Raw genomic sequence first — 72,089 nt, forward strand, 5'->3', positions numbered from 1 at the left:
CAGGACAATGTCCCATTTATTTTGTTCCTCTAGTTTTAAATCCTATATTAATGCTGTACTTGTTACTTAGCCAGCCAAATAAGACCGTTGACTATTATAAGTCAATGGCTCAGAAGCCTGGGGTTTAATACTTCATATAAATTCTGCCACCACTCAATTTTTCTCAACAACATGTTCTCAGAGTTAACTCAAATTCCAAGGGGGAAAAAAGAGTTCCCATACATTAATGGAATATGGAAAATGCTGTTTCTGCCTCTGACAAAGTTTTAACCATATGTATAATTCTTCTCATTATCAAACTGAAGAGGTATGCATTTTCTGTTACAGATGCAAATGTAACATTTGCATGGATCAGTAAATACTTTTCCACTGCAATGTAAATAGACTTGACAGTTTGAATCTGCCACAAATTTCAGGGATAATTATGCAAATGTCATACAGTACCAAAGGAAAACAGTTTCTTAAAATATTCATGTGGGAATATTTGTTATTATAGCAAGATACAAAATATTCAAAGTGTACTGACCAAAAAAATGTCTGTGACAGCTCTATTCTGCATAAACGCTAAGGAATGCTCAGTGCCATCCTTCATACTTGTGGTCACAGTAATTATTATAAATCATTCTTGTTAATCTGCCTCCAGGGGTATGGCTGTGTAGTCCACCCACAAGAGATCCAACAGCTGAGTATGCACTGCCACGTAGACTGCCAGAATATGCCACTGTGTCCGGACCACTGTATGCCAAAGAGGGCTGCTTTAGGACATGCTCGCTCTCGGCACCTGAAGGGAGAGGCATTCTCTGTGACAAAAGCATTTTTCTTTTACTGGGCCTTTCAGAGTTCTTGGGAAAATTCTCACCTCGTTTGTATGTCTGCAGATTAGCAGCAATTACCGTCTCCAAAGGAATTCCATATGTAAAGTTTCAGTATGGAGGGTGATGAAATCCACTCAGTCCAGTATTAGAATTGTAACATTTTTGGTATTGTAACAGTAAGCCTTTAGACTCACTCTTTTAGAAGCTCATACCTTACATGGCCACCTGGTCTAGACTGGCACTGGGCACAACATTATCCACTTCTGCCTCTGCACTGTTGGGAAACCCAGTGTCTTCAACTGGCAATATCTGGGGATACACAAGAAATCTGCTCAGTCCTTTGTGACAAGTGACCCACGGCAGAATGAAGGATTCCTGGCATTTTGACAATTTTAAAAAGTAGCTTCTTTACAATGCACCATCAGTTGTTGGCTCCTCTTCAGTGTTTAAAGGACCTGGGTCTTTCCTAACAAGGTTACAGTTCTGTCTGTTTCAGAGAGATCTCACACGGGTCCATCTGGAATACCTACTAAAGATATGGAAGCCTAGGAAGTGGTAATAACCCCTCTGAAGACAAGGAGAGTAATTTTCACTGAGGTCTGTGCAAACAAAATCAAAAATATACCTGTAATTCCTTTTCTGACCCTTGCCTACCACTGTGATCAGGATTCCAGGTTTTTACATTCACCTATGATTGATGATAAGAAGGCTGGCCTCTACACCAGGCTGTGACCACAAACAAGGTGGCTATAAAATGAGTGATGTGAATGAAACTTGTGCAAGCCCTTAGACTGCAAAATCGGAGAAGAAAGTGGATTGACAAAGAAATAGACCCTTGCCTCAGAAAGTTTCCTGCCATCCTGCTCTTTTATCTAAATTGGTCTTTACCAGGGGAACTTGGTCAAAGGTTGTAACACTAGGGGAAGAGCAATAGAATATCATATAAATCGTATAATCTTTACTGCATTCATCCTGTTAATGATTATCTCCCTGCCAGCTGATGTCAGCAGCAAATTACACTACAGATGAAATCTCTATTTTCTGATCTGATCTCATCATTCTCTCTTTATTTCATAATGTTACAATAGTACAGGCTATTCCTGAGATGAACTTCCTGCGCTTCTGCTAAGTTTTTATAACTGCATTTAAATTTTGTAAGACTAACCTGTATTACAAATAATAATGATCTTTAACAGAAGGTTATCTAAGAAACAGGACATCACTGCATCCTTTCAGCCTGGAATACATCTTGGTTTACACAGTACAGAAAAATTTACTCGATGCTATGAGTACATATCTTACCTCCTACCGTACAGAAAATATCCTTCTGCATCTCTATTTATTGTGCTGTGTCTAAAGAATTTTAGACATTTTTGTGTGTCTAAAGAATCTAACAATAAGCCTTATTATGGCCACAACTGTACAAATTCAAAGCTCTGCCTCCAGACGGTTTTCTTGCTACCCATTTGGATTCAGGGTTAGCATTTCCCTCGGTGTCTAGTGTAAGACAGAGGGTAGTGTTCAAGAGGAACACAACATACAGACAAGGGCAATGGGTTATTCCTTTTCTTCCCTCAGCTACTGCATTTGGGTGTCAGAATCACAGCCCCCAGAGAGCTCATTTGAAAGAAATGATCCATGTAGTCCTTTCTTCCTGCACAAACTAGGAGCTGAACAATTCCCTCTTCTCCGGGTTATGTTGCTAATACAGTGTGTACAGTATAGCTCCCCCAAAGATGTACCCCACACATAGAATTCCACAGATCCTACTGCACCTGTGCAGCTTTTCATCCCATGGCCCTGAGGTCTTGACATACCCTGGAGATTAAAAAGTGTTTTCCTCCCCAGAACAGATGTCTCTAGTTATCTGGTGTACTCACAGAAGCTCTGCAGTAGCTATGTCTTCCACATGCTTTTGACATCCCTGCAGCTTCCAAGGCTCCCTGATGAGCAGCTATTCCTGTGAGCCAATCCAGCCACTCCTGCAGCCCAACAGAAACTGCTCTGTGGATTCACACACTTTCAGCTTCACTGAAAGGAAAAGCAGAGTTGGGTACCAGGGCTGGGAAGTCAGTTTCTCAGCTGCTGTATCCAACTCTTTGTGCTTTCCTACAGAATCAAAGCCAAAACACACTTTATGGTGATTTCTAGATCTACAAAGATGACAAGGCTACAAAGAAGGAATCCTGCTCCTGCATTCTTATTCTCACCCTGACACATCTCTCCTGGCTGCATTGTTATGCCATAATCAAATAGCTAATTTGAAACATATTAATGTTTTATTGAATTCAGGGAAAAAAAAAAAAAAAAAAAAAAAAAAAAAAAAAAAAAAAAAAAAAGGCGCAATGGTTAACTAATACAGCATATTAGCTCATTGTCTCTGACCATCACATTATTCAGAACTGGCTTGAGTGTCCCTCTGCAGCTGTGTCCAACCCACCACAAATTATCACTAAAGTGGGAGTGCTGGTTCCCAAGTCATGGTATTGGTAAGGAGAATCCTTTTGCTATGCTGTTCCATATATGCAATAACCATGCTGTAACTACCATATATTTTTCAAACAGTTATCTAAGTAACTTGCATATCTTTTCTTTTACTATCCTCGCTTTTTCTTATCTTTGGTGCATGTCTCATCTGTAATTTAGATCTTGGCAGGTGCTGCCAGGCTAAAAGTACTTTGAGTTTCTTAAGGTAATCTCTTGCTAAGCACATTTCTATTTGCAACTCCATTTTTACCTTGCTTGTTTAGAAGGCATTGCTGCTGATCACAGCAATCAGTATTTTGGCAAAGCTCCTCTATTTACTGCTCCTCAAATGCAGTCCTTTTTCAAGACCTCTTAGCAATGTTAGAAATGTTGATTCTCACCTGCATTGCCATGCCATGCTATAACACACACTAGCGATTTCAACACTCTGCAAGAAACAAAAACCCTTTCTCACCTCTGTGTCAGGCTTTGAGTGTATTACCTGGCCTTTGAGGCTCTGACCAGCCTCATCTCAGATCCCAAACCACATGTTGGGGCCCTATTTAGGATCAAGTTGGGATTCTCCTTTACTCTCTTCTTCAAGCTCTGTCATAGCCTGTGCCTGGCCAAGGACTTTCAAACTCTAGACTGACTTCCCAGCTAGACCCTAGCCCTGCCTCACTGTTAGCACTCAGGCGGTATCCTGGTGCTCTCTCAGAAATCTCCCTTTTAAGTGTGGGGACTTTCCTCAAGGGATGATAAGTTTTTCGTCCTATAACCAGGAAGTCTATGACTTTCCCTTTGAGGAATGACATCTTCTTCTTTGACATCAAAACCAGCCTACTCTGAAGTCCAAAACTGCAGCAAATGAAATAATTAGGATTTGAGGAAAAACTGCTAGTCCTGAAGTGTGCTAAATATCTGTTCTGTGGCCATACAAAGTTTTGTAAACCTTCCATTAGGGATGTGCCAGGACTGAGATTTCAATCTTAAATCTAAGATGCTTCCAGGATGAAGAAATTTTCCAGAAATATTCAACATGTAGTCAAACTCCAAGGCTATGCTCTGTTTTATTGTACAATATAATTTCTTAATTATATTTCTTAAGAAGACTTAAGAAGACACTACTTAAGAATTCAGAGCTCTTATTGGCTTGCTTGTTTTTAAGTACCTTGCATAAAACTACCTAATCTCATCACAAGCTTTCATATTCTGAGCTGTAAAATGCTAGTAATGGTGTGATATCTCATGATGCTGACACATACATACTATGGAAAGACATAGCAATTTAAAAGTCACATCAATGCACCAATTTTACAAATGGCTCAAAGGATGTTGACTCCTCTGTTTATAATCTTAATGGCAGCTCTTATACCCTTCTTTGTGACAGAGAGTTATCTAGTGAAGAATATTAGAATGAGATTAAATATTAATCCAGTAACTTTCTGATCATGGAAACTGAAGCCTTGTAACATCTGTCTCGTATCCAGGCAAAGTAATAATATTGTAATGACAGGGAGCACTGGATTTAATTTTTGCTAAGAGGTTACAGTATTCAGGTCTCCTGAATGGTGAATGTTTTTCTAATAACTGTCAATAAACTTATGGCAAACTGATTCTTTTGCACTGAAACTTCAATATGAAAAATAAGCGCTGCTCTAACCACCATTAGCATGACTTTAAGAAAAAATGGCCTGTCAAGTAATTTCATTATTTCTTTAAAGCAGTACAAGACATGTCATTTCTACAAAATGCACATTGCTGTCATTCATGGCACTCTCCTTCTGCTCATTGCTCACGAATACAGTCTCATTCAGTATCCTATTAGTTTGGTCAGTTTGAACATAAGTCTTTCTTGATTTGACATACTTCTTTTCCCAGTAGAAAATTAATCTACTTACAATATTTCTGATTTGTTAACCCAGAGGAACAGCATGCTTTGCCAGCTTGGAACCCAGCATTTCACATCAGGGCAAGCTGTGCTACATGCTGTGTTGTCTGATAAAAAAAGCCTGCAGGTTTTCCTATTAACTACTCCCTAACAAATGAGAGTTTAATCATTGTAACAGCCCACCAGTCAGAAACTGCCACCAAAGACAATACTTTAGCCCTGCTCATGGACAAATGTTTCTAAGCATCTCCATTAAACAACTCACCTCTTCAAGTGCTCCCTCCTGAAAGCTCATGCAGGAAGCATTAACACTGCCCACTGGAAAACACACAAAAGAAGACAAAATTAAGACTTTGATAATAAGTACTGTACTGTTATATTGTTGACCAGGACTCAGAGATTGAACACGTGCAGTCATGGCATAATAGAATTGAGGAAAACAGTTTCAGATGACATAAGAAAACAACTGAGTTAAGTGTATGTCTCACTGCAGTGAGAACAGTCAGCAGAGTCAGCAAAGCGTAAGCAGGAACTTCCCAGTCCTGTGCTAGATAGTTCAGCACTTCTCTTAGACAGCACCAGAATAAGTACTGAGGCTCTGAACAGCTAAACTTTGTGTACCTATGTAGTCTTGTAAATGATCACTGTGTATACATCAAGTACACATATAATAGACTAGGGTCCTTTTTCATTACAGAGAAATAACTTAGGCAGAAATAATATCAGGCACAAGCAGTGGCACAGTTCAAGTTATGTAGTAATGAAATGTTGGAGTCTGGCTCTAAAAACAGCTAGGTAAAAATAAGTACCATGGATCAATTCATACAAAAGTACATTTGGGAGCCAGAATGACTGAGTCCACCTTAAGTATGAGCACCATTAAACACCTAAATTCAGAGTGGGATAGCAGGGAAATTTTATTATTCTGCTGTTCATATGAGAACACAAGTTACAGGAGAGGTCACATAGATGGATTAAAAGCCTGTCCTTTTAGCCTGTTGGGGTTTTTATTTAAGGGAAGGGAAAAAAAAAAAAAGAAAAAAGAAAAAAAAAAGAAAAAAAAACCCAAACAAACAAAAAACCCTCAACAACCACAAAAAAGACCCCACACTGAAGGATGTACCTAAAGCACAGAAGTTATCAGGCACATGCTGGGCAATCTCCCAAACAAAACAGCATTTGAAACTTGGGGGCCTCGTTCCTACAGCTTGAAGGTTATTTAGCTGAAGGTCACTTCTCAAAATCTTTCTGTGGTAATAAACATTGATATCAGTCTTTTTTTTATAAACTTTCCTTTTCCATATGTGAGAACACTAATGCTCTTTCTGTGCAATTTGACAACCATTAAAGCCACTCCTGATGAAAGAATAAAGTCCAAATCGATGTAATGTGATAGAACCATTTCTAGCATTTCACGTTTTGCTGAATCCTGAGTAAACTATTAACTGGAAGACTAATTGCAATAGTATAGTACAGAAATCCATCTGAAAATGGATGCACAGTTTCTGTTCAAGCAGTGTGCTGCACTTAGAACCAGCAGCTGTGACTACCTATACTCAAAATACTGCAAATCTATCCGCCCAAGTCTAAAACAGGACAGTACCTTGGCACTATTTGTGTGACCAAACACATTGATTAGGGTTCCCTCACTGCCACCTTCATACAGCTGCAAACTCATTCGTTCCATACTTCTGGGCAGGAGAAGAGAACAGGAGAGTTAAATCCAGTTGTTCTCAGGGCAGCATGGATGGGAGGGAGCACAGCCTGGTTTCCCACTCCAGTCTGAGTGGCTGGCCAACAGTGGGGTGGATTATCTTGACAGTGAAGCTAGTATGAAGAAGGAGAAATTATACTAAATCAGAAGGAAATAATTTTATTCTCCACACCTGTTCTTCATTGATATGAAAGTGAAACATCTGTTCCTATTTATAAACGAGCAATGAAGCTGCCACAGAGTAAGACAATGGACGCTTGTCCTCATGAGAATATTGAAAGTACCTCAATATGATAGGTAGCTCATGGAAGCAGTATGGGTTTCCACATTCTGGAACAGGAAGGTAAATCATAATCTGATATAAAAATCCCTCAGAGTCATATTTCCAACTCTGTTGGATTACTTAACTCGCAGCTTTTGGAATTTGATTATATAAGGTGTAGGAATAATCACACAGCTCTGGGCACAGGCATAAACACAGGTCTGGACTGATGGGAGATGGACACGAGAGTCTGCACGTGGAAGAGGAAATTGAATCAGAAGTGTTATACATCTGTCATTGAGTCATGCAGGTGCCAAAAATAAACTAACCAAAACCAACCAGATTTCTTTATTAACTGCCCAACCAGGGAAATATTTTTACGTATATCCATCCTCCACAGCCTATCTATAGATATCTTAGTGATCAGGCCTCACCTTAGAAAGAAAAGTCCTTTAGCCATCACCTCCTTTGGCCACTCTCTTCCCAGCGCTTTTATTCAGAGCAGTTGAGGCCATTTCCTCTGCTCTCTGGTCATTGCCTGGCTTCACCTCTTTCTTTCTGTAAATCCCAGCAGATCAAGGGATTTAGAACTGTATTTAAGAGACTAGTTCATGCTGTTCCCAGGCGGAAGGCAGCTTTAGTGATTTGCTGAATAAAAGCACTTTCTTTCCTCTGCTACAATGATTTCTGACACTAATAAAGCTGTGAACCTGTGCTGGAAAACACCTGAGAGGGTGAATTTTATAAATTTTCCCCTAATAAAAAGTACTGATGTGTGAGGGACTTTACTGACCACAAGAGAAGAATGCAAATGCTTTGAGAAGACATTATATTTAATGTTGCAGAAACAAATCAGAGACAGTAGAAACAATGGTCTGTCTGAATTGAGCTAGTTCCCAAGGACTTGATAAGCAAAGAGTATGACCAGATAGTATCCCTTACTGGGACAGACAGTACCTCATTTAGCTAATCAGAGGGCCTGGGGTATAGGGCTGAGTGTGGGATCAGCGCTGCTTGGAAGAGCTGCTTTAATCCCTGCTATGCTGGGTACTCTGCCCTGGGTGAGGCTGTGGGATTAGTGCTAAATTTTATCTTCTAGAGGAATGATGGAGTCCTGCATTTACAGTCATCAGATAAAGGGCACACAGCCATAGAGAGAATTTGCTTGGATGCCACTGCTGGTCATGTGCATGACCTGAAGCAACATAACAACTGCCCTTTTCTTCAGGACTTTTTCAGTATATCTCAGGATACAAAAGGTCCTGAGTCTTGCTGTACTGCAGGAAAGAGCTAGCACAAGGTGAATGCAGACACCTAGCTAAATGTGGCAATGGCAGGAATCCAAATGATCAGAGAAGCATAACCAGAATATTTCTGTTAAAATGAGGCTGCAAGCCTGCAAGCATAGATCTAGGGCACAACAAGGGCACAACACTGTGTTTTGTAGGATTCCCGGAGTGCGAAGCTGCAGTATGTAACACATACAAGCTTTCAGGATAACTCTGTACTGATTTTTCTTTCAACTACTTACATTTTCTTGTAAATTAAATTACAATTTTACTGTTTTGGTGGTTTGAGGTTTTGGTTTAGGTTGGTTGTTTTGGTTTGGTTTGGTTTGGTTTGGTTTGGTTTTTTTGGGTTTTTTGGGGTTTTTTTTGTTGTTGTTGTTGTTGTTGTGGTTTGGTTTGGTTTGGTTTTGGTTTTGGTTTTGGTTTTTTGGTTCTGTTTTTTATTTGTTGGAGGGGTTTTTTTTTCTTTTTTTTGTTTTTGTTTTTGTTTTTGTTTTGTTTTGGTTTTTTTTGTTTTTGTTTTGGTTTTGGTTTGGTTTTTTTTTTCCTGCAGATTCAGAGCTGAATTGGATGCTTGAGTTCACCAGGAAGCACTTGAAAAATAGGGCTGCTTGTTAAAATAGTTCATGTGAATCTGGGAGTCTCAGATGAGTGTGTGCCAAAATAGTGGCACAAGACAACAGGGAACAGCTTGTGCAGCATGTTAAACTCCAGTGAGTCTGCCTGAAGGCAAGGCTCTGAACTCTGCTTTCTCTAGAGTACTAAATGTGCAGCTGTCTCTTACAGGAAGATAAGAAAACCAAACTCCATCTTGGCAAAGCAGAAAAAGGCCTTTCTACTTCTCTCTCTAGAACATTGAGACGCTTTTACCTGGTATGGATGAAACAGCACTATTAAAATGTTCCACATAGTCAGAAGCATTCCTTTGCAATCTAGCTGAAATATCCCCAGAATATCAGCAATTCAGATATCTATCCTGCACTGGGACAATGGACAACTGGAAAATTAAGAAGGAAGGACTAGGGGATGGAAATAGACTTCAATGTTCTTTTCAATAACAACTTTATTATAAAGACAGTTTTGTTTTGAGCCACTCCATAAGTTGTAATTAGCTTTAGTTTCTTTTCCCATTTTTCTCTCCCATGGTCCATATGTGAAGATTTGAACATCTTTGTCAGTAACCAAGACATTACAGACCAAAATACATGAAAGAAAGAGGGTGGCGTAGCTTTATGAAGAAAGCAGCTGGCCCTCCAGCTGGAGTAGACAGACTCAGATCTTTTACAGAGATGCCTTTATAGTCAACTAAATATACAAATTTTTGTATAAAATTAAGAAAATTATTATAGTTTTGTCTCTGAGCTAGGTTTTTGTTGACATGTACCACTGTAGTAGTGTATCTTCCTCAAAAAACTTATTTCCATTCCAAAAGTCACGTTGAACTTAAAAGTGTGAGAAGGATTTCAATAGATCGCACTTTGCTTTATTGTTATCCTAAGTATATGCTTCAGAAACAACCTTCTAATCTTGGAAAAGTAAGATATGGTCATTGTAAAACTATGCTGAACAGTTTGTCCTTTGACTTTTTAATCTTTAAACTGATTCTTCAATATTGAAAAACATTGTTGACTGCAAAGATATGAGTTCTGATAATTTGGTTGGCCATTGCTTTGTCTGAGAGTCCAAGAAGTGCTCTTTTAATGGAATTATTTAATTTAAAAGAACTTCATTTGGAGTCATGTCATTATGAGGAGGAATCCAACAAAATGAGAGCCTGTCAAGTAATACGAATTATGTGTAATCCAAACGACATATGTTGGATTACAAATAATCATGATGAATTGCACATACCTACCTTCCCACATGGCAATGTTGATATAAGTGTCCTTACGCTTTGTTTCATACTCCCCCTTTCATTTTTTAGCACTCTACCTTTTTCTCTTGTATCTAAAAGCAGCAGATACAGCCTCTGGGAAAGGACCAAGCCTCTGCTCTGTCTAAAAACATTTAGCTGCTCTTGATGCCTGTTCATAATTAGGAAAATGTTCTGTGAGGAAGAAGCATCACACATTCAGTGTCTAAACGTTGCCCTTAGATTTAGTAATAAATGGAGGCCTGCAATTCTCTGCTCTACTTCTTGGTCTGTCTGCAGTGAGTAGAAATGGTATTATTGACTTAAGAAAGAACCAGAAACAGCCTAAAAACAGCATATGAAAACTGTGCTATGTGTTTGTAAAAGACGTTAGGACAGAGGTTGAAAAGTTGGCGTTTTTATTCACGTATATCATGGATAGAAATAATGGACATGTATCCGTAACTTCTATTATTTTGAGGTATCATTTCTGTTTCTTGGTATTTTTTTGTGGTTTGTATTGACAGATCTTGGAAGGAGGTCCTCTATGGTAAAGGTAGGTTCCTGCTAAAGTCTATCTTTGACATTTGAGGAAAAGGAAAATAAAAAAGTAAATAAAGTAAGAAAGGAAAAAGGCTCTGCAAGAAATACCTGACAGTACATCCTGTAGTTTATCCTGTAAAATACGCCAGTATTTAAACTTCTCCATGGACAGCAGAGGCAGCAATCCTACAAAATTAAAAGTGAATTGGTGCATATGATCCAATCTCATTTAGCATCTGATTATCAGTGGAGAAGGTCTGGGACAAAAGGCTAAAATCTCAAATAGAATCCAGATAGCCCAAGACACTAACTGGTTATTTCCCCAATGGTAAGCCTCCTTTTCTCATTCGGGTTTGGATATAAAGGATGCAAGTCCTTATTTGGTTTTAAAAAGAAGATGAAATACTCATCATATGTAAGATCTCAAATCCCTGTGTTTCTTCGATTTTGCTCGTGCCACTTTTTCTTCAGTGCAGTCTTTACCAAGTGCTAATTTTTGCTGGTCTGTTTATTTATATCCTTGGCAATCTTTTCTGCTGCACACAAGCTCAAAATAATCGTCATATACTGAAGAGTAAAGATGTCCTCATCTTTGTATGGGAACACCTATTATTTTGAATGCTGATGATCATAATAAAAATTAATGTAAATATGAGGACTTACTGTTGGCCAAAAAAAATGTACTCCCAGATCAGCTTGGGTTTGCTAAAACAGAAAATGATAATAATCTTTCTGTGTGAAAGCATTTGGCTGATTCTTGCTCTGAAGGACTGGTTTTTCCTTTAAAAGCAGGGGCAAGTTCAGAGACAAAAAAATGAAAACGGAGCATCAGTCAGTCCAGGTGTCCGCTCAGCCTGCAGTGAGGGACATGACTCCCAAATAACATCAAATAAATATTGTTCATTTCAGAGCTCTCCTCCTAATGTGACACCTCTCTCAGGCAAACGTGCTATCTGGTACTCCAGTGCATACACCTCAGCACCCCTCACATACAGCCCTGCTCGTGAAATTGTGTGTGAGGAGCAATTTAGGAACTTGCCTGGGAATCAGTCCACTGATCTCTATCTCCTGCTCTACCCAATCACAGCAGCACCTGCTGCTGGTGGGTGTGGGGAGGTAAGGACTGATGAAAACAGAGACAGTCCAAGAGAGCAGGACATATTGTATGCAGGGCAAAACAGATGAAGCAGATGTGGTGGAAGTCCCAAAGACATAGCTTGTTCTATCTCCATTTTGCATTAAAAGATTCAGCTGGGTGGGAGGAAGACAAGAGAGCCATATCTATAATTGCTGAATTTCTTTCATCCCCCAATCTCTTGATTCACTTTGAGATGCCTTAATACAACCACAATCCTGTTTGCAAAGGGAGGGGGAAAGGATTTTTTATATAATAGTAAATGAAACAGTTCATGCAACTGCTGTTATTTTCTTTTTCATCAGTTTCATCATCCTGGACAGGAAAATTAAACAGGTAACAGACTTGGAAGTAACCTAAATATATGTTGGCAGACAGTTGCCCTGAGATTACATCTCCAACCAAGCAAAAATGTTAAACTGTTGTATCCTCTTTCACCAACTTGATTTCATTTAGGAGACTTTCCTAGTGCTGGAAATCACACAAGCAACTATTTATCTGCAATTTGGAATAACTGCTGGTGCACTTTCAGCAGCAAAGGGTCACATGAATTTATAGAGCAGAAGAGATCAGAAATCTTCTCAGTCTGCTGTTCTGCTTCTCAGTAGCTGGCATAAGATGCTTCATAACAGCATCTATGGCCCTTCACTGTGAATGCTACCATGAATGAGACGTATGTGAAAATAACATGAAAGTTTCCCTTCTAATTTGTGCCAAATTTACTACATTTGGAAGTCCTATGAGTTTCCTTGTCATTATATGATGGCATAGTCAAGCTATCTTAACCTAAGCTACACATTATTTTTACACTGTTAAATATACTATTGCTCTTTTTCAGATTCTCAAACAGTTTGCTATTGACTGTTATGGAATTGCCCCCAGTGTGTGCAGTTGTGAGTGCAAGATTCAGTCTCTTAACGTTTTTTAGTGATTAAAAGGATATTGATTCTTCCACTCTGCCTTGCCAGTTAGTTTGAGGACTTCTTTTATTTCCACTTCATCTTTTCTAGTAAGATGAGAAACCCACAATTCACTTGAAAACATGCATTCAACTGAAAATACCGTTTTCCACAGTAATCTCCATTACCTGCTCAATGAAGCCAGTATCAAACTTGGATCTAGTACTGACTGTTCCATGCTGAGCAGACACTCCTATTGGGCTGGCTGATAATTCATTTCCACTCCTTTAGCCTCTGAACTTCCCCTGAGTTTCAAAGCAGAAAGTAAGTAAGTTTGCCCTGAAGTTTAGCAGTTTCAGGCTGGGGCCAGTCAAGGTAGGAAGGAAATTTTACACATCTTCTCCATCAAAATGCTTTCCCTGTTGTACTCTGCTTTCTAGACATAAGAAACTGATCAATACAAGTGCATATGAAGTGACACAGCCGTGCTTGAGGCCAGAGGTGGAACCTCAAGGCACTGCAGCTCATATCAGGTAGATTAAAAGTAGAGTTTTGAATTGCAAGTGGAAAGAGGAGGCCTTGTAAGACATCACTCTCACTCACAAAACAAACTGAAGAGAGTGGAAAGGAAGGTTTTCATTTGAGAGGATAAAATGCCTCCAAAAGTTCATCAAGGAATTTCACATGGAATTTTAAAAATGCAGTATTTTATTTTGCCAAGGATCTGTTGGTATTCCAATGTATTCTGGAAGTTACACTGTAATAGCTTGTTTCTTGCTTTCGTTTAGGAATTTGTTAAACAAGATACATGTTGAGTGATTTGGAAAATTGTCTGTATAAGTTAATTCATATTTTGTTGATGCAGTAGGATTCCCCTCAGTCATGTTTTTCAAGGCACTGGAAGGTAAAAAGTGCACCGTCATAAACTGTAACTATTTTAACAGCCAATATCAACAAGAAAAAGTGTACAAAAATGTAAAAATAATAAAACATGGTAAAATTGGAAATTTGGAACTTTATTCACTAGGATCCAGACTGTTCTGATTTTGTATTAAAGGCTAATGATTAGAATGGAAGAATACAAGTGTGATTGCAACACGCAAAGGAACCACATGGAGACAAGAGATTTGCAGGGCAGAGTTGCTTCTCAGAGAGAGCCCAAGGCCGAGCCAAGGCCGAGAGTCTCCCTGTCTGTTTATTTCTTACTTTTTATACATTTGTGGGTCTGGTTGTGGATTGGCTTCTGGAGTTATCACCTCCCAGCTGAATGGCCAGACCAGCTGTCAGTTACAATTGTTCTCAGGTTAGAAATATGCAAACAAAGGATGGGGGATGAAAAACAAAGGGTTTGTTTATGTTACATGTGTGTTAGAAAAGCAAAAACTGCTCCTAGTATTGTTCAGAAGCTAGAGACTGAGTCCATCTTATGAACAATGAGAAGGCTTTAAAAAACTCAGAAAAAACAGGGTGACACACAAGAAATCTCATCTTGGTAGCAATGTAGTGGAAGATGAAGTTATGTAATAGAATATGATAAGATATCACATCAAACCATATCATCATGATTTAATTGCAGAGGAATTTCTTACAAGGACATGTAGGGATGGGATAAGGGATAATGGCTTTAATCTAGTAGGGTGGGCTCAGTTTAGGTATTAGAAATTCTTCACTGTGAGATTGGTGAGACACGCCCCATTCCTGGAAGCGTTCAAGGCCAGGTTGGATGGGGCTTTGAGCAACCTGCTCTAGTGGAAAATGTCCCTGGTCATGGCAGGAGGATTGGGATTAATCCTTAAGGCCTCTTCTAACCCAAGCCATTCTATGATTTTATGTTGTGTTCATTTGATGAGATACTAGATATGATCTCATATCATGAACGTAATATGATAGAGCAAATCAAATGAATGCAGTTTGACTTGCTTTATTTAAATAAATAGTATAAGAGATGGCATTCACATTTTAAGGCACAGGATCTGCCTCCAGGTATTTGAAACATGAGAAAAAGAGAGGAAGGAAACAAAGCCTCTGCTAGTGGAAACTCACAGCACTTCACTGAGAACAGGCTTTGAGGTAACTTCCCTCAGCCTTGACCCTAGTGATAAACACATCTAGCACTGACCTGCTGGGAGAATACAGAAGAACCCAGAATAAGTTGTGGGGCTGCACTGCACCACAACTGGCGTGTTACAGACAGAACTTGTCAGTCTGCAGCAGGAAATAATGCAGTCCTCCCAAGGCACTGCATCCAACAGTATCCCACAAACTGAGTCCACATTTTAAAGATCTTGATGGGAAAAAATTATGGCTAAACAAACCTTGACTTTCTCAAGTCAATTCAAAACATTTTCCCTTCAAAACAACAGAAACCCAAAAGAACTTGTTTTGGAGTTAAAAACTGTCATAGAAAAGATTGTGAGTGGAACAAGTACCACTGCAAGCCAGTAATTACGAAGACTTGGGAACTCTAGGGGATTAATGATTACTAGAGGATTCAAAGCCAAAAGATAGACAAAATCAGTCATTGCAGACACAGGAAAAGACTGGACAAGGGAATAATTTCTGACAGTGTTTGTTTCTGACCTGGTAGAACAACACTTTAACCAGTTTCATATTTCTCAAATTAATGTTCTAAAAATCTTTTTGGTAGGGGGGCCACAGGGGAAAAATCTACAAGTGCAGCTGTGCCAGAAAGCAGTCATGACAGCAGATTGCTTCATGTCTTCTTATATTGCAATGAAAAATCGAAGGACTGTTATTTTAACATGGAGACAAATTCCTCCTGATGGAGGCAGAAAGGATCCATTTATTTTTCCAAAATCTTGCACTAAGGGCAGCTCAGAGAGCAGAAGGGAATCAGAGGTCCTTAGACTCTGCTGCCCTCATGTTGCCTTAAAGTCCCTGGACACAGGGAGACAAAGAGCTCCTTGGCATTGGCCCAATAAGCGTTTCATGTTATTCCAAGGATGACTTGGCTCAGACGAGTTTCATTTGTTGTGAGTTGCAATGGAGTTTCTTCCTTTTTTTAATTTTTTTTCCCTGTAATATGTTTCATTTATTTTCATGTCTTTGATGCTTTCCAGGGCAGCTCTTTTCTCATTGTCAGCTTCAATTAAGGATATCCTGGGAGTATCTGACATCTCCCTGCAGGCCTGGAGCAAGCCTTTCCTGGTGTTGATCCTGGCTGTCACTTGTGGAAATTTTATTCCACTTTCCATACTTGACATTGGAAATTGCATTGGAAATGAATGGCTGACAATTTGTGGATAAAAATTAGCATTCATTACATTCCTAGTAGTTATTTGAAAAGTTACCTGGGTATTGTTCCTACAAGCATCTACATGTTCACACCAGCAACGTCATAGCAGAGCTGGGTGATTCCACACCCCCTGCTTTTTAGGTATCCAAAGGACCAGGGTTAAGCCAGTTGTGGTGATTCTGATGCAAACTGGGAACTAAATCCTAGCTTGAATGAAATTCATTAAAAAATCAACACCAAACAAATGATAGCATTGCCCAGGTGACAGCAAAGACTGTTTAAATCTCATTTCTAGAACTTAAACTAAAGCAATCTAAGCAATCCAAGCTTGGCCGACGCTTGACTGCAGTGGTGCTTGTCGTTTGCGCAGGAGCGGCTTGGGGAGGGCTTGCTTTGACTTTCCTCCTGGGAAATCCCTCATCTTCTGGAGGTGGGGAGAGGGTAAACAAAGTATCTGTACCTTGTCCATGAAGGCCATGGTGTTCTCCTCTCTGGAGAGATAGATCCTGTTCCCTGCCCCTTTCTGCCTGGACACAGCCAAACGGGGAACACTAGCGCTGCTTTTGAGAGCTCTGCCCCCCTGCATTGCTCCTCTGTAGAGGAATTAACAATTTGGGGCCCTGTTTATCCTTGGACACGGTCACTGGCAGCAGGGAGGCTTGTTAGCACTGCTGGCTGACTGCAGGAGTGTCAAAGCATGTTTGGGATGTGGGAGGAGTAAGCCTGCCCATAGCGACCCATACCAGAAATATATCTAGTCTGTCTGCAACTAGGTTTGAATCTCAGTTATTACAATGAAAATATCAATGCTAGAACTTGTGTATAACTACACCACTGCTCTTGACTGACAGCTTGTAGTGGACGTTACTGCTAGTATTGTCTTCAAGGCTTAGGATAAGAAATACACAGATATTTGCTGTTTAGGACTAGCTCATCCACATTTGCTTTCTAGCTCTTCCTGAAAGAGGTAATTGTTACCAGTGAAGAAATCTTCAAGTTTCTTCAAAACTACAGTAAATAACTTGCTCTGCAGTCTGTAAAGTCAAGCAGCATTTTTCATCTTCAGGTTAAAAGTGTAACAGAAGAGCTCGTGGCTTAGGAAAATAAAAACAGGAGTGATGTAAAAGCCACGTCCATAATCAAGACTCATTTACTATCCCATCACTTATGGCCTGCTCTGGCTAAAGATGCCCTCTTTAAAACCTGTTGTAACTCTTTCTCCTTGTCCTGCCCAATCAGAACAAAAGAAAAGATGAAATGATTTTAAATGTTAAGACTATGATCTTCAGTGCTGGCCCTGCTGCTAGAAGTTCAATTCTTACTCAATCCATTAAAGGGCACTGGTTTCCCATGTCATATCTAGTTTTGATCACAGCAGAGAAATGGGAAACAATAAAAACAGGCATAATATGAAACAGATTTTTAGCTTTCTGCTCATTTTTTTTGCATCAGTCTCTCACTTTTGAAAATACGTGAGTTAATGCATTGATCTGAAAAAAAAAAAAAAAAAAAAAAAAAAAAAGCTGCTTTTTATTTCTCTGTTCCTGTAGGAAACCCTTGCCTTTAAAACAAGATGATATATAAATAGCAGTGTGCTGATGCAAACCGGGTGGCTAAAGCTCCCTGCAGTGACTGACAGTATTTAGAAGTGTGGATTATGAACAGATCCATTTCTAAACAGACTGGATGAAATTCCCCCGTTTAGTGCATCTCACTTTAAGCATGTGTTAACTGATTCTAAAACCTAAGTCAATCCATTCAGGTGAAACTTCATCCATCTGAAAAAATGGGAAGGGAAGGGAAGGGAAGGGAAGGGAAGGGAAGGGAAGGGAAGGGAAGGGAAGGGAAGGGAAGGGAAGGGAAGGGCAAGGCTAAGTAGTCTCAGTTGTAATTTATGTAAAAAGTTATAATAATCTGTCTCCTAATAAGCTAAATCATTAAGAATAAAGCCAAACTGATGTGCCTGATTAAAAAATCTACTCAAGTGGACTACATAAATGGAGAAATAGGGTTGAGAGATGCAGGGACTGAAATTTCTATTCTACATTATTTTCCTTTAGTCCAGTTTCAAACAAGGTCAAGACTACAACTGTGCTCAGTTTCGTACTGCATTAGCAACATCTTGCTTGCAGGCTTAGCAAGGCCTTACATACAATAAGTTCCCTCAAGCAGAATCAGGCTCGATTCAATTAATTTGCTTCAATGAAGTGCCACACTGTGATGACAAGCAATAAATGGTAAATTAGATCTTTAGTGCATAAATCATACTTAGAATTGTCCCTCACAGCAAGTTCACAGGCGGCACTGTAATTGTGCTGACCAGCAAAGCAAGGCTATCCCAGGCTACCAGCTTGGTTATGGTAAATCTCCTGGAAAACTGGCCCTGTGAGGGGGAGAGGAATTAGACAACTTTTAAACTTTGAAGCAGTGATCAAAATTTATTGTTCCACTGTGCATTCATCTGTCTGTGACTGCCTTGAGTTACTCGGCAAAGGTAAATGAGGCCAGAAAAGAGGGGAAACAGCTGAAAGATATATGTGATTTTTGCAAGTTTTGAAATGTCATTTCACAAACTATAGGGTGGAAATTCAAGGAAATCTTTGTTAGTAAGAGGAAGAAAAAAAACCCAACCCAAACCTCAAAAACCTAAACAAGACATAGCAGAGGAAAAAAAGGAAGAGGTAGTGGTGAAGGTTGAGGGTTTGGAGCAGTTACACCTCTATCTGCAAACTCCTTCTGAAAGCTGCTGACAGGGCTTTGGCATCTGATCATCTCCTGACTGCTGATTAACATAGCACTGTTTTATATTTAACTCAGGCCAGAACAGGAGGGGCTGGGGGGTGGGGTTGCACTGCTTATAAGGGGAGCACGGCAGAAACAATGTTCTTCTGTGTCAGTTCGCTCCGTCTCCCAGCCCAGCTGCGCTTCTTTTGATCATTCACGTTTCCTCCAAATGCATGTTGTCTTTAATTAATTGAGTGTCTCGTGGAAAGCGAGGTGCGGGAGACAGGCAGAGAACAGCTATAGCTACACAATTAAAATACGAACCAAGACTGCTGAGTTTACTGAATGCAAGTGCTGAAGTGACTAATAAGCTTTTTTGTGGTTAATGTTTTGCTCTGAGAGCAGAGCTAGGAGCAGAGATGGAGGGCATGGATTTTGAGGATGAGAAGTCCAAGAGGTACTGCATGAAGACAAAGCATGTGGCTATCATCTGTGGAGTCGTGGTTGTTGTAGGACTTGCTGTGGGGCTTGGTGTGGGGTTGAGCAGACCTAAACCTCCAAAGGCAACAGAACAACCAACAACAGATCAGACGACAACAACAGAACAGCCTCCTCCCCCAGTGGATTTGGGTCCCTGTCCTTCCAAGGATGATGAGAATGGAGACTGGAGAGATTTTAGGCTGCCCACTTATGTCAAGCCTGTCCACTATGATCTGGAAATCAAGCCTGAAATGGAGAAAGACACTTACAGTGGAACAGTCAATATATTTATTGCTTTGGAAAAACCAACCAACGCCCTGTGGCTTCACCTGCGAGAAACCAAGGTTACAGAAATACCCACACTCCGGAAATCTTCAGGACAGCAGATTGCTCTGAATGACTGCTTTGAGTACAACCCACAAGAATACATTGTGATGAAGGCAGCAACAGAGCTCCCTGTCACTGATGAAAGTGATCCCTATGTGCTCACCCTGAAGTTTCAAGGCTGGCTGAATGGTTCGCTGGTTGGGTTTTATAGGACCACCTATACTGAAAGTGGACAGATCAAGTAAAGCAGTTTTATTTATTAAACTTTATTCTCTATTTTTACTTGCTCAGATCTGCTCTATTCCTGTTTCAGCTTTTCAGTCCTGTCTCTCACCAACTTGCTGACATTTCTGGGCTGCTCTTTAGTTTTCTCATTCCTCTAAGGAAGATGCTGTATTCAAAACCCTTTGGCTTCTGACTAGTGAATGTGGGATGGAGTTATGAGGGATTTGTTGTTATTATTACCGTTCTGAAAAACCTTTTCAAATTCTACTTGTCCAAGCTCACCTTTGAACTGAATGGCTCCCTCAAAGAGCTGAAGGGATCAAGGCCTGTTTTTATCTCCATAGTACTATAAATAGCATACAACTATCACCACTCTCTCCTGTTATCCCCAAGGTAACAGTTTTGGTGTAAAATGTTCTTCTGATAGTTTTCCTGATAGCATACCTCCTTGATGTTGTAAGCCTGAGGAATATTCAAACCAGAACTTCCCTGCCTCTCTTGCAGCTGGTTTAAATTATATGTAGGAAAGTCTAAACAATTAGGGTTATCTTCTACCTTTTTTTTTTTTGTGCTCCATTTCTTCCTTATTAATATATCAACAGTTATTGAAGGATTAAAAAGCCTCTAACAGATCAGCTAACCTATTCCACTTGCCAGGTTTGTACTGCTTCAAGGTGGAAGCTTGAAAAAGCTATTGCCCGCTGCTCAAAAGCTTCTCTGCGCAGTTTGGAGAGGACACTCACCCATTTTCTGATATTTACACTTCTGAAGTGACTCACTCCAGCCTTTGCAGCTGGAGGATAAACTTGGCTAGACTTTTACAAGGCCCTGTAGCAGGAATAGGGAGACAAAAACTGATGTGTTTTCATGGCATTTCTTTGCCCTCCTCTGACAATGGTGTCATGCGTGAGAGTCTCATCAGCTCCATTCAGCCACTGACAGGAGTAATAGCAGTGACAGGCACCACCAGCAGCAGATCCATGAGGTAGAGGATAAAGCAAGCATTGATTTTTCCCGTGGAGAAATCATGCAGGGAACAGCTCAAACACCAGGCAGCTCTTTCCATCTTGCTTTCCTCCATCTATGACCTCAGCATTGCTCTGAGTTAAAAGGTGCTTTGGTTTTATACTATGAGCAGCTTTGGTTTCCTACTTTAAACATCTGAAATCTCCACAGCAGTTTTGAAGTGCAACCTTCTAACATCCTTCTAAATTGAGGTGTGCTACTTCCTTTTCATTGGTGAAAGATATCTAGATATTCAATTTATAGCCCCAGGTCTGTCACAACCCTAGAAGAGCAGGACCAGAACACAGGTCTTATGAGTTGCAGAACAGGAGAGGTGAGTGCCTGTCCCTTAAATCCAGACAGTATAGGTAGACAAGGGCTAAGCATCTGATACCAGGAAGAAAGGAGAAATTTAAAACTAAAGAAAATATAAAATGTGAGCTCACTTTGACTGTTCTCGGGTTGGGTGCTGGAAACTATAATTGCAAGGATGATCCTAGCCAGCAGTATGAAAACTCTCAATGCAGAAAGGAACTTGAGGGTGTGAGTTTGTTAGGGTTTTAATAAGAACGAGTGAATGGTAAATTTTCAAATATTTTTCATGTGATTGAATTTGGGCAGATTGTTTGTGGGGGTGGCAGAGGTGGATGTGCATGATAGTGGTAAGTACAGATTTGAAAGTAAAGCAACCAACAGCCAAGTTTCTGCTGTGCAGCAGAGGGTAGGGGATAGGATGGGATGAGGAAAGACAGTAAGGGAAGGGCTTAATCACTTATTAAAAATGCATTTTCCCCCAGCTTTCTCCTTAAAAACAATGCTGACTGGAATTAGCATTTTTATTTTGCCTTTGCCTGAGATAGATGCCACCCTTGGAAAATTTCAGTCCAAAGAGTTCTGTTCTTGTCATGTTGCAAGTAAATACAAATCAGATCAGGTAACAGCAATGATCAAACGAGTCTGTTAATAGTGGATGTTAAAGAAAGGTAGGTGAGGAAAGGTAAAGAAAGGTAAGGAAAGGCAGAGGTGAAAAGAAGATCCAACAAGTGATTAACCTACTCTATTATCTCTTCTGTGCAGTGTTAGAGGCAGTGGGACCTTTTGAGACACTTAATAACACTGAAAGTCAGCTCCTAGGGCTGAGCTGCTCCCCAGATGTTTATCTGTGGAGGCAAAGGTTTGCCAAAGCATTGCTATTAAGCCTTTTGTTTACAAACCGGGCACATGTCCAGGCTCTCCTGTTGCTTAGATTCAAATCTCCCAGCACACTTTGTGGAAAACAGGTAGGGATGTGCTGAACACACCTCTAGACCTAGGATTCTTGAGAGGCTTAGGGAGAAGAGTGCTTCATTCGGGGATCCTGTTTAGACAGATCACACAATCCCCATCAGGAAAAAGTGATTGTGGGCATGCCCTGAAGCATATAATGAGATGCCTTGGAAAATTTAAATTGATGTGCACATGTAGGTAGGGAACATGAAAGCAGAAACATTGAAAATGTAGATTTTGGACAGAGATCTACCTAGATGTTTCTGTGGTTCCCAAATCTAGCACTTAAGTCCTTTGATAAAACTATTCCTCTGTCTGAGCATTTCATTTCCCCATTGATAAATAGAAATAAAGGATAAAGGATAAAAAGGAATAACAGTCTTTCCCCACTTTGCATGACACAGTGGGCATAACTACATTACACTTGTATTTTTTTCACATCTTATGGAAAGGAGCGAAAGAAGAGTCCTTGGCTGGTGTACTGGATTATTCAAGTCACTAGTTTCTCTCAAGGAATGTGCTAAACTCCCCTTGTATTTTTGCCTTAATATTAAAAATAATACAAACATGTCACAGTGGCTGGCTTTGATTTTGCACTATTATTAGGGACAAGGTACAGCTTCCCTTTTTTAAGAATTCCCTCTGTTGTCTAAGAGAATGAGAGGCTGGCACATGGCTAACTGAGGTGCATTTAGGATTTTATTGAATAGAAAAAGGAAAAATTTTCTTCCACGTACAAAAGTAACACTGCTGATTTTCTTCCTCAAGAGAAAGTTTTCCCGGAAGTAACAACAAGTTGGAATTGAAAGACTAGGAGAAAACTGTTTTAATTAGTTCAGGGAGGAAGGGTTTGACTCTAACACCTTGTACTTCAGGGGAGGGGGAAAAAAAAAAGGAAAATTCATCATGGTTCTAAATGCATCACTGCTTTATTTTGAGAACAGCTGGATGCAGGCTCAGCCAGATCTTCACTTCTTATTACTATGATGCTTACAACTGCCAGCTCTTGTTCATACTTAAAGGTCTGGACATCAACTTCAAGAGCAGAAGCCACCAAGCAGTGAAGAAAATCTTATCTAAAAAATACATTATGCTATTTGAAAGTGAATTACAACATTTCATGTTTCTATTTCCACTTCTATGCATGCCATAGTCTGGATTTCTCATCATCTAGCCTATAGGAAGGGCACTGCTGAGGTTTTTCACTCCTAATGTCTGTCTGACTCTACAAACATATGAGGATAGATGGATTATCACCTTATAAATCAACAGATATATCAAAATGTTATCAGTCTGTAGGAACAAGACATAAATGTGTCAAAATATATAGCCAAGTTTTTAACCAATAGCTGTGAAGCATTGCCCTGGAGGCTTGGAGTTAACTTAATTGTGAAATAGTTCTCAAATCCTATGAAACGTAGAGAGTGACAGCAAAGAATGCACCAAGCAGAGAAACTCTATTGAACCTGAAAGGCGAATGTTCATTATGCTTTCTGCCCATAAACCTTTGAGCTACTGTTCCAAGGAACATGAATGGAGAGAACCCAGACATATTACCTGTGTCAGGCTTGTAAATGACCCTCACTGCTACAAGTTCCTAATGACCAGTTTAGTATTTAACCGTCACAGGAAAATGCCAAGGGGAACAGAAACATTGAAAAATTGGTTGTCAAGTGAGCTTGTAGGATTGCTGCAGATCCGTAATTTATGATGTAGACTTTTAATTACTTTTCAGAAAGAAAAACTACCTTAATATAGTTGGAGCAGCTGTAGAAGCGCTGTCAGAAAATGCTTGACATTCCAGATTAATTGAAGGAGCATCTGTGATCCCTTTTACCATCAATCACTGGAGAATATGCTCTGCCACTGTGTGGGTCATTAATGGGGGAGGCCGATGTCACTGAGAGAAGCAAGCACAATATGAACGCTCACAACCTTCACCTTATGTTTTTACATGACCCCTATTGTCTTGCTCCTCCAGCTGGTTGTGCTTAACTGAGATTACTTTCTGACTCCCCTCAACACAGATTGCACAGCATCAGCTATGTACTAGGATGTTCACCTGAACTTTTCATGCTTTCTCCAGCAATTTCACTAATGGAGTCAGGGAACCATAGAAACACCAAGAGAAAACTCTTTGTGGTAAATGCAGAAAAAGAAACACACAAGCAGGATGAGATTTATTGGCATTTACACAGTTTCAAAGTGTCGCTTCAGGAGATGTTCAGGACTCTAATCCCAAGATATGCTGTAGTGGGTAAACAACTCTTGGAGTGACTTACTCCTTTTAGGTGATATCATCAGTTCTTTATTTTCGGTGTATAAATCAATGGGAAAGCTCAGCAGGAGGGTCAGCAAAGTTTTCACTATGCATGAAAGGGAGGTCATGCCTCTCATTGCCTGGCTCCTAAAATTATTTGATGATAACCAAATTGCATTCGCTTTTGCTCTAAAACCTAGAGAATGATAACAGACTGACTATGCATAGTAAGGTCATGCATTTCTGATGTCACCTGCTTTTATGAATGGATAAATATGCACAAATATTTGTAGTTGAATTTAGGTTGTGAAATCATTAAAAAAATGCTTAGAAAATGCAGGCAAGATTTCAAAGCCATATAATGAAGTCTTGCCAATGTGTTGTTTGTTTCAGGAGCATTGCAGCTACTGATCATGAGCCAACAGATGCGCGGAAATCATTTCCCTGTTTTGACGAGCCAAACAAAAAGGCAACTTACAACATATCCATCATCCATCAAGATGCGTACCAAGCGCTTTCAAACATGCCGGTACAGGTATGTGTTTCCCAACTGCCGCCTATGTGGAACGGTTCTGTAGAGCCACGGAAAGGTAATGTGGGTTGCCAGGTCCTTGCACGTTCACAGACTCTGCCAGTCAGGCACTGTAAATCTCATGGGTAATAAACATTCCATGAACAGAACTGGTTGGCTGGTCCAAGCACGAAGTGGTCCACCAGCACACAACATGGCAGGACAGAGTCAAATCCAAAGCAAAAATGAAGCGTCTCTCCTGTCATTAGCGAGCTGACCCTCGGTTCAGATATTCTAGGTGAACATCCCCTGCCAACTATAAATAGATACTGGCAGATTCTTCAGTCAAACTGGGTAGGCTCAGAGAATGACTGCTCTGAAAGGCAGCTGCTTCCCAGACAGAAGGTCTAAAATAATGAATAAAACTGCATAAGGGCTCAGAACAAGGATCTGCTGATCACAATTTGGTGGCAAAGAATCCTGCTAGTCAGAAAGACTAGGATTATTAATTTTAATAATGGAGACTCTGAAATCCCATCTGTCAGCTAATGGGTGTGGACACTTGTCATTCCACCACGTCTCTAATTTCCTAAATAATCCATTTCTAGACCTACTGTGTCAAATTCCCAATTTTGCATGAAATTCAATGGCATCAATTATCTACCTCTGGGCCTTCTGGAATAAGACTGAATGGCTTTCAGATGAGAGAGTTACCACTGAATAGTTCAACTGAATGTGTAATCTATTGTATAATTTCTACTAATAAGTTCTGAAGTGGGAGATAAAGTTCCAAGTTTAAAAAAAAAGAGCTTCCAGCCTCCAGGCTGTTGGCATTTGAATTTTTCCAATCACTCCCCCACCCAGAAAACAAAGGTCTGCTTTTTTTTAGAGTCCCCCAAACTTATTCTCCTAGCAATGCAGCTGAGATACCTACCAGGCTGATGCAGATGCATCCATACCCTTTGCACATGTAAAACTGACCCATTGTTATTAAAAATATTTCTATGATACCTAGAAGGCCACCAGGTGCTTTGATGAACAAGACATGAAATGAGATTGCTGTACTTTTCCTCACAGACCTCAGATAAGGTATGGGAGTATGAGCAAGGAAGTAAAGGGACAACACCATATGTAATCAAGATTTATTGCATTTTGAGATTTACTTTACACCTTGACATGTGGACCTTGCCTCTATTATGGACCTACAATAATAAGCTTGCAAAGGGCTAACTACTGCTTCTTAATTGATTTTCTAAAAAAATAAGTACAGATAAGAAAATGTAGGTTATGCTGAATTTATATTGAGGTTTGACTGAGGGATTATAGCAGGGCACTTTTTCATCTGGTCAAGGTCAGTAACTCTGGTCTTAGTAGTGAAAGAACTTTGGGAAAGATCTTTTCCACAGATGGAAATGTAAGAGTTTGTAAATGCAAGGCATGCTCTATGTTACATGTCCTGTATGTAGAAGCAGTTTGGGTGATGTGGAGCTTTATAGTCGGCGTGGCAAAATCTGATCGGCAAAATCAGAACCTTGTACTTTTCATCTGCATTTTACACTGGAGTTGAGTTTCTTCAAACTTTTTTCCACTCAAGTCCTGACTTTGCTGAAATAACAAAAGATATCAAAATAGAGTCAAAATAGGTAAAATAATGGAAAATTAGATTGTGAATACCTTTTACAAAAGGGTTATGAATAGATCTGTGAATAGGTGTTTTTGCTCATGAAATTATATTACCTGTAACATTAACTGTCTGTGCTTTATTTATATAGTGTTTATAACAAACAAATCTCATAAACCACTGTCTAGAAGGCTAATATATTTTATATGCTTTTGGTTTTTGTTCTATTTAAGTTAGACATCCAGTCAGAAGCATTTTTCAGACTATAGCAGAAAAGGAATAGAAGAAATATATGTTTAGAATAGAATCATAAAATAAGTTGTAAGGGACCTATCAAGATCATCAAGTCCAACAGCCCTGTGCAGGACACCCCAAGAGTAACACCATGTCCCTGAGAGCATTGTTCAAATGCTTCTGAACTTTGTCAAGTTTGGTCTTGTGACCACTTTGCTGGGAAGCCTGTTCCAGTGCCCAACCACCCTCTGAGGAATAAACCTTTTCTTAAAATCAAATCTAAATCTCCCCTGACTCAACTTCATGCCATTTCCTTGAGTCCTGTCACAAGTCATGGGAAAGAAGAGATCAGTGTCTACCCCTTCCTATTTAGTGTTGTCAGCAAACTTAGAGGAAAAACCATCTGGGAAAATCAGGAATGTTTTTTAATTGATTTGCAAAATAAAAACTACGATCAGCATTAAATTCCATGTCTATTTAGGCAACCCACTAATTAGCAGTGCTCATTTGTATTTGAATTAGGTCAGGATAGATTCACTAGACTGGTCTATGTCCCAGGTAGCATCCCTACACCATGACTTAAATGCATGATGCATGTATTTAAAAGAGGGGAGAATTCAGTCTCTTCTCTACTCTGTCCAAAGTGATGTCATTTTATGCAACTATTGCAAGAACAAAACAGAGCATACACCAGAAAACTCCTGTTGGCAAAATTTCTGTTCATGTGAATGATTTCAAATACCTGATGAAAACTAGAGCAAGGTAAACCTATTCAGTGCCAAAAAAACAAAGTACAATTTGATGTAATGCAGAGGAAAAATACTTTGTCTGTTCTCATGCCTTTGGCAATGAAATTCCAGAAGAGGTGGACCTGGAGAAGTGATTTGTTGCTTCTATGCAGTTGCAGCAGTCATACAAATATTGTAGTCTTATGCATCTGTTTCCAATTTCAAAAATCAATTTGATATTTTTGCGTTTCTGCAGCAAACTGTACAGCTCGGCAATGGCTGGAGTCGAACAACTTTTGAGAAGTCAGTCCCCATGAGCACTTACTTGGTATGCTTCGCAGTGCACCAGTTTGCCTGGGTAGAGAGAAAATCTGCAAGTGGAAAACCTGTAAGTCCTTCTGCGGCCTGAACATGGTTCAGATGACAGATGTGCCTTGATTTGCATTTTTTCTTAAAAATGTCTTTTTATACAAACAAGGACGTATTTTTCCCTTTCCTGTATCTTATTTTATTAATTCCCTTTCCTGTAGCCTATTTTATGAGATTAGGTGTTCACAGTGGTCCCTCTGACCTTCACTACATACAGTGTTTTGCAGTCCTTCCTGTCTTCCATCTTTGTGAGGTCCCAGTTTAGTACTTCCCATATGAACACACGGGTGAGGAAGGAGGAAGGAACACTCTTTTTGCAAACTCATCCCTGACTCGAGGCCCAGTGACTGAAAGAATGTACAAGTTATGGAGTACAGGAGAGTCACGGGCCACGAATACAAATACTTTATAGTTTTCTGTGGGTTAAAAAGAGTGAATTGCACTTGATGTTATTACAGCTATTGAGACATAGGGTTACAGTGTTATGTGCCATTATGTACTGGCTTGCTTTATTTTACAACAGTGGCAACAGGCAACTACCCAGTGTAAGTTCCATAAAAATAATTATAGAAGTGACAGTGTCTGCCTAAACTGGTAGATATTTGTTAGGTCCCCTAATGAAGTGAATAAGTTTGAATCTGAATCTATTAAATTAAAATAGCTACTTCATGTAGACCCTGTAGGCAGGCCAATACATTTCTTGCTTAGATTCAGATCTCCTGAAGGTGTAGCTGATCAGGCATAAAGAAATGGCAAGTTATTACATTGAATCACAAACTGAAATCCGAAATACAACTTGCCCCACATCAAAACTCCTCATTTATCCTAAACCTAGTTTGGGATACTCAACTGCTGTTAATTTTTTATTGGTTTAGACCTTTTGCTCATCTGATACAGAGAGTGATCCTAGGGCTGTATGCCCTAGCTTCATCCTGTTCCTTTCCCCTTATGTAACACGGGGTCTTGTCATTCACCTGAGCTGGCAGTGCTTTCCTCATTTTCTGGAGACTGTCACAAATGGACAGGGAATCTAGAATAAAACCCCAGCCAGGCTACTGTTTCCTTAGCAAGTTAGCTCTTCCTTAGTTTCTTTAATTAAGAAACAACTCACTAAATCCTTTCCTACTGAGGGCTGTTCGTTAAAATCTATCTCGTAGAAATTTCCAAAATTCTGATCCAGCTCTTAGCAAAGACCCTGTCACAGTGCTGTGCTGAGGCCTCCTTCTGTGCCCTCGCTAGCGTCATGTTTTATGCTTGTATTAGTACTTGACAAATACCTAGAGCTAAATTTCACTTAGGCAAGCAAATGGAGCCTGGCTTGAGATACAGATGTAACAACCTTAGTTCTCTGCTGTTTGGCTAAGTAATTCACAGGAGTACATTTTTACACCACCCAGTCACACAATTTTGTTAACCAATTACTCTTCAGCATAGCTGATCCACTCATTATCAGGGACAGGACTTTGACTACTTGGTCTCAATAGATACTCTCTAGAGCTCAGTTCCTTTAAAAATCAGAATTTGTCTAGATTTTTGTGCAGAACATAGTGCAGTAAGGAAAAAATGTACTGAAAAAGTGTGTAACACTGTTTTCTACGTGCAGAAGTTAAACATTCACCGCTTGTCCATGCCACGCTCCAGAGTATGGCCCTGAGGTCACTATTTGTTTTTCCCTGAGCAAAACAGTATAGCCCACAATGTTCCTGACTGGTTGTAGCTTTTCTAAATAGAAGGGAGTGTTCACTGAAACATGGTAATTAAAGTATGTGTGTGTAGAAGCAGGGGTATTTGTGTCAGTACAGAGGTTGCCTGAAGAAACATCTTCTATTTCAGGCCTATGTTACTACATATTTTATTAATGCTGTTCACTAAACAATGTCTGAGGACTTGCCTGCACTAGATAATTTGGGGTTTAAGTGAGGTTAAAATCATAACTTTCTTTTATCTTAACACGGACATAGTTTTACCAATATCAAATACATGCACAAGATCCATCACTAAAAGTTATCTTTTCCCCAGGGAAACCAGACTGCCTTTAGGGTTTTTAATCATACATATAGAAAGTTATTTTTCTAACCTTTACAAGGCTTCCTGTCCAAGAACTTTGAAGGCCAGCAGAACAATGAGGTATTTAGATTCATCAGCTACTGGAAAGAACATTCCAGTTTTCTGTGTAAATTTCTAATAATAAATCCCTCCTTCAACAGAAAGTATCCACTTGATCCATTAATTACTTCCATAAACAACAGCAAGAGCACACAGCTCATGACATAGTAAATTATTTAAAAACTCTGCCATTCACTCTGAAAGCCCTAACAAAGTAATTCATTAAATCAGTGGTGGGAAATATGCCTACAGCTGGAAACAATGCTCCTGAGCTGATTACCTGTCAGGTACCGAATGTCTGGTTTGGAAAATCACAGAGGAGATTACACAAATGAAACCCAAAGTCAGTTCTAGTGCAGGCTGAGGGTTTTGGAAACTATTAATATGGATCAGCTAGGGGACTGAGGACTGCTAAATTGGGTAAAGAGCTTACAGAAATGGAAATTGCAGATTGTAATTGCAAACTGACCCTGGGGAAAATCCCCTGGCTGAGAGGATTCTCAATTGAATTTTGTAAGGTTTTGGGTTGGGTTTTTTTGTTGTTGTTGGTTTTTTGGTGTTTTTTTGTTGCTGGTTTGTTGTTGTTGTTGTTTTGGGGGTTTTTTTGGGGGGGGAGTGGTGGTGGTGTTTGTTGTTGGGTTTTTTTGGGGGGGCTTTTTGTTTTGTTTTGTTTTTTTCCCCAGTTTTATTACTGACCACTTTCCCATCCTCCCCTCTCATTGGAGGAAGCGTAATTTATGGTATTGAAATCAATGTGTTGTCAGGCTCCAAAAGAGTTCCTGGAACAGACCAGCTCCTTTGCTCAGCTTGGGCCCTAAACTCCTGGCTGTAAGACAGCGCTGAAGGAGTAAACAAACCACACCAGTGTAGTCAGATGAATGTGTCCCATTCATAAGAATCATGGAGCTGGTCTAAACTAGAAAAAAAATAGAAAAAAAGTAGAAAACTAAAACTAGAAACTTTACTCCATATAGAAATCTCAAATCCACACTGGAGATTTTCAAGGGTGGGGAAGAGAACAGCCTGCATACAGCTCCAGCAGGCTTTGGGACAAAGAGATTGATGGAAAGATCCCCAAAAGGCTCCGTGAATTCTGAACTCAAACTTTGTCTTCACAATGTGAAGATAACTTCTCAAAAGGTTTTTTTCAAGTTGCAGGCCTCCTCATCGTGGGTATGGGTGCCATAAAGATTCTAGTCCTCCAGAGCTTGTTTCCTACTGCTTGACAGCGATAGCCAAGGCAGTCCCAGGCACCAGACTTCAGGGATAGAAAGGCCAACATTCAACACATCGTTTTTTGCATTCATATATGCAGGAGGAGGACAGAAATGGTCACTCATCACACACAGGGCTACCAAACGTGTCAGTGTTTCTACACTTGCTGGTTCATAAAAGAGAGAACTGATTTTTGCCTATGTCTTCCTGGGGCAGCCCAGAAGGCACCGAAGCTGGCCAAACAGCCACTCAACCTGCACAAGCCAGCATGTCTGGGAAGGGTCACAGATCTAGTAAATGCACTGTCTTCAGCGGGTTTGAGATCTTCAAACATACAAGGACAAGAGGAAACTATGATGATAGTATGTAGGAAAAGTATGAAGAAATTATAAAATAAGGTGCTATGCGCTTCTGACACATTTCAGTCCAGCTCCTGAAGATTGACCTGATGGGATCAGTCAAGATCAGTGAACTGCTCGGGACAAGTGGATCCTCTTTGACTGTGCTCGCCCAGGTTTCTTGAGAAAACCAGGCCATGGGGAAGTAGGGTCTGGTGTACAACCAGGCCCTGCTCCAGGCTTGGCCACTGTGAGCTTCTGAACATGGTTCTTGCCAGTGTTACAATTCAGACAAACAGTGGAAATTGTGTACATGCTGACTTGGTCTCTGATGTGTACAACACTTGAAAAGCTTTGTTGAATAAATGTGATAGGGTGAACACCTGAATTCGGTGTTCAGGCCAGTCTCAGAGAAAACCTGCAGTGTTATTGATATGTATGCTAAATGCTTTTTCAGTGTTTGACACCTGATTCCTTTTAACTGAAAACTTTTCTAATTGCCTCTCTATTTTACAGCTGAGAGTTTACGCCCAGCCACAGCAAATACACACGGCAGAATATGCAGCAAATGTAACAAAAATTGTATTCGACTTCTTTGAACAGTACTTTAATTTGAGCTACTCTCTTCCAAAACTGGGTGATTATTAACATTTATATTTTTCATTTGTTAATTCAGTGTCATGTTTATGTTGCTCCTACAGATCTCTGTGCTTTGGTGAAAAGCAGCACGAAAGCATTTGGTTACTAACTGCTGATGTTATGTCAGGATGTTTTAAAACTGTACCAGTGTAGTTCAAGATGTTTCTAAATGTCATGATGGATGAGTTTGTCTCAGTTACTGTTTAGTTGCCAGTTCTCACAGTTCAGCTTGCTGAACTGAAGAACTGGTCCTGGCATGTTTATTTTAAAGCGTCTTATGGAAAATCAAGGCAAGCATTTGTGTCACCAGCAAAGGACCATCATGAGTTAAAACAGAGCCAGAAGTTTCAGAAAAATATGTACCACTTCCATGTGAACTTCTGGACAAAAGTCAGCAGTGAGATAAGCGAAGATGTAAACTGCCAGAGAGTATGTCATATTATTTATTAACCTTAGAGCAAAGTAGGTGTGTATCTACTTCTTAGAAAGATGAATGTGGTCCATCATATAATTTTTCCTTTCTACTGCTGGGCTAAATAAAGATCTGGGACTAAATAAAAGCAGGCACACTCTCAAATTTTGCCCATGGTTACAAAACAAGCAAAGAGAAGGCATTTGGGCATCCTTTAGCTTGGAATATCTGGACTCTGGATCTGATTCATGCAGTTTAACATGCACAATAATCAAGCTGGGAATACAATCAGAGTTTTGGAAACTCTCCCTCCTAAGACCTTTGAAGAGATAATTCAGTTAGGTTCATGAATTTAAAAGGATAGAAAAATACTAGCTACAAATGAATCAAGACAATATGGGGGGGGGGGGGGAATCCTCAAAACTTTGAAGACAATTAATAATGCTGTGCAAACCTTTTGTTGGATATTTGTACCTGTACCTATCAGGCTATCAGGCTAACCTATATTACTTTAACAAAAGATTTTACCTCCTCCTTTCAAAACAGCCCCTGAGTTTACCATAAATATATTTGCATTTCAATGACAACTGGATAAGGGAAAGCAGTACAATATGTTGTTCTTTCACACATTGGTCCCCAGTAATAATAGGTACTATATCTCACCTGTGCTTTATGTTCAAACTTTCACTGTCATGAAAGCCTGATGACTTTGCCATGGCAGTATCTGGCTACAGGTCTGTCTGTGTGACAGGATGGACTGGTATCTTCAGGTCAGCAGTGTCACAGGATAGATACTTTTGTAGATCCTATACAATTTTTTCCCAGAATGTCTATTTGTTGGCTCTCTAACCTTGACTTGCCATGTTGTTCCCTCATTATTAGAAGTTACCCAGGTCAAACCTGATGAATCAGATATGTTTCTGCATAACGGTTTGTTTAAATATTGTATTTCACATTGATTTATGGCTTCTGGCATTACCTCTCTCCTTGTATCCTCATTTTGACTGTCATTGAAGCCCTTGCCAAATTATCTGCTTTGACTCTGTAATCAAGATGTTTAATTTAAAATAAGTAATTCCTGTCTTCCGTTGGAGTGGGGTGGGGGGTTTTCATTCTATTCAGTTTTAAATCCATCTGTACTTTTTCACAAACCCACATAGAAAGCCTGTGGTCATTATTTGCAGAAGAAAATGCTAGTTCAATTGAGTCTGCAATTCTCATTTAAACCTGTATTGATTACTGACCATAAATGAGTGACCCCCACAAATTGCCAGGCATAGAAGCAGATGTTGTTCACTGCATGGGGAATTTACTTCAGTTAACATGTCAATAAATATTTTTAATACAACAGTGTGACAAGCGATGTCATGCCTCATTATTCTACAAATAGTTTCAGGAGGTTTACTGCCTACAGCACATCCCCAGACAATAGTATTAATTTCTGGAGCCAAAATTAAGTAATGCATGATATGCACATTCCCAGGAGATGGCATAGCATCACCTCCCAGGACAGATAATCAGCAAGTGAAACTGATCCTACCTCTGTTAATCTCAGCAGAGCCAAGGCATTTGTTATCAGCTGCTTCAGGCCAGTTCTCTTCTTGAACACAGATCATAGCCCCACAGTCCACAGTAGTAAGCCAGAATCACAAATGGTAAACAAAATAGGCTGTAAATACAGAGAGAGAGGACAAGCTAATTGATTTAAAAGATACAGTGGTAACCGTTGTCTCTTTCTTTTAATGCAGATAAAATAGCTATTCCAGATTTCGGGACAGGTGCTATGGAGAACTGGGGGCTGATTACATACCGAGAAACAAACCTGCTGTATGATCCTGAGGAGTCAGCCACATCCAACAAACAGAGAGTAGCTGCTGTGATAGCCCATGAGCTCGTTCATCAGGTATATTTTAGGACTTGAGTCACTTTTATAGTGTCTCTAATATATTAGTCACAACATTTTAATCTTGCAAATACTGTCATTAAGTTTGTCTCAGGATCTTCTACATGTGCTCAAAATCTTATTTCAAAATATGTTAAAACAGATCCCCATTCGAGCTTCAAAATACCATGACTACTGCCTTGGAATTTTTCTCAGGAAGTTAAATGCTTGGGCCCAGGCTGTCAGCCAGTTTATGAAAATCTGTCTAAAATGTCTTAGAGAAACTAATTTACGTGTGCAGATGTCTCTTTTGGGCAGGCAAACAGGGACAGTTATACACTGTGGAGGCTGACTGAAACATATCCTTAAAAGCAGAAATCATCAATTCAAGAGGAAGAAACTAAAAATATTTTCAGTGGCACATGAATCATTAGCAATCTCCCGAGTAATATGTAATTTTATAATAAAAGTGATGATTTAACACAAGGCAAGGCCTTCATTCCTATTCAAACCCCAGAATTATGATAATTTTCATCTGGCAGCAGGAAAAAAGTAAGCAAATGAATGTTCTATAGGCAGATGTGAGATACTGAAATGTACATGTACTATTTACCTAAACCTACGTCTTTATGTTTGTAATTGTAGTGGTTTGGAAATATTGTAACCATGGACTGGTGGGATGACTTGTGGTTAAATGAAGGATTTGCCAGTTATTTTGAGTTCCTGGGAGCAAATGCAGCCGAACCGGATTGGCAAATGGTAATTATTTCTGCCTTGTGGTGGGTTGGCTGGGCTGGGAGGAACATTTTGGAGGGAGTAAAATTTAGACAAGGAAGATGAAGACTTACAGTATATTTATAGAAAACTAACATAGTGTGGTGGAACATAAAGAAAAAGTTGGTTTAAGTTTTTCACCTTCCCATGTTATGGTCTGAAACTAGTCAAAGTAAACTTTATGAAGTTTTAGCCTGCAGGGAAGAGTCATTCTTTTTTAACAAGCAAGTCAAGTGTTTGGTTATGGCAAATAATACCTAGGTGGGTTCTGGACAGAGCCTTAACAGCTTTGCAGAGTTGTTTAAAGGTCTGACTCTGAAAGATGGAGATAGTCCTGTACCTGAAATACTGGATTCCCATTCAGCTTCTGCCAGCATTTTAAGTGCCATTTCAAATGCCCCAACTCAGACAAGCTCTATTCTGTACAGTGCAAAAATAGGTGGTCACAGTGGATAGGCAAAGTGCTAACTGTGCCAGCTCCAGGTGCTTTAAGGGTGTTGCAAAGAACTTAGCCTTAAATATGCATTATACTCTGTGGAAATACTCCCTTGAGTTTTCTTGCTCCTTCCTTCCTTCCCTTCCAAACAGATGTGATAGCACATAGAATGCATATTTTCCCCAGCTGTCCAAGAGTAATGAGGTTCTGGGTGCTAAGACATACAAAACATATGCCAGTGGAAGGGAGCAGAGTAGATTTTGCATAGATTGAACCTGTTGAAATCTACTATCTCCTGAGCTTAGTGATTGTAGAAGCAGGCAGTGCCTACTTGCTGCTTTCCCTGCCTCTCTCCCTGCAGAGAGGCTAAGAACAAAATAATTTCCTGGATCACTTTTACACTTTAAAGTAGATCTGTGGTCCTAACTATGTAAGAAAAATTCTAATTACTGACTTTAAAATTTAAAGGTATTTTTTTAATCTAGATACAATGCACAATACTAAGATCTAAGACATTTCAACATTATCCTAGTGAGTATTAGAAGAGGAAAGTTAAATTGAATTTCAGTCTCTTTTGGTCAATATTGATTAGGAAATAAGGGGATTTTGATTGCTGGGTACTTAATCTTTTTTTAAAAAAATCAAATCAATGTAAAAAAATTATAAGCCTTGGGATGGGGAACTCTGCCTCCTTCCTCCCTCCCTCTCTTCCCACCCAGCTCTTCGTTTGCAAGAGGGGACCATAATGCTTTGTAAATATTGTCACACTTCTGAAATTAGTAACACAGGCTACTCTTTTTGCTTACTGGGAGCAAGGGAAGGCAGGATGGGTGTGTCTGTGTTGTGATACACACAGGAAAACAGGATCTGCAAAAGGCAATTTATCTTAGTTAAGGAGAAGTTGTGTCCCTCCTCTCTCAGATGTAAAGCAAGAGTTTGCAAGTCCTTCTTTAAAGGACATGAAATTTCATTCTATTTCAAATTGCTTAGAGAAGCTGAAGTTCAAGCTACTTATTTGAAAAGTAGGCATATACTCCTGCCTTTGTTCCTATTCTAATGTCTTCCCTTTCTCAGCTTGAACAGGTTTTAATTGAAGATGTGCTTCCTGTACTGAAGGATGACTCTTTGCTGTCTTCCCACCCAATTGTATCCAATGTGTCATCTCCAGCTGAAATCACCTCCGTGTTTGATGGGATATCTTACAGTAAGGTAGGATATCCTCCTTTTGTGACTTTGCATGCAAAAGAAGTGGCAACTTTGGAGATGAGATAAAAGTAAGGGGTGCTTGTAATCAGGACTCCTAATTTCACCTAGCTGTGTCTGTGCAGGTCTTTGTTCTGGGACATTCCCAACTGCTGTCAGTGACAATGCAGTTAAGAGCAGCTGTGAGAGGAGCAGCACAACCAGAGCCTTGTCAGCCACTGTGCACCACACAGGCCTGCTCACAGCGATGCAGGCAAAGCACAGTGTCACCAGCCTCTGCCACTAGAATGTTGGGTTTAAAATTGAAATAAACCAGGTACTAAGCACATCCCTCTCCCATCACCTCATGCTGATGCAACCCAGTTATGTCAAGTGTCATAATCTAACACAAGAGGAGAGGAGGCAAGGGCAGATGTCCAGGTGTCCTTTCTGTCATTTTTCCATCACACTTGCAGACCGCTATAACTTCTTGAGGAAGCAAGGCAGGGAACCAAGCAGTGAAAACAGGAAAGTGACTTTTTATCTCAAGTTACTCATAGTATCCCAGCCACCCGAAAAACCTTAGCAAGGTTGGGTTACACCAGTCTCTACTGGCAGCCTCTTCACTCGTTACACCAACCTCTTCACCTAAACTGGGAGATGAGTTAGCTCCACATTTCACTGAAAGGTGTGGAACTCAGGAGTGCATTGGAGTACAGTAGTCTGCAGCCCAGGAGGTAATAGCAGACACTCCATTAAGTATTTGACAAAATTTTTACTCATCCCCTCCCAGTCAGTGGCAGTGAGGACCTGTGCCTATAAAGGTTCCCTGAGGAGCTAGCTGGAAGAATACCTTGGGTCTGCCTGAGCAGAGAGACACTGTAGTCATCCAAACACTGTTCTGACCAGGGCACACAGTGGCCTTCAGAAGCCCATGGCCTCTGGTAGTATTTGCTGTGACGGATGGCAGCCCGGAGCTCAGTGCTTGTGGGAAAGTGCTCTGAAGTCCAGAGCGTGCAGGACACCAGCAGCCCTGCTGAGGATCATCACTTCGAAGACCCAGCCTAGGGGGCTGAGGCCAGCTCGTCTCCCTCCATATCGGATTAGCCAAAGCCACCTCGTCCTTAGACAAGCCTTAGACATGGAACAAAGCAGGTGATCCCCATATCTAATCAGGGAATCTCTTGACTGAAGGGCCTCAACAACACTGTTCCCTCCAGCTGTTTTCTGCAGTGCATCAAGAGACGAACCCAAAGAAGCACAGGACAAGACACCCCTGTCACTCCACAACTCAACCAGCCATCCCCCATGCTGCTTCTGAACCTGATACATCATATTTTTATTGGCAGCTTCTTGTATGACTCTTGTCAGTGTTCCCTATCTGATGCCATAACACGCTTCCACTGAACACCCAAAATCCACCATTATTAAATACTGCTTGTTGCTTTCCCTCTAAGCTCCCATTATCGACTAAACATAAAGTATATATTGCACTGAATTTAGCTTTAGCTGTGCTACAGTCTGTAACTGTAGATACTGCTTTTATTAGCTAGACTTGATCCATCCATTTCCATCAGTGTTCTGTTTTCAATTGGTAAATCCTCTATCCAACAATACAACCAGTATTTATTGCATCATAAATGCCTCACAGTCAAACCATAAACCATGTAAAAACCTGCATTGTGTAACACTGTTTTTAAATCAAACTAACAAAAGTCACGAAATATACAGAGCTAAATCAAATACGCTGAATCAAAATGTATTTTAGTGGTGAACTAAGCAAAAGACATACTTTTGCAGGGTTTGTAAAAACAATGGAGAAAAAAAATCTTAGCTTTTACTCATCTTTTTATGCCTAGATAATTGCTACATGAACTCATTTTTTTAAGCAAAAACACTTGAGGACTTGTGCATTGTTTGGGAACAGTTTGCTTGGGATGTAATTTGGCTTGGGTTATAATTTGGCTTGAAAGAGAAAGTCTTTGCATAGATTTAGCTCAAATTACTGTTGGTATTTATATATAAATGCGTGACAAAATTAGTGTGTTTCTTTTTGGCTTTATTTTGGCTTCTCTTTTGCATTTTTCTTTTAAAAACAATCTTCTCATGATAATATTCATCACTAAACAAATAAAGCGTGATTTGGAATGCTCTCTGTTAGCCTTACCAGAGCACCAGAGAGTTTATCCAGTCCTAAGACCCTAATGAATTGTCTAAGGGTCTATGGAGTCATTGCAGCATATTCTGTATCAGATCCTCTAACTGGTGTGGTTTTGGTAGGGCATTATAGGCCTAGAAACCTGTACTAGAGCCGTACTAGAGCTGGTGAGTATACAATTAATGTACATAATTGTTCTAATCTGTTTTTTAAAAATATTTTCATTTCATCTCTTTCCCAGTTTAATCCTCTCTCTTATTTTGAAAGGTTTTATTGAATTAACAATGATGTGTCTTGAAATAAATTCTGTTAGAAATTTGCTCTTGGACCCCCACATTTTTGGAAATTCCCTGCTACAGAAGTTCAGGATTCATCTTACACATTTCTGCCACAAAAAAAAAAATCTTGTTACGTACTTGGCAATTACTATGAAATTATGTGGGTGTAGATAAAAGACTCCCCCCTATACCCCTGTCCTGCTATCAGAGAATGTCAGCTAGTCAAATTAAGGTCATTTTCCTGAGCCTCCCCAAATAGTTGTAAGAAAGGAAAGTTATTAAAATACTGGTGTTTCTCTAATCAGTGATTTTTGTTAGGATGAGTTTTTCTCAGGCACATTCCATCATGGACTACAGAGAAATGATGAGGGAGGGTGAAGGGACTGAAAAACAATAGTAGAAGGTGAAAATGACTAACTATGCATTACAATTTAAAGCAAAAGAAGACTTAACTGTTACCAAACACATGTATAAATGTGTATTTCTAGTTTGGCTTTTAATAGAAATGGGAAGGGATGGTTTATGAGAGGTGATATCAGATAAGACGTGGCTGAGCGACAAAGCTGAGGAACGGAGGTTCCCTAGTGCACACTCGTGGCCTTATGATTGCCACTACTGGATATTTGTTCTAAAGGTACTGAACTGGTTTTGAACATATTCAATGGCAAACACATCAGAATTCTGTATTGGAAAACAATCATCCGCTGGCCACCTCGACTCTCCAACAATAGCCTGGAAAGCAGTTTGAGGCATATCTGTTCAAACAGTCCCTCTGCCATGACTCATCTAGTCATTATTCTCAGACACATAACTAAAGAAAACAGGATTTACTGAGACTTCAGATAATATTCTTGTTTTCATGGGATAACTGGATTTTTAAACCAGTTTTTTAATTCATAGCATTAGGTTCTCCACTGCCCCTTGATTTAGCTCAGAAAATGAAAACACGCTAATCCTAAAATTGTATTTCGCATCTTAGATTAAGTTTGCAGTCCTTTTCTTTCATCATTTGTGTACACACTCTGTTCCACATGGCTCTTCTACTTCTCTCTTCTGTCTTTCTCTGGTTTCTTCTTTCAAAGTCCTAATTGTCTGGGTTTTTTCTGTGATGCCCAAGCTAGTAACTTCTCTGGTCCTGATTCTACCAAGCTTCAGAGGCCAGAGCTCCCACACTAGCCCTCAGAAATCTCATTCCTTACCCTGAGATGGCATACCCAACCTGTAAAGCCCTAGACTTGCAACATTTTTAGAGTTCCCTTCCTGTTGTGTGTTCATCTGAAGTCACTGTCTTTCTGAAGTTGTTCCCCTGACCAGTAGTCCCCAGCTGCCCTCACCCTTGTCCTGTTCCACATGGAACAGGAAGCCCTGCTCACACAAACTGGTAGAGTGGCAGGACAGTAACCTGCAGCAGCAGAGCTCAAGAGCTGAGCATAGAAACAAGTGTCTGATCTGAAGTAAAGACTGATTCTTACATCCAGATTTAAGCTCCACCAGGTAGGCATGCCATCCCACAAAGGAAGTAGAAAAACCACCTCTCTAGTCTGATGGATTTCTATTTTGCCTTATAAAATACTCATTTTCATGTTACCTTTTAGGTGAATGGAAATCAGTGTTAGAGCAGTATGGATTTGACCTTCTCCCCTTTCCCTTTGTCCTCAGGGTGCATCAATCCTCAGAATGATTCAAGACTGGATTACACCAGAGCTCTTCCAGAAAGGCTGCCAGGTAAAGGTGGCACCAAAACCTGACAGACATACAGCCCATCTTCATGTGACAGTAGCAAAGCCATTATTCAAAAGTGAATATCAGAGATCCTGGTGTTGGTAGCAAAAGCACCTAGTGCATTTCAGTACTGGGTGGACAATATGTAGGGGAAGAAGTTCCATGCTCCCACAGAAGCAGGAATGTGAACTGCACAAAGATTTGATAGCTGGACGGTCAGGACCTAAATTCCTGACAGCTTTTAATGGAAAAACCTCCCCTACCCCACTGTTACCCTGTTGTCAGCTGGGATCCCCTTATTCCACTGTAAAGTGTGTCTGCATCTTCCTATGGCCAGGATCCTCCAACCCACCCAAGGCTGCTACGTAGGGACAGTCTTGGAGGCATAAGCTCATCTGTGCCATGATGCAGGGACACCCAGCCCTAGAAAGTCAAGGTAACAGGGAGAAGAAAAGGGAGAGTTAAGGTAATAGGGAGAAGAAAAGGGAAAGTGGTGCTACAAAATGAAAAAAAATGGGAGAAAGGAGCCCTCCCACAAGGGGAAAGGTTGTCTGTCCTTTATTCTGAACAGACATTGGTAACAGTTACAATTACAGTGCAGGGTTACCACATTTGTTGTTACTTCCCTCTCTCATGAAGAGCACATTTATGGGCTGCTACAAGATAGCTGTACTTTCCTGTACTTCCCTTTTCATATATTCAATCACAATAGTTACTCAAGATGGGAAAATACAGCCACCTTGTCCGCAAGAGTTTAACCCTTCCGTTCTGCTCAGAGCCTTCAAGAGAGCTAACAGCGAAACAAACAGCACCATCTACTGACTGAAGACCACCAGGAGCAGGTGACAGGGTAGGAAAACCCGCTAAGCAGCCAGGGAAGACACAGCATGGGAATAAGGTTTAGGCATTGCAAACTCTTCAGTGAACATTACTCCTTGTAACAATCGTTTTGATCAAAACTTAGGGGTGACTTTGCTCTCCTACTTCCACTAGTCCATAGGTAGCGAAATCTCATGAAATATCTTCCTCCTGCTGAACAGCCTCTTATATTAGTCAGAAATTTGCAACAGGGGATAATGGTGTCCATTTAAACAAAACACAAAGAACTCTTCAAGTACAAATTTATTTCTCACTAACAAGTTGTTCTGGAAAACGCTGACTTTTGGTGTTAATTGGATGCATTGGAAGCTAAGGAATTTCTTCAGCTGCATACTGGTCCACTTAATCTCCCACTCACAGTACTACCACCCATGTGTGGATACTCTCTGCAACTGAGGTACTCTTTGTACTCTCCCATACAACTGAATATGTGTATTGTTTTCCTAGGCAAAGAAGAAACACTAGTAGTATTTTCACAGTTTTCCATCTCTCTCTAGGCATATTTGAAGAAACACCAGTTCCAGAATGCAAAGACACAACAATTTTGGGAAGCTCTGGAAGAGGTATGTTTGGCATCTACCCAAACCCTTGCTAATAAATGTTTCGTATCTCATCCACTGATTTCAGTTTCTCAAACTTCTAATATTCTGATATGAGAGATCAGAAGCTAGGCAGAGTATATTTCTCTCCTTTTTTTTTTTTTTTTTTTTTTTTTTTCTCCATAAGGCTATGGGAGTGGAATAAGGAACAAGAAGGAGGCTTTGCTAACAAACAACCTACTGAAATGTAATCCCTGCAACTCAAACTCATTTCATGTGTGAAAACACCTCTCATCCACCGCACACATGCACCCCATACTGTCTCTTTTCTGTATCCAGATTCAGGTGTTTGAAAGCTCTCAGTAGTATCAATTCCCAAGTAATTTTGATGCTTATCTCCCTCTCTAGCTTCTAGAGTCCCAGTTGGGTCATCATCTGTGCCACCATTTTCTGATCTTCCCTGTTTCTTGAGGCTGGACTATTTTTTTCCCATCTTTCTCATTATCCCCCCTTACAGTGCATACTGCCAGGTTCTTCCCTGATATTATTTCCTTTTCTTGGACATGCACACAGACCAAACTGTGCTTCTGTGTCTCATTTCTAGTTCCAGTCTTCTCCTTGGTCCTAGACTTCTTCCCAGTCAGCAGAACTTCCTCCTTTCTCTCTCTAGTGCTTTGCAAGCTCACATCATCTACCTAATCTGGAGAAGGAAACATTAGAAGTGACCCTAGCACATTTCCCTCACAGGTGGCATTCTGGGGAGGTAGTGACAGCTTTCTCCATCTCCAGTTCCCAGGACAGATGTTCAGGGTTCACAGAATGAATCAAATTTTACATTGGTGCAGCTGCTGGTGGTTAAATCTGGCTCTTCTTTACACTCAAACAGGACACACTGCAAGGAAGATTCTGGCTTTAAAAATCCCCCTGTGCCCTTTCTGTCCTGTTCAGTTTTCCTTCTAGGAAAAAAAAAAAAAAAAAAAAAAAAAAAAAAAAAAAAAAAAAAAAAAAAAACAACACCCAAAAAACCACCACAACCCACCACAACTTAGAGCATGCAAGGGCCCTCAAAGGTTCCTCAGTATTTTTTGTCCATGTTACTGGCCAGTCTCCTGCCTGCACATTTCTCATTTCTTCTGTGAGTGTTCAAGTTTCCAAATAATTTCTTTCTTCAATGACAGGCACCATAAAAGGATTTAATGTAGGATTTTTTTCTTAATACCAGAGATACATTCTTTCCTCAGGTCTGAATTTTTGTTTTCACTGCAACCTTCTTCCATCATTCACAGGCAAGTAATAAACCTGTGAAGAAAGTCATGGACACATGGACTAGGCAGATGGGCTACCCTGTTTTGGAGATGGGAGATAATTCAGTATTCACACAGAAACGTTTTCTTTTAGATCCCAATGCAAATGCTTCTTATCCTCCTTCTGATCTTGGGTAAGTTCCTACTGCAAATGTTGATTCAAACCAGATAGAAACTAAGTAAAATGTACCTCACTAAATGCATTTACAAAAACAAGTAAAAAAAACAAACCAAAGCAAAAAACCCCAAACAAACAAAAAAAACCCCCAAGCAAACAAAACCCCCAAAAATCTATATGGGTTTTCTCTTGGGGAACACAATACCTCTCTAGATTCCATCATAGTAAGTTCCACAAAAGAACTAGTAAAACTAGAAGTATATAAATGTGTTAAGATAATTTGTTTAGGAGATACAAAACAGTAAATCTCTCTTCCTGGAGGTAGGAGAAGATATTATAACTTTTTTTTTTTTTTTTTTTTTTTTTTTTTTTTTTTTTTTTTTTTTTTTTTTTTTTTCCCCTGGAAGTTAGTGACCATTTACTTAACCCAGTATTTTCCCATAGCATTTGTCACCAAGGAGAAGTCTCCCTGGGATGAACTATAATATACTAATATGGAACAGCAGATGACTCCTCAAAAGGGCTCACTAATGTTAGCAGCCCTATGCAGGTGGCCAACGTTACGCTCACAGCCTGCTTTGCTGCCCCGTGTCCCTGATCGCCTGGTTGCAGTCTTGGTCAGGCTGTGCCGTGGCTCCATTCCTGCCCAAATTTCTCATCTCTGTCCTGGGCATGTCCTGGACTGAGGAATCTGCACCTACCCAATAAAGGCATACAAGGAGCTGAGGAGCAAGAGTTAAGGTTGCATTTGGCTCCCAGTGTTTTATAATGAAGGAATTAGGGTTGTCTTAGAGAAGAAAAATAGACTGGAAAAGGCAAGAGGCCCTATTAACTATATCAAAGTGTTTGTTTAAACTCTTTCATTTTTTTAATCAGTAAAAAAACTTTTGTAATACTTAATCATTTATTTCAAGTCAGCATTACAAAGATTAAATAGTTTCTGCACAAAGCCTTAGACACATCGGCATTAACACTGATGCCAATTATTGACATATAATCATCTTCTACTAAATTAATTGCTTTGCATCCTGCTAGAATATTGCCAGACATATTATTTAGTAAATGTAAATGTTCATGAGCACAAGTTGGCTTAATAAAACAAGATGTAAGCATTAAAATAAACAAACAAACCAAGACATATTGGAGGGGGGTTTTTTTACCATTTGGCTTCAAATGTAATTTGATTTTCTTTCCCATTAAATAATTTCAGTTATAAATGGAACATACCAGTCAAATGGAAGCTTGGTGATTCATCAGGTTATATTTTCTACAATGCATCAGATTCTAGAGGTAAACGTCTTCTCTTTTAAGGATAATGAATGGGTAAAACTTTTGCATATCATTTACAAAAAACAGAGCACAGAATGAACCTTCTTTCTCTCCAGTTTTCAGATCTGGGAGCTAGCACAGAGCTTGGTTGTACTGCAGTTACTAGTAATGTCAGTGATAAGATTACTATTTCCCCTGTACAAACATTATGTCAGTTTAGGCTCAGTTTCAGTATAGTGCTTAAGCATCTGTTTAAATACAACCCTATTCAAGGAAACATCTATGCATACTCTTAATTATAATGCTCTAAAATCAATTTGGCTTAGATATGGTCATTGTCCAGTCCAAGAAAAGAGAAGTGGGAGGCTGGTGAATGTATCTGTGGCATGATAAACTGGTGACTTGAGCTCAATTAAAGAAAAAGAACTATAAATGATTAAGCACCTTTTCTAATGCTGATTTCAAAACTGAGAAGATTCTTACCCACTTATTTTTTTCTTTTAAATCATTTTTCTATTATGCAGTCAAATCTGAATTTCTTGTTCTGCACCTTCCGTGAACAAAAATGTGGGGAAAAATTACTGACATCTTTCAGATTTTAAATTGCATCACACTGAATTTCAGCTTGTCTTTTCTTGTACTTGTTTGTACTTATTTTAAATGCAATTTGTCTTTTGTTCTCTCTCTGTTTTTTCTTTTTTTGCCTTGTTGCTTTTAGTATCCATGCAAAAGCAAACAGAAAAATATCTTGTGTCATGATACAAGTCAGAAATTAATGCAAAGAAATTTTCTTTCTCTGATTTCCACATGTTATGAGGGCTGCAAGGGGCTATTAACTTCACAAAGATGGCAAAGTCTTGATTAGGTGTTTTCTTCTACATACACAAAATTTGTCTTGCGGGGCAAACACCAAATCGGAAAATCCCTTTAGAAATGTTTTGTACGTAGCATCCAAACAGAAATGTGCTTTTAGCTACAGCTACCCTCAAACCAGATTGAAGATCACTGTTTTCAATGGTAAATAGGAAAATTTTTATAAGTAGCATCACCAACTGGACCAGGCCAAGCTTCTGAGAGAGGAACATTTTTCAAGTATTCATTTTAAATGCGAAAATCCTTAAACATGAGTGCTTGCATGAAGTCTCAGCCTATTTTGTAAATCCTTTATCAATAGCTACAAAAATAGAAACAAAGAAGAGTATAGGAAAGAAAATTTAAAGTTAGTTGAAACAAATTGAAAAATCAAACTAATGCAGGATAAAATATGAGAACTTTGATGGTGCACATAAGGATGAAAAACGTTAAAAAAGATATATTTGCAAGAACTGCTCCTTTGCAAATTTTTACTTCTTACAATGATGCTAAATCTCACCATCTTCACCCTACTCACAATGCTCTCCATTTCAAATTTAACAAACTAGCTAGCCCAAGTACTTACCACAATTCATTGTTCTAAGACAAGTGCTGGCATTCATCAAAATCTGTAGTAACTCATCTTTACTCAGAGCCATTTAGAAATAAAGAGATGAAATTAAGGGTTGGACCTTATTTTGATATCCATTAAAACCAAATAATACTTTTGTAGTCAAGGAATCTCCAGTGAGTCCTGCATGATATAAGGTGCACAAACTGATCACTGTTTGTTTTGTAGGAATTACAATAGAAGCATCTCCTGGTACTTTTCTGAAAGTGAATCCAGAACACATTGGATTCTTTCGGGTGAATTATGATGCTCAAAACTGGGTCGAGTTAAGCCGTCTCCTGCTCCAAAACCACACAGTGAGTGTTGTAATGTCTAACCTGTCTGGTGGGTCTCTTATAAGAGGTCTGTAGAGGCTGGGGTTTTTCTGAAAATAATCTGTATATTCTTGATCCCTTTTTTCTTCTTTTCATACAGAATTTTTCAACTGCTGATCGCACTGGAATTTTGGATGATGCTTTTTCTTTAGCAAGGTAAAATAGTTCTCTGTAGAGATTTCAACACAAGTTTTTCACTTTCTGTTACTGCCCTCGGGTGACCTAATAATTAGAATTCACGCAACCCAGGTGGTTGAAAGAAATTTTCTGACTTTGGTACGAGCTTTAATTCTTTGTTCCTTTATCTTATCCTTCAAAAAGGGTGCATTTAAGTATGCATTGTCAACTTGCATTACCATTGCAATCAAGAGAGATGCTCCTTTTCAGTACCATGGCGAGAAAAAAGCAGGCCTTAATTGCACAGGTGTTAGAAAGGGGTTTTCTCCATATAATTAACAATAATAGAAGCTCTCCAGAAGAAATGAGGTATCCAGAAAAGGCATGCCTATAGTGCATATTGAGGCATTGAGTAGCTACCACCTCAGCTAGTAGTTTGTTTAGAAGCTTGATTGGAAACTTCTAGATCTTGTACCCAGCCATGCTGACACTGATGAATTTTAGGCGATCTCTAACAGCCTCTAAGTCTAAGTCTCATCCACCTTTCAGGATGTCTCCAACCAGCAATTTCTTTTTTTTTTTTTTTTTTTTTTGTGATGTTAATGTAGCCAGTTAAGGGCTGCCCAGTTCTAGGCACACTGGGCTGCCGCACAAAGCAGTATTCTCCCAGCAGCACAACTTCTACAGCGATCCTTGGTTATCTCTTTGGAAAACACCTTCCAAGTTACATTCCCAACTACTTTCTCCTTCACAAACTTTACTATTTCAGGTTTTATAAAGTAAATAGTAAATCTAATATCTTTGAAGAAGCAAGTTCTTCAAATTCATTAAAATAACAGAAGTTATGTTTTCTCCTTCCACAGATCTGGACTTGTGAATTACTCTGTTACCCTGGAACTCACAAAATACCTAAGAAGTGAAACAGAGTATTTACCTTGGAATAGAGCTATATCAGCAGTAACTTACCTTGCAAACATGCTTGAAGATGATAACGATATCTATCCACTGTTTCAGGTAATAACGATTCAGCTTGGGACCACTGAATCTGATAATTCAGAATCTCTAACAAGAATAGTACTGAAGTTCAAGTGATTTTCAGTGCTTCTGAACTATTAACATTTACTTTTCATTACTGTTATTAAAAAAAAAAAAAAAAAAAAAAAAAAAAAACCAAAAACCACACAACCCTCTAAACACTGCTTAGTAGTGATATCAGAATTATTTGGATTCTGCATTCAGAATCATGCATTTGTAGAAAAAAAATTATGCCTAATTATTCCTATAATCTGTCACCATAAGGCCTGTTACAGATATTTATTAGTCAAGGCTGTCCTGCATTCAATAAAGAAGTATGTATAGGGCAGCAAAATCTCAGACACCTGTCCTCAGCACCAAGGATGGCTTTATCTCTATGTGGCAGTGAGTAGGTTTGTTAGTTGACCTAAAATACTGAACATGATTTAATGGTCACTGAAGTATGTCCTGAACTCTCTATCATTTCTGGAAAGCAGTTGTGGCAGTGTGTCCTTTCTGTACCCCAGCCTTCCTCTGGGAGCACAGACAAGGTTGGAGAGAAGCAGGTGGGTTTTGTCCTATCAGTATTGCATTCATTCAGACTTGGCATGCTGTGGGGACCTGGAAAAATTGTGTGTGTGCCTGTTCATGCTACTTTTCATTCAAGAGATGCTAGTTCTGAGAAAAAAAATGAAGGAGAATAAGCTATGAAATTAAGTATATTATTATTTAAAGAAATCTACACATGTAACCAATACCCTTTTTCTACCCTAGAAATATTTTCGTGATCTGGTAAAACCAATTGTCGATCGACTGCACTGGGAGGACTCTGGAGACCATTTGCAGAGGTGGGACAATTTTTATTTTTTCCTTCTCATGTTATTTATGCCTTAAAAGAATAGTTAGGATTAGGAAAATATCTCTCTCCCTCTTTCTCTCTCTCTCTCTTCCCAAGGCTTCTTCGTGCATCTGTTTTAGACTTTGCCTGCAGTATGGGTGACCCAGAATCTTTGAGCAACGCTTCTCAACTCTTTGATAGATGGTTACAAGGAGAAACGTGAGTGCTCACATCTTCTGTGGTTTGTGAAGAACACAGCATGTGACTGGGTCACTGATCTCAAGTAGGAAAGGGGGAATAATATTTAAGTACTGTTTCTTTATTTTAGTATTGCTGCAAATCTCCGACTCATAGTATATCGCTATGGGATGCAGAACTCCGGCAATGAGACATCGTGGAATTACATGTTCAAGAAATACCAAGAAACTTCATTAGCCCAAGAAAAAGAAAAGCTGCTATACGGCCTGGCATCAGTGAGAAACATCACCCTTTTGGACAGGTGATTTAAACACACAGCTTTCTCTCTTCCTACAGAAGCAACTGGTTGCTGTTTGTTCATTCCCCTCTTCCTCTCTTCTGTGTTGTCATTTGGTCAGATTACAGCATGAGGAATACAACACGTTTTCAAGATCAGTTATCTAACATGCCCCTCTGAGATTGTACTACAGCAGGAAAAAAGCCTTGTTCTTTTAGTTGAAAGATATTGAAGACATGGTAGTTGCTGCACACAATCAACAGCCTTCAGCTCTTCCAATAGTGCATTCACCCTGTGCAATTTTAGTTGCTTAATAGTTAAGCATCGGGAGTAAATTAGTCATCCATTTCCTCTTTAATCAGTGAAGAGAGGCCAGACCTACAAAGCACTGCTTATCCCAAACCAGGAAAGAGGTTTAAAATCAATGGAAAGAATTACTTTTGGGTGTTGTCAGTCACCCTCCATTGGCTCCAGTTTGCTTAACCTAAATGTCTACCTTCTAACTAGCTAAAATGAGGCAAACAGTCTTGAGCAATTGTTATTAACAGTCCTATGGAGGCATCCACGTGAACTTGCAATGTTCCCTGAGGTGCTGTGCAGAAGTGTTCAAGTTAGAACCGAAAATGTTGAATTCAAGCTGCCATGGCAATGATGAGGAGTCAGGATACTGCCCCAGACTGGTCCAGCAGACTGTCAGGCTGGGCAAGTATCACACCAGACTGTCACCCTGCATGGGTACACCAGCTACTTTAGACTTATTTGATAACTTTGCATGTCGCTGTATCATGTAGCACTCATGCAAGCAAACATCTACACTAGGACCATTCATCACTGTATTGGAGCCCTATCTAAATATTGTACCATGGAGAAGCCTCTGCTTGAAAGAGTTCCAAGTTTAAAGGAGGTGAAACAAGGAAGTATAGGAGATTCAGGAAGAATAAATATAAGAGTTAGAGTGATTGAAATAATGGTAGGAAGCAACTTTATTCCTAAATTCTTGTGACCACAACAGATATAATCTAAATTCATTAAACAGATAATGGCTGACATGATTAAGACATGAATTAATTAGTTAGATCAGCCTATATTTGCAGAAAATAAAAAAAATCCCTCCTAAAGCAGGGGAAGCTTGCCTCTTAATTTATTATTAAAATAACAAGCAAGGAGGGAAGAGCAAGTAGATTGAACAAAATTGTCCATTACATATAGGGAAAAAGAAGACACAACATCTTGAAAGGGTGTTCGTCTGCAGCTGCTACTGTGAATCCATGACTATGCTACTCATCTCCCTGCAAACATGTTTGCTTCACTCTGTCAGTCAAAAACATCTGTGCTATAACTGGAGGTATAACTACAGCACTTGCAGGCATGCTCTGCCCAAATGAATTTGAATTTTGTATGGATAAAAGTTTCCAAATAAACAGCACAGATGTCAATGCGAGCAAGCCACCTGTGCATGTACTCATGGTCCCTGTAACATCTTTAAAGACTGGACTACTAATTTTTGGGTGCTTGGATGAACAGGCTGAAGTACTAACTGATCCAGGGATGTTTTCTCTACTATATTAAAATATAGGAATAATACTGGGGTTTGGCTATTTTCAAGTAGAGACATATAAACTCTACCTACTTTGCTAAAGAGATTCCTAAGATTTCTTTCAATAAAATTAACTCTTGACATGGTTACATTTTACTTCTGTGTACTTTGCATTTAAAATGCTGTAGGAAAAAAATAATATTCCTGTTTGGAAATGGCTCTCATCAATTCCTATGGCATTTCCCTTAGATATCTGAAATATGTTCAAAACACCAGCCTCATCAAAAGCCAAGATGTGTTCACAGTCCTGAGATACATCTCATATAACACCTATGGGAAAACAATGGCCTGGGACTGGATACGACTGAACTGGCAGTCCTTAGTTGACAGGTACTCTAATGAACTCATGGAAAACTACATCCACCTGTAAATCTTGTTACATGCCTTGTTTTTCTGTGTTTTCATTGTACAGATATAACCATTAGCCTTTGCAAATAAAAACTGAAAGCTTACTCAAAACAATTATACCCGTTTGGTGTGGAAAAAGTACTTTGTTGCTAACTTGAAAGTCATTCTTTCCCTAAATGATCACTACCAGAAAATGGTGATCAAGGAGAGAAAGTTTTACCAAGGCCACAGAAATCTGATTATTGCATGGAAATTAGTGAATCAAGTCTCCACTCTTGTGACTGATTTCATACCAAAAAGGCAGAGAATAAAATTGGGTATTTAAAAAAAAAAAAAATATTCTAATGATAACAGCAAGCAACAGGCATACAGATGAGCAGTGGAAGTGATAGCAAACCTTTTAGCTATTCTCCTCAGTATTTGAGTGACTTCTCTCTCCTTCTGTTTCCTTTCTAAGTGCTTGGTGAGGGCACAGAAGGAAAGTACACCTGCAAGCCTAGAGCTGTGAACTGGACAGTTTTATGTTGCCGGGCAGAATATTCCTAACTTCCAACCTGAGACAATTAGTAATTGCTTCAAAAAGATTTATTCCATCATAAGAGATCACTCCATTAGTAAACATATTTAAGAACAGGTCAGATATTGTGTAGCGGTGATATTTTTCAACTATTTCCAAAATGTTGAAATTTGAGCATATCTGCTCTATTGTAATACAAGTAGAAGTTTAAGTTTCAGATAATTGTGGTTTTGTATAAAAAACATCGCTTATTAAATTGTTTTTCTAGATTCACTATAAATGACAGAACCTTTGGTCGAATAGTAACTATTGCCCAAAACTTCAACACTGAGCTCCAGCTTTGGCAGGTACGGTGACATCAATTCTCTTGGGTTTTAGTCAATATATTTAACAATTCTGGCCAGGAAACTTAGATTTTGTCCTCTAAATGCTTAAAGTAGCAGGAATTAACTGTAAAACTATTTCAGTGTTACTAACACAACCATGTAGATCACTCCCAGTCAGAATTACCCCTGACCTTTGTCAAAAGCCCAATAGCAGCATTATTTACATCAATTCTCTTTCTCTTTCTCTTTTCCAGATAGAAAACTTCTTTGAAAAATATCCCAATGCTGGGGCAGGAGAAATGCCCAGGAGTCAGACACTGGAGCAAGTGAAGAGCAACATTGAATGGCTAAAAGAAAACAAGGAGGAAATACAAACATGGCTGAATGCACATTAAGGCTTCAAAGTCTTACTTTGTGAAAAAAGTCAGGCACTCAGATCTTCAAAGATGTTTAGCAATGTGGATTTCTCACCTAGGTATCTTAGAAGACTAAGACTTAATATTTTTTTCTACAAACACTCAGGAGACCACTGCCAGAGCAATGTTTGTGTAGTTTCTTAGCAGGAATAGCTTTATATGTTGAGAGCTGAATTTGCCTGAACAAACAGGACAAAGGTTTAAAGTCACTCAAAGCAGTAGTGATGGCAGAACTGGAGTCCTTGCTGATCACTCTGGTCTCACTCCTTACGCACACCACTCTGCAAAGCTACTTGGTTGGCACAGAAGTATATCCAGTACACTCAGGGATTCCTTTCCAAGTGCACCTCACAGGAGCTTTCTCCTGAAGGAAAGGGAATTAAACTGTAGTTTTGACATTGTCTGAAAATCACCCCCTGTATTTATAGCTGCAAAAATTCTACATCTGGGGTTTAGGTTTGCTTTCTGATACTACAGAAAGGCCAGTTAAGCTTTCATCTCAATTGATTTTTTGGAGTTTAACTACCAGTACACAAGGGATCAATATTATCAATTTTTTTTTCAATGTTATTAGTTGGGATTCTGTAGCTTAGGGTAAGGGTTGTCTTGGTTGCTTTTGTCTTATTTCTAAATCTTAAAAAAAAAAAAAAAAAAAAGAGCGAGAGAGAACTTGTTGACAAATACTGCAAACAAGACATGCTTTACTTACTGTTTTACTTACTGTTTCTTTTCTTATAGAAAAATAAAATTTTAAAATCTACATGAAATCTCAGTCTCTTTCTAATGAAGTGATGAAGCTTCCTGGGTTGCATAGCTCAGCTGTGCTTTACATAATAGCTTCAGTGACTTCTGTGTGGGAGAAATCTATTAACTCCTCTGAGAAAACACAATAAAAATGGCAAATGCATCCAGAGGGATCAGATGAGTCCCACTGCTGCAATTTAGTCTATTGCAGGAATACAAACAGCAAAGAAAGATTTCTCAGTCCCAAGTCCCTCTGCCCTTGTGATGCTCGAGAAAGCATCAGGCCTACTCTGCCTGTCTCTCCCAAGGTGGAAGCTGGGAGGTTTTAGAGTTCCCAGATTTCCATGTGCTATGTCCTGACATCGGACTAGCAGCAAATGTGAGCATCTCCTCACCCTCTCCCTGGTCTCCCCAGAGACCATAACCAGCTAGAGTCTGTCCATATGTCCTAGAAGCAGGATCACAGAGCACCTCATAGTTGGTAACCTTGGGAGATTTCATGCACAGCTGTCAAGAAACTGCAGTTGGATCAGAGGACAGAAGTATAACAAAGCACTTCTCTCAATGCTATTCAAAGGAAAGAGAAGATGACTGTGAGGTACAGAAATTTTGGTACAGGCTATGTGCTTGCCTCTGGGCCTTGGTACAGCACAGGAGACTCCACAACAATTTATATAGTCCTAGATGGAAACACTTTACCCCACTTCCACACTTCATTCAAGGCTAGTACTGTTTTGGGCCGCTCTCTAGACACCCAAATGGCTGTGACAAGCTCAGACACATTTGGTGACGAAGTCAGTTGTCCTGTTGTGCTAGTTTTGGCTGGAATAGAGTTAATTTTCTTCACAGTAGCTGGCTTGGGCTATGTATTTCATTTGTACTGGAAACAGTGTTTATAAAACAGGGATGTTTTCATTACTACTGAGCAGTGCTTACAATGTCAGGGCCTTTTCTGCCTCTCACACCACACCACCAGCGAGGAGACGGAGAGTGCATAAACTAGGAGGGGACACAGATGAGACAGCTGATCCCAACTCACCCATGGGATACTCCATACCGTACTGCATCATGCTTAGCATTACAGAGATGGAGGGGAGAAGAAGGAAGGGAGGGGCATTCAGAGTGACGGTGTTTGTATTCCCAAGTAACCATTATGTGTGATGAAGTTCTGCTTTCATAGAGATTGCTGAACACCTGCCAGCTCATGGGAGGTGGTGAAGGAACTCCTTGTTTTGCTTTACTTGCATCCACAGCTTTTGCTTTAATTATTAAACTGTCTTTATCTCAAACCATGAGTTTTCTTGTTTTCATGTGCTCAGTTCTCCAAGATGGAGTGAGCAAGGGACTGTGTGAGGCTGAGATGCCAGCTGGGGTTAGAACACAAGACCTGTCAAAGGAAAATGTCAGTCATTTGCCTCCTGCAAATAAAACATGGTAGGATTTTGACTAACAGCGGTTACAACTTGCGAGAGACACCAGCTGCTTTTCAAGGTGAGGAGGTGGCAAAGGACCAGGCAATTCCTTCGGTTTTTTCGTTGCTCAGATTCACAAACACAGAAGAGTGAAAGTGAAGCAGCTGCCCACACCCAAAACTACCAGCAGCAGACAGGGAGCAGATCCTTGGGCAGCTGCCAGCTCAGTACAACATATGACAACTCGCTCTCACTATTTTACACTTTTGATGAACTGAAGGAGTGGAAGACAACAAAAACGCTTTTGGTTTCAAGGTCACAAACAGGTTTGGTATCATCACAAAGTAATGCCATCAGAATATTTATCACTGTGACTATCAACAGTGCAGTCATCTTTGAAAAGTTTTCTGTCTACAGTATGTTTGATTGAAAGTTTTTGATTTCAGCTGGCCATGTTGTGCAACATTGCAAAACCAATGTGAAGACATCCAAGCACACAGCTCAGTCATTTTCCCTTTCAGAGAAAATATAATGAAATTTTGGTAAAAATAACTGATTTTATTATTCATACATTTCTGCCACAAGTTGCTGTAGAAAGAGAAGGATGACTGTTATGGGAATGGTACAAGATGAAGAAGTTACATTTAGTAGTAGGCTTTCCTCAAGGAAAACATAGGAAGTAATGAAGATTTTCTATTATTCTGGAAAGCAACAGCAAAAGCAGCCTTCATCTGAATCACACACAATATCACTGCTTCAGACAAGACACTTATTGGTAGCATTGTGTATCACTGTAGTAGAAAGAATAAAAAAGGTCAGGGAGATACAACAGAAACATATCACTGAAGCACAGAGAGAAAGAGAAGCCAAGGAAAAGCCTGAAGAACTGCAGAGCTCATGGTCCTGGGTGGATGGGGGAGAGAAGGAGGTTTAAAGAGTGAACCAAGCAATTGCCACCTGTCATTTGATTCTCATTCTGTTCAGGAAGTTGTGACCAATTGCAGCTTTGTGCCTGAGCCACACTGGATCAGAGAGAGTTTTGACTATTACTTGGATACTTTTGATGTTACAGAAAGGTTAGCTGGATTTCTACACCAATCTTAAGTGGGTAAAGGAACATGGAAGAAAGTCCAAAAGCCCCAGAAGGCAGCTACTTTTATGATAGGGTAAAGGTTCTGTCAATTTTAAATAATGTTCCCTTGATTATGCAGTGCTCTTGCTACCTTTAAATGGCTCATGGAGAATGTAGTGCATGGCATGTACCTCTTTCAGACTGTTTGTCCGAGACGGATAACAAATCTGGTACATGCTAAATCTTTCAGTCAGGAACTGGTGCATTTATAAATGGTCTGTGATAAGCTTAAGAATGCCAATTTGAAACTGAATCCAAAGAAATGTGAACTGTTTTAAAAAGAGATAATTTTCCCTTGGTCATTCGATCAGTGAGGAAGGAATTTCTACTGATAAAGCCGAGTGAGGGAGTGCAGAACCAGCTGGCCCCTTAGATCCACATAGCTTTTTGAGACCCTTCTGTTCTTATTGTACCACACTGAAAGCTATTGCAGGCAGTGAGGCAGAGAAACATCTTGAGTAATCGAAGTGCAATGTGGTGGAGTTAAAGAGGGGCCACTTACAACTTTTGCAGTGTTGCCTTACACCAGCTCTGCAAATCCATCTCATATCAGCTACAGCTGTGCGTCCTATAGAGCCTGAGCCTGTGGGCCCCAGGAGGCTGTAAGCCTGATAGGAGCATGAAAATGCTTTATCTTGATAATTCAGGTAAAGAAACAACTAAAGACATTGTATTACTGCACAGGGCAAAAAAAAAATGAATAGCACCAATGGGAACACCAAGGCACCTACAACTCCCCGACTGAGACAGCTTTTAAACCAGCAGTTAAGATCACTATGAGTATGCAGACATAAAAAAAAAGACCCCCACCTTAAAAATACAGTATGTCTGTTGAAATAGAAAGTGACTGGAAAGTATCTCTCTAGTCTTCCCAAGATAACCAGTACCATTTCTTGGCATTTTGTGTAATGGCATCTTCCAGCAGCTTTTGGGACTCAAGGTGAGAGGGAAAAAGCCAGCCTGTGCTGGGCGCAGGAACGCCTAGATAAACAGGATCTGAAGGACAGGAACTTATCCTATTGCTAGCAATGACAATACCATACTGCCAGATTAAAACTTCATCTTGTGTTATATGTATCCACTTATGAAAATTAGTCAAACAAGGTTGAGTTTGCTTTCCCAAGTGTTTACACAGAATCCAGTATTTCATCAGAAATCAGTTGTCCTGGAGATATTTCAACTTCACATCCACAGCTAGGGCAGTTGAATGTATGCCTGTATGTGGAAAACTGGTACAGAAAAATATAGGTATATGAGACTAAGGAAATATTCTCTAGCTCACAGGGACTACAGTGGTTCACAAGGCTTCCCAGATACCTGAATTTTTCCAAGATATGCTTCAGAAAAAAAACCCTTATAAATATATTTATAAAGCATCTGAAACACATATGGCTGAGGCAAGTCCAAGAGTTTCTGGCTTCCCAGTGTACATTCCAAAGAATCATGAGGGAAGAGTGAATCCTGAAAAATGTGACCACAATATAGTGTGGAAAAAAAGACACAATTTCTGTTGCTGCAGAAATGTCTGTTGTGCTTGTAACAACACCTAAAATCTAAAAAACACCAACAGTAGGAAGCACTCGCTAGTTGTTTCAGTAATCCATCACTTGCTGAAAACCTTTACATATCAACCCTCTCTTCTTCACAAATTGATATCCAGAGGCTGCTACCAAGCTGACACCTGCTTGCTGATGGTTTAATGATGCTGAAACAATATGCATGGATGGTCTCAAGAACCTGGTATCCAGGGAAAGGAAGATATCCAGGTATGAGAGAGGACTGGAGCCTAACTCTTCAAAAGGAAGGCTGGAGGTACATGGTCATTATTTCAGAAAAAAGCAGAAGTTAATTTGAAATAGATGTTACAGTTATAAATGGTATATCCACCACACAACCTTCACCTGTTGGAGTCCAGGGCATTCCTTCGGTTGCCCTGGAGGGTCAGGGACCTGGGCAGGGGGGTCTGGGACCCCAGCCCAGAGCCCAGGGCTCAGAGAGACACTGGATTCGATTTCAGTCCATGGGAGACACTTCTTGCACTGCAGGAAGCATTGCAGGCCACAACAGTGTGAAAAATAGTAGTTTAGAATATCACAGGGTGAAAAAACAGTGGGTTTGGGATTCTTGGCATTGAAGTGAATGGGGCAAGATGGAGAATTTAGGGCGTTGTCCCTTTCTTCTTCCTTCTTGTTCCCTCACTCCATTTCTGCAGTGACGTTGGCACAAAGTAGTTAGTGAGGATTGGGTCAGAGTAAAGATGACCTTTTTAGTAATAGTGATAGACATTGGTAATAAATAGTAAATAAAGAATACATAGCAATTAGTATAAAAGATAAGGACAGCCCAGAGACAGGAGGAGTCACCAGATGTCCAAGCCATGGCAAACATCTTTTGGACACTGAGAAAATTGTAAGATAAGAACTAATAAATGAAGCATGTAACCTTGAAGACTCTGTCTTTTCCTGTGTTTAGCACAGAGCTTTGCAGAGAGCCAGAACTCTAAAACCACCTGAATGCCGGGGAATTTAAGCTCCTGAAAAGGAGCCACCGACATTCACCCAGCTTAAACCATCAGGGGTAATTTTCCTTTGGAGATGGATGAGATGGCCAAGTGACTTCTAAATATCCTTACCAATATTTTCTTTAACCGTTTGCAGTGAACAAGAGACTGGTCACTGATACGATTTCTTCCAAGGAGTACAAGGCCAAATGTGGGTGATGAGGTTCTGCCATTCCAGAGCTCCCACTCTGTTTTGCCTACTGTCAAATGCATTTGTACACTGCAGGTCAACAAGGAAGCCTCTCCAACCAGGAACTGCAAACCCCTGAGGTACAGAGCTCATATCTGTAGCAGCTCTGCAACTTAGGGCTGGTTTTTATGTCTTTCTCAAAGAGGGATTCTGAAACCAGAAAACTGCAGGATGCACTCTGGAGGATTGCAAGCATAGCTATTAGCCAGAGCAAAAGTTGAGGAACCTCTTGCCAAAAAAGGCGTTAAACTGTAGGTCAAGTTCTCATAAGCCAAAGGCGTTACTGTGGCAGCCTAAGAGGAATATTTTCCAGGTGTCTGGTGGGCAGCCAAAACCCGATTGGATTTAATTTATTTTAGCAAATAGTCACTTTCAGCAAACTGAAATTATGGCCCACCCAGGTTCCTTAAGCAAATTCAGCTGGAGAAAACACTACGGACCTGAAGTTACATAAACCCTGATGAAAAGTCATCATCCCTGCTTTTCCTTGGGCTGCAGCACTTGCAAAGAAAGCAAACAGATAAAGGCTCAGTACCGCCTCCTCCAAAGAAATGCACATGAACTCTTCCACATGACTCTGCTGGGCCTGGTCTTTCAAATTTTCCCATGGTACTTAAATAATAGCCAGAATCAAAAGTAATTAGTAACTTCCTAGTTTGTTGCTTCATACAGGCACCTGAGAACACACAATTGCCAGACAATTTTATTAGTATTTTATTACAGAATACTTCTATTGTTACTTTAAGTAAAGATGGATGCCCTCAACAGAGGCTGTTAATAAGCTCAGATCTGTATCAGTAGGCCCTAAGTAATTAGAATTGTAGAGGAGCACCATTCTGTAGTACAGTGGTTTGAGTAATAGCCTGAAAAGGCCTGACATGTGGTTTAAAATTCTCTCCAGCAGAAACAATAATTCATGAAGCCTTCCACCTCCTGCACAAGATCTCCAACTACTGCATGTAAGAGGCATTCCCCTCCTCCAGTGCTCTTGTAAATGAAGCCCTTATTTTACCCTACCACCTCAAGGACTCTAAACCAAAATGCTCAGTCATGTGCAAGGGAATATTTCTATGTCAGGTGAGACAAGACTTCAGCTTTCCATTTCTTCAGCAGAAAACAAATCTCCCTTCAAGCTGCATAGACCCCCTTCTCCCTAGATCAGGAGAAAAACAACAGCAAAAAAATGCACTGCTCTACTAAATGCCCCAAAATAGCATGACTGTTGGCTTCACAGACAAGTTGTTCAGCTCCCTGGCCCAACTGCAGCAGAAGAAAGACAAGCTCCGGGCATGAAAGGCAACCAGTGTAAACTAGGAGGTGAACCAGAGCAAACTACCCCCTCAGGTATCGCCTCAGCCACAAAACAGAAGCACACAATTGAGCAATTTGAGAAGGGCTGATGCAAGCTGGGGCTGGTTTTAATGAACATCGAGTCAGTCACTGAGTATTACAAAAAAGAACAGCCAGCAGCAGGGCCAGCAATACATAATTAACATTGAAATGCCACAACCAAGGGCAAGGTCAGCCATGGCTAAAATCAGATTGTGGGAGGGGAAAATCAGGTACAACACAAAAGGGCACAACTTAGCTGGCACTAGGGTGGCCCAGTCAGAAAGTCAGAGCTAGGCCAAAGGATAGTATTCCTGCAAGCAAGGTGCTACACTAACTAACACACCAATACAGAACCTTCTGTGCTGCTCCCCAGAGAGACACCTCCTGATGTCCCCTACTCACGGCTGCAGATGCACAGCTAGGAGAAAATCGAGCAGAGCAAAACAGGTTTGGTCATCTTTGCATTTTGAATGAATGGAGAACAACTCATTTGGCCAGAACTGCTCATTCCACTCTAATGGATGGGTGGGTTTATTCAGGGAAAAGAAATTTTTGGGGCTCCTTCTGGGCTGCCAAGGTGAACACGGAAACAGCGTGCAGGACAGGGAAACAGAGAAACAGTTAAGTTACCAAAGCCAGTTGATGCCCATGTCCTAGTGACACACGCACGGCTTGTGTTCTGTTTATTTAAACCCTCTTGGCTTAGGGGCTAACAGTTCTGCAGAAAATATTTGAGAGTTCTTTACAAAATATTGAAGATATTTTTATTCTTTAGCTGGGACTCCTTGCATAGGAGATTAATGCACCCAGTCCAAGACAATTCAGATGGGGAAGATTAGGGACAGGAAAAAAAGCAAGCGTCAAAAAACATATTAGTGAAGTATCATTAAGTTTTTACTATGGGAAGTATGTTATCCCAAAAATTTATGTTAAAGCAAAACATAAATTTCCTACTATAATTTTAAGTGCTATTGCCCAAATGTTTCTTAAAATGCAATACAAAAATTTTGATCTATTTGCTGCATTCACTAGGAAAACAGTGAGTACTGGTGGTCTGGGATATATGGTTTGTCCTTGCACTGGATTGTAATAGCTAGAGTGGCTTTATGGTTAAACAAATCTTTAGCAATAGAAATAAATAGGATAATAATGAAGATGCATCATGGCAATTAGCTTCTTTTCATCTTGTTAAAGAAAGAAAAAAACATACTTCATGGGAGATAGATGACGTGCAGTGAATTCCCCCCCCCCCCCCCCCCCCCCTTTTTATTTCTTCACAGTGTATTAAGAGCAGCCTCTAGTGACAGTTGGTAGTCATTACACTAATTATACTGGCTTCAACCCAGCGCGCAGAAACAGAGACACCTCCTTAACTATTTATAATACATCTTCAAAAAATAAACAAAACAGCCTCAACCTGGTCTTAGAGACCAGACCCTAGGCACACAGGGGCTTCTAAGTAACATTGCATAAAACTGCTTAACCTAGAATAAATTGTAATAATAAAGGCTAAAACATATAGGTATAAAAAAAATAAAAATAAAGCCCAATCCATATAATAAGCTTCTAGGTCACTTTTTAAGGTTACATCTAACCATTTTAATCATAAAAAGGCTCGGATTGGTAAGGGCCTTTAAGATGATCTAGTTCAACCCTTTTGCTGCAGGCAGAGACCTTCCACTAGACCAGGTTGCTCAAAGGCCCTTGAACACTTGTAAGGATGGGACACTCACATCTTCTCTGGACAGCCTGTGCCAGTGTCTCACCACCCTTGCAATAAATAATTTCTTCCTAATATCCAATTTAAACCTATTCTCCTTCTGCTTAAAGCCCTTCCCCCTTGTCCTATCCCTGCATGCCCTTGTATAAGTGTTCCTCTCCATCTCTCTTGCAGGCTCCCCCTAGAGTCTCCTACTGGAAGGCTGCTCTAAAATCTCCCCTGAGCCTTTTCTTCTCCAGGCTGAACAATCCCAACCTTTTCAATCCGTCTTTACAGGAGAGGTGCTCCCATCCTCTGACATCTTTGTAACCCTACACCAGTTTCGGTCCAAGAGGTCCATGTCCGTCTTATACAGGGGGCCCCAGAGCTGAACACAGCATTCCTGACAGGGTCTCATGAGAGCAGAGTAGAAAGAGAGAATTCCCTCCCTCATCCTGCTGGCCACACTGTTTTGGATGCAGCCCAGGACACAGTTTGGCTTCCTGGGATGCAAACACACATTCTTTGGTCATGTTTATCTTCTCATCCAGCAACATTCTAAGTTATTCCTTCTCCTCAGGGCTGCTCTCAATCCATTCTCTGTTCAGCCTGTATTTGTGCTTGGGATTGCCCTGACCCAGGTGCAGGACTTTGGCACTTGCCCTTGCTGAACTTCATGATATTCACCCAAGACCACGTCTCAAACCTGTCAAGGTCCCACTCCATGGCATCCCTTCCCTCCAGGGTGTTGACCACACCACACAGCTTAATGCTATTGACAAACAGCCTGAGAGTGCACTCGATCCCTCTGTCCATGTTGCCAACAAAGATGTTAAACAGTGCTGGTCCCAATACCAACCTCTGAGGAATGCCACTCGCCATTAGAAATTGCTGAAAATGCAAGTTATGTTTCAAAAAGCAGTGGGCATTGTCATGATGAATCAAAGGACCAAACACTCAGAACACAAGTCACTCAGTCACAACAAGCTTGCATACACCTCTGTATACAGAAGGTGTGCTGGATTCTGGCATGATGGATATTTTACCTCAAGCAGTTGTTTGCAATTAAAAAAAAAAAAAAAAAAAAAAAAAAAAAAAAAAAAAAAAAAAAAAAAAAAAGCAGCCGCTCCCTAGCAAAACCAGGCATATATAATTTGCAACAATCACAATTTCCCATAAATTCACTATCATCATTCTGAGCTAGGTATTTTTTAGCTTATTATCAGTTATTACTGATAATAACTGAGACGTTAAGAAGATATTTCATCTTCTTGCAAACTTGTCTTTCTTTTTGGACATACACACACAAACACACACACTTGTGCTTTGAGGGACTGTGGGTGGAAACAAACACCTGTGATTGCCCGAGCTCAGCAAAATGCCGAGGCGTCATGGCAGGACCCGAACAAGGTCTGGCTGCCTGAGGTGTGGCTGGGAATGGCAAAGCCAGCAGTGTTCCCTCACAGTTCTACCAGTAGCCCACAACAATGCCCTTAGCATTCCCAAAACAGGCTTATGTTTATTCTTTAATCCATTGCTTTGGGGAGTCATACGTTCTTTTATTCCTCGTTGAAAAGAAGTTAGGAAATATTTGTTTAAGAAGCCTGAGCACCTGCCTTTAAGTAATATCTTCATTTACAGAAGGAAACAACTACTGTTGCCTGTGGTGGCTGCTCTCCCGCAGACATGGCTCTGCCCTGAACTCTGGAGAATTGCTCCAGGCAGTGAAGCTTTGCTTATAGAAAATGATCCCAGGTTCACAGTCATGATAGAGTCTGTAGCCTCAGCAATACTTTTGCAGCATTACAAAGGGAGGCTGGAAAGCCAGAGAGAGTTCCGGAATGTTGTCACAGGCAGGACCGCAGAAAAGCATCAGACACCTGTCCTCCCAGCACCAAAGGGCAGCACCTGACACAAGCAGTGCAGGCCATCTCCCTCAGCCAGCCAGGCAGCGTGGAAGGAAAAAGCTGCCGGAGCGATTGGTTCCCTCTCACAGCTGGCTTCCCATGGTCTATGAGGAACAGTACCTTGCACCCAGTGGTGGGTCAGTGCTCACCCTGGCAAGCACAAGGATTTGAACATCATGTCCCAGTATTTGGGCATGTCTGCTGCCTCCCCTCACAACTGTCTCCGGTGATGGAGTGGCCTTGCTCTTATGCAGTCTGAGGGGGCTAACGCCTCTTCCAGACTCTCATCTCATACCTGTTGAGCTGCTGGTTCACTGTCTAAAGTATAAAGTCTCTCCTGAAAGGCCTGTCACTGGGCCCTGGGCTACAGCTAAGTGGGGTTCTGTGGCCTGGCATCCCCGGCAGCTGCACCCCTCCGGCACCTGGGGTGACTCAGGCTTCATCTCGACCCCTGGCTCTCCTAAGGTCACCATCATGAGGGACATAGATCTTTCTTAGGGGTCCAGGAGCCTGCCAAGCACTTGTATCTCCACGTAGCAGGCAGAGCCGTGGGAGGGAGAAGGAAAAGGTCCTGCCAGCACCCTGCGTGCCCTGCACGGGGCTGGGCGGCACCCACCCCCTGGGCAGCTCCAGCCCCCCACACCGCTGGTGCAGCCGGGAGGGCAGGGGTGGGTGGCCGGCTGCTCTCCTTACAGCCACTCATCGGACGCTAATCCAATCACCCCGCTAATGAAATCAGGCTGTGCCGCTAATGAAATCACCCTGCAGGGCCGGCAGGGCTCCACAGCGCTGCCGCTCTCAGTATCGGGTCGGCCGTACCGGTGGGCACCCTCTGCCCAGAGCCCCAGCGCTGCTCCGGCAGCACGGCCTCCAGGCCCCTGCCACAGCGGGCCCCGTCCGGCCTGCGGGCAGAAGGGAGCAGAGGGCAGGATGGCTCCGAACGAGACACCAGGTTCTGGTTTTACTTCCCTGCGAGCGTGGGTTTGCTCGGGGACCTGCTGCCCGCGTGTCCTGGGAGGGGACACTGCCCCAGCGAGCCCTCCTCAGGTGCCACATGCCTCCCCAGCCCGTGTGGCACGGATGCTCAGGGTGGCGGCTGGTGTAGGGCTGCACAGCCAGCTTTGGGATAACACCGCTAATGAGTGCCTCCCACAAATTAGCAGAGAAGCATCCCAGCACCCTGGCCGCTCTGGGATTTATTTCCAAGTGTTTCCTGAGTACTTATCCAAGTGAGAAAGGACAACCTTTTCCTTATGAAACGCTTTACATCTGCTACTATCATGCCAACAGGCTAGAAGGGGATAAAAACAATGCCAATGCTATTTCCTTTAAATAAATAATAAATGCCCCCCCCCCCCCCCCTTAGGAGACTTTTGAAAATGCCACAAAATATGCCATATTGATGTTTCTTTTCTACATTAAAAGCTGCTGGATGCAGGGGAACAAATTGAAGCGTCCAGATCATATTTGGAGTGAGGTCTATCTTAAATGAGGGGGTTTTTTGTTTGTTTGTTTTTTCAAGCAACTTAGAGCTGGAAGAAATGAATGAGATGGTGATAACAGGATTGTTTGTATGAAACTTATTCATAGCATTCAGCAAGCTAGTGTGCTCTTCGAAAGGTCTGTTAGTTAATTAGTGTATTGTTTAAGGGGAGATTTTAATGGTGTAGGAGGCATAAACCTTTTTAAATAATATTATCTTAAATGCAGAAGGCCTTATCATGCACTCCTTGCTCATGCAAGTCTCCCCTTGAGATCATCCAGAGTTTTGTGTAAGAAGCACAGAATCAAACCCATAATGACCCAGCTGCTTAATCGAGTGGTACAGAGAAACACATTCAAGCAGTTTTCAGGCACATCTGCTAGGCATCAGTACTGCCGTGATCTCACTAGAGGGAGCAATTTATTTTGAAATATTAGTCAATATTAGCTCAGTGCTTAGCTGGGCCACCAGTGGGTCAAAATTAAGAAGACTTTTCTCAAGCAAATACACATTTTAAGATACAAAGACAAACAAGGGGAATAGAGAAATGAAAATACAGTGATAGTTAAAAATCCCAGCTTCTGAAACAATGAGCTGTAAACAGGAGAAGGATTTTGTGCAACATATGGAGATGATTTTTATAATGTTTTTCCTGCTGAAAAATCTACAGTAGAGGTTCTGTTCCTGTTTCTAGTAGAAATTCCTGTTTTCAGGAATTACAGATCATTTTGGTTGGCCCTGGATGTGAGAGTAAAAACATGGATAAGCTATTCCCTTTTTTTTATCATAGGCTGTAAAAGGAAGTAAATTCCCAGATGCATCGAGATTCTGAAAAGTATTGCTAGCACTCAGACTCTGTCAACATTTCCATCTAAAACTATTATTGAATGTAGAGTCATAAACACCTTTCTGTAAACATTTATTTAGTGCCTGACAAGATCTCCCCACTAAAGGGGTGGGGGATGGTGTTGTTCCAAAAAAACAGGGGTTTAAAACATTTTTAATGATATCTTTAAAGGCTGTGTTCTAAATCTGTCACGGTTCAATACTGTCCTTATTCAAATTCTATATTGGGGTAAGTTTGTTCTGGACTCATACAGTGCCTGGCACAGTAAGGTTCTCAGAGACCCAAGGCACTGCAGCGAAAGCAAATAATACGGATTTAATACTGACTGTGTTTATGCAGTCTGACCCTGAGTACTGCTTAGCTCCTGAGTCCTGATGTCTGGCTCAGCTACGTCTTGACTCTGTGTTGGGGTGAAATGTGGGAATGTGATCCCTCTGCTTCGCCCCCTGCCCCGTCTGGAGGGAATAGAAAGGGGGTCTGTGGATGGGTAAGGAGCCAGTGTGACCTCCCTGAGGTGCGGTAACATGGAGCACCGCTGTCCCACAGGCAAGGCACAGCCACAGGGATTTAATCCCTCCTCACAAAGCCCAAATGATCAGCTTGTGCATCTGTGTGAGCAGAAGCTGGGTCTTTGTTTCATGTGCTCGGCAGTCTCTGTACGCAAGATCACTGAGTCTGTTTGCTCTGGTGGGTTTTGGATACCGCCTTTAAAAGCCCTAAACTTGCCATCTGGTCCACTAAAGAGGAGCCTTCTTTCTACGGAGCACCAACCGTGCGATACGGTTTGCAGGATGAGAGCTGAAAAGTTGTGTGTTAGTAACTGAAATAACATCACTGCCACCTCCCAGATGTAGTAGACCGAAATTATTGTTATGAGCAGAAATTACAAGCATCACGGTTAGTTGGAGATGATGTTGGCTCTGTGCCTTGTTGAAACAAAAATCAGTTGTTATTTTCCAGATCTGACACACACACGAAGGACGGCTTAGGCCCAGACCCTCGCTGCTTTTCGGGAGGCTGGATGGAGGTATGTGCTCCACGCTCCCCCAGGCTCCGGCCGTTAGCTGGTACAGGGAGCACAGTGGTACACTTAAAGAAGCCGTGCTGGCGATACAGCAGGATCCGCCTGGCTCTAGGTGCCATTTATCACAGGGTAAGAAACTGACCCCAAGGGAGGGAAGAGGAAAAGGAGGGCTGTGCAATTTTCATCTCTATCACAACCGGCAAGAAAAGCCTCACTTTTACTGCCGCTGACATTTTACTGTTGATAAAAATCAAATCTCAATTTTCAGTGGAAATTTTTAAAAGAATGGTAAGTGCAAGTGAGTGCAGATGAAAGGCTACCTTCAAACGTGATTGAATAGTGGAAGAAAATAACTTTCTATAGTTTTAATCTCTACTAACCCACAAGGTTGGGGTTTACTTGTTGCAGACTTAAATTTTCTGGTAATGCTTTATATAAAAGCATCCAGTTCTGGTTTATTCTACTTGCTTTAGTCTACAGGTGAATAGAGATTTAGTTGATGTGCTGCCAGGCAAGAAGGAAGCAAAATCTGACAGACCAACAGAACGTGACTAATAACCAGTTCATACAGAAAGTCTTTTAGTTAATATTGATATTACTCCTTCTCTAAGACAGCAGGAAAAATCTGCTTTTTTTTTTTTCAGTAAAGCACTGCAGCACAAATCTGACCTTAACTACGTGAACATCACTGAGCTTTTATAGGTATAACTAGTGTTAGAAATTTCAAAATATTTGCATATTCATTTAATCCTGAGGGATCACCCACTTCTTCCAGAAAATTTCCAGAAAGAAAATACTGAACACTTAAAGTAGATTTTAAAATATTAAACCAACATGGGTACAAATTGCCTTCACATGCCTGCCTTCCAGTTTACAATCATTTCTGGTGGTGCTTGCCAGTATGTGTGTATATATATATATATATATACAGACATATATTTCTGTTTTCTTAGAATTATCACAGTACCTATCTTTATTGCATTGGGTCAGATAGTACTGATGTAATTACTGAATGGTAAGTAGCACATAGGAGACCATGTAATAACTAAAAATTCCTTTAGAAGCTTAGCTCAACTGAATCAGCAGCAATAGCCTGGATTCTCAAATGCTTGATTTCTATTGAAAATCCTGAGTGGTTTAAGACCCAGTCTAAACAAGTATGCATATAAAGTGCACTGAAGTGTACATAATACTTTAATATTTAATAAATCCATAATATTGAGTTGTCTATTTCATAAGAATTTTCTTTATGGACCAAGGCTCCTTTGGACTACCAGCGGAGTTAACAGGACCAAGTTCGCTTTTAGCAAATTTATGGTTTTATTTGTTTCCCATTAAAATATGTTGTCAGATTAATTGAGATTCTTAGCATTGCAGGCATTTTAGGAAAGCTTCAGAGGGCTCTATATTGCTATTATTTTTAAATGTTTGGTATTACATGTAAAGCCAAACGTTATGTGTAAAACAACAAATAAATTGAGATGTTGCATTTTTTTTGCAATCCTCAGCTTAAGCACAAATTTCGTCCTTTCCCACATTTGCTTGGAGGAAGGGGGGTTAAGCTGCTTCATCCACCAAACTACACCTAGTTCACATGAGCAGATTGCTGTACAAAAGCCACAAAGGCATCCAGTAATCAATTCTTTGGAGGAAAGTGGATTCATCTATTTTTGCTACAAGGAAAGTTGTTCTTTGCAAAAAGCCCTTTGCCCTTTGCCATGTGAATTAGCAGTACACTGCTGTTAGTCTAAGTGGATTAAAAAAGGGTAAAGATTCCTGGTCCATGAAAGCCTGCTCTATGGCTAGATTTTGTACTAGTGTAACTGTGTCGGTTGTGTGAGAGACCTGGTGAGGGGGAAGCACAAGGGGGGTCTTTTAACTTCATCTAGAGCTCCTGGTATCAGTGCACTTACAGTGGCAGGAAGGTGCTTGCAATTCATTCCTTTTCCTGGTGGAGAATAACAACATCCGTATGGGGTCTTTATGTTGGTATAATGGCAGTCACAATATGGGGCAGAGGGGAATGGCTGTGTTTGTGCTCTTATGCCCGGGTGGTGGAAGAGACACAGCTCCTGTGTGCAGACACAGCCGAAATAATGCACTTCCCAAGGAAGGCAACAGTGCCGTTCTGCAGCTATAAAGCACTGGGCTTAAGAATTTTGCTTGTGAGCATGTCAAGGAGCTTGGCACGCTGACTAGATAAATGTTTAAAAATAAGTCTAGTGCCCAAGCTGACAACTTGTGCCTTTTTGAATATATTAATCTGAAAAAGAAAATGGATTTATCTGGAAGTTTGTTCATTTGACTGAGGCTCTCATCAGGGATGTAACGCATACTTGCCATTTTCCTTACTCACCTGAATATTTTTGGTATCTTGAAACAGGGAAGATAAAGAGAGTTGTATTCTATTAATCACTCTTTTCTTTGTTCTCAAGCTACCTCTGTTCCTTCTATCCCTCTTCCAATCATACCTCCCTTGCCAAATCTTTAGAAAAAAGGTAATCATTGCTATATTTTTTCAGGGGCTCTAGCACTTACTGGTACAACATGTAATTCTTGTGTCTAATTTGCATTTTTGTCATCTGACTGGGAGCCAGTAAAAAAAAGAATATCACATTAAAATAGAATTTTATAAATAACAAATGTGACTCTTTTTTTTTTTTTTTTTTTTTTTTTTTTTTTGGTGACTAATGTTTGGGTTTTAAAATGTTCAAAGTTTTTGAGGAAAAAAAAATCTAATTCTGTTTTCTTATTTTAATTTTCATTCTTTTACTTTTGTTCTTTTCTCTATTTTCCTGGGCTTAGAGGGCAAATAAAATTTTCCTAGGCAAGACAAAAAGGAAGAGTGTTGTCTTTGGTTTTATCATGGTGAAATAAGCACAGAGAGGGTAAAGTCAAGAATTTCCCACAAAGTTGGGATACCAGAGGTTACATTGTGTTCTTCAGGTACTCACCAATACATGGTACAAATTCCACTGGCATTATTCACCAGCAACATGTCTAGAAATTATTTTTAATAGACAAAATAGGGTTTGAAGAAGGATTTTGAAGAAAATTGTGTAGTTCAGTGTTACTTTAGGGCAAACATTTTTGATAGCCTCCTCTTCTGTATGAGTATCTGAGGGCCACTGATTACAAACATCCTCAAACTCCTCTCTTCTCTAGCCTTCCTAACAACGCGTTGTAATCTCAATGCATAGGTAAAACTACTCATGTATAGAGATATAAGCTCCTAACAGCCAATACTGACTCCTGGCAGAGCCACTGTGTGCCCTCAGGTCTCCATCCCAGGGCCTGTTGCAGCTCCATGCCAGGCATGGGAAGTATTCCACTGCAAGGTCCTGATGTGAGGAACATCTCTGGGGACATCTCTGGGGACATGTATGTGCATGGTGTGAGTCTAAAGAGCTGTCAGTCCTAAAACATGTAGGCACCATCCTCGAGCTGAAGGCTGCACCCCAGGATGCTCTTTAGCCCTCTGTTCCCACTCATGAGTGAATGTTCAGCTTCTCACCTGTGTAGAAAAACCCTGTTTTCTTCTCCTGGGTGAGAGGAGAAAGACAGAGGCAGCCCAGTTTGCCACACAGAGGGAAGAGAGAGTGGGATGCGCTGGAACTGGGTTCCTGTGTGCAAAATCCTGGGGATGGAATAATGTCATTCCCAGAACAATGGATAGGGACAGTCCCACTTTCTCTCCAGCCACAGCTGCTGCCACCTCAGCCCTAAGCCCTTCCTGGGTGGAAACAGCAGCCTGGATTTGCATGGCTGTGGCCGAGGTGATACAGTCAGCGGGGCCCACTCAGGATGAGCTCTTCCTCCGTTATGCTCTTCACCATGGTGATGGAAAATCTCCTCTAACCAAAATCACTATTGTTGCTTTCATTATCTGTGCTGATTGCCCACTATTCACACTTACAAACTTCAAGGTGGATATGACCCATCACACTTCTTCCTAATTCCGCAGTACCTTTGTCTGTGCTCTCTCAGGCTGTCATGGTCTTGGGCTGTGAGTGTTCTGATTCAAACAATTTTTAGTTCACCATCATCTCTACAGTGAAAGTACTCAGCCCTCCCTAGATTTCAGCCTAGCCTGGATAAATGAATTCTTTTGTCAAGTTCTGCTTTAAAAAACTCAGTGATTCCAGCTGTCACTTGACCACAAAATCTTCTTAAGATCTTCCAAGCTGGCCAAGGAAAAGCCTGCCCAGCCCAGTGGAGCCTGTGCTGGATAGCTGGGGTTCAGAAGGACAGCCTGCGGGTCTGTTTGACAGATGCCTGGGTGGTTCCAAGGAGTGAAGCAAGCAGCAGCCCTGTCTTGCCATCAGTGCAGGGAGCCGGCTGGGCTGTACTGCTGCAGCCTGGCTTTGTAACGCATGGTGCATGTTTCCTGCAGCAGCCACGGTTGGATGCAAGCTGCGGGGGAGCCACACGTATAAGCTTCGGATAATTTAACTGCCCAGCTCCAAGAAGAATTTCTAGAGTACATCCAAACTAGAATTTCAGAAATTTGGCTGACAATATTTAGGAAAGGAAAGGGCATGTTCCTCACACCAGCGTAACTTTTTCAGACGATTAACATCCTTGCTCCTAACCATATACAAGCCATAGCTTTGCAGCAATATGAGAGTGTTTTTCTCTCTTTGGAAAATGAGCCAAATGATAGGTTAATTTCATTATCCCTGGAAACACTGGATGAGCCATTTGTGTTGAGTTTTTAACCAAAAGATACATAAATCAACAAAGATAAACCAGAGGTAGACAACAATCATGAAGGTTTTTTGTATGAAGGAAAGTATGGAAAAATTTTAAGTGCCTAAAATAGTCACTTACATGAGGTAACTTCACATTCTAGTGGACACAATGAAGTGATGTGTTTCTCAGTAACAGCAGTTACTAATACAGGCATCTGTGTCACACTCTTTGCTAAGCACTTCTTCAAGGAACATATTTCACAAATAATGGGTTAAAAATTATCTCACTTTTCTCAGTGCATTAGCAGTGAATTTAAATATGCTTCCTAAGGGGAACTTCCCCCAGCTGCTGAGATCCCATTGTCCAAAGAACCTCCTGTGTGCTGTCTCCCTCTCCCCTACACAGGAAAATTAAGCTGTCCCTATCCTATTCCCATCTTTCCCTTGCAGCTATGGCTGCAGGAAACCAACTGAGTTGCAGGCAAAAATATCAGCAGCTG

At 40.5% G+C, this 72,089-nt stretch overlaps 1 protein-coding gene across 2 annotated transcripts; it reads left to right on the forward strand.

Moving 5' to 3' along the window:
• Positions 1 to 19,007: 19,007 nt before the first annotated feature.
• Positions 19,008 to 53,248, forward strand: ENPEP (glutamyl aminopeptidase). 2 transcript variants are annotated; one of them, XM_040064830.2, is made up of 20 exons: positions 19,008 to 19,894; positions 24,803 to 24,944; positions 27,760 to 27,891; positions 32,048 to 32,168; positions 34,331 to 34,485; positions 35,110 to 35,223; positions 36,749 to 36,883; positions 40,952 to 41,017; positions 42,391 to 42,456; positions 43,719 to 43,870; positions 45,065 to 45,144; positions 46,775 to 46,902; positions 47,021 to 47,076; positions 47,901 to 48,051; positions 48,826 to 48,899; positions 49,007 to 49,108; positions 49,218 to 49,388; positions 51,151 to 51,291; positions 52,095 to 52,173; positions 52,407 to 53,248. In XM_040064830.2, exons 1-20 carry the CDS (start codon positions 19,266 to 19,268, stop codon positions 52,545 to 52,547), a joined length of 2,835 nt encoding a protein of 944 aa, XP_039920764.1. In that variant the 5' UTR covers positions 19,008 to 19,265; the 3' UTR covers positions 52,548 to 53,248. The 2 variants fall into 2 exon arrangements, with proteins under 2 accessions (XP_039920764.1, XP_039920765.1); XM_040064831.2 differs by lacking the exons at positions 32,048 to 32,168; positions 34,331 to 34,485; positions 35,110 to 35,223 and having other exon boundaries at positions 19,097 to 19,894.
• Positions 53,249 to 72,089: the final 18,841 nt, after the last annotated feature.

This window comes from Hirundo rustica, chromosome 5 (genome assembly GCF_015227805.2).
Source record: "Hirundo rustica isolate bHirRus1 chromosome 5, bHirRus1.pri.v3, whole genome shotgun sequence".
Taxonomy (NCBI): domain Eukaryota; kingdom Metazoa; phylum Chordata; class Aves; order Passeriformes; family Hirundinidae; genus Hirundo; species Hirundo rustica.

What these genes read in the sequence shown, in the direction of transcription:
- ENPEP (XM_040064830.2), top strand. Translation starts at nt 19,266, where the DNA reads ATGGAGGGCATGGATTTTGAGGATGAGAAGTCCAAGAGGTACTGCATG. An exon ending in AATCTGCAAGTGGAAAACCT is followed by an intron (nt 27,892 to 32,047) that starts GTAAGTCCTTCT and finishes TCTATTTTACAG; the next exon opens with CTGAGAGTTTACGCCCAGCC. An exon ending in CCGAACCGGATTGGCAAATG is followed by an intron (nt 35,224 to 36,748) that starts GTAATTATTTCT and finishes TCCCTTTCTCAG; the next exon opens with CTTGAACAGGTTTTAATTGA.